Below are 71,069 nucleotides of genomic sequence, written 5' to 3'. Positions count from 1 at the left end.
CTTCCCCACCTCAGAGCCAAGCAAACACATTCTGTCCTTTCGGGATTATATCCTAGAGATCTGAATGTCACAGCAGGCTGCACGATTTAACACAGGAAACATTTCTGCCTGCTATTTAAGAGGAATAAGTTGCTCATGTTTCCCTGGGAACGAGCCGTCAATCAAGCTTGCTTGACTCCCCTGTTATTAAAATAAAATGTGAAACAGTAAATGGATATGTTGCAAGTTGTGGAAAGGTAAAATGCTACGAAATATGTATCCATATGTAAAGAAGGAGCTAAATTTGAGTGCTTTTTCAGATAATTTAGATGGATCATTATTCTTTTGGATTACTTTTTCTAGCAGTGCTGTATCTTCCTGCACAGAACTTGGAGGCTGTCCGTTAAAAAAACCCCTGTGGCTCAGCAGTTTTATGTCGTATTATGTCTGTGTGCAGGTTATACATAATACTTGTTCCGCCGGGCCTCTTGACATTAGTTTCCTCTGCTGCTTGTGGGTGTACCGAGGCTGAATTCTCTATTATACTTCTCAGCCTATTTCTTCAGAGCTCTTCTCTTTACTCCAGGAGTGCCTTTGCTTCTCATTCTGTGCAGGTTGTATGAGGGCTTCTCTTCAAGACCTGCGACTTTTAAAGACTGCAGGTTATCTGTGGGGCAAGCTATTTTTAGGAAATGCAGTACCAGGATGGCTCATAGCACTTGGCAGCGTACACGTGCAGAACACAAAAGCAGCCTCTGTACTGGACGGCTTGTGAACTCGGCATCGTCAGGAGCTGGGAGACCGGCACGGACAGACAGCGGGGCACAATGAAACAACAGGGCTGTTTTGGTTGGCGAGAAGGGCTGCAGTCTGCGAGCCGGCATCTGCGGGCATCGCAGTGCCCAGGGTGAAGGCAGAGGAGGCAAGGCAGGGGCTGCTGAGACCGGGATGGAAACTGGGAGGGGGGCAGGAGGACTCTCAGGATCATTCATGGACCTCTGCGGGTATCAGCCCTTGGCCTTTAAGAGGGAACATCCAAAATAGAGAGCTATTGCGTAGAAGGGATATATTAGCTGGAAGTACTGCTGTCACCTGGTCAATCAAAAACGAGACTCGTAGGATTAGTTTGGATTTTTCCCCTGCTCTCACTGCAGTTGCCATTTCTTGAACTTTCCTCTGTTACCTGCTGAGATAAGGCAGGAGCTGCGCTGCTGTCATCAGCAAAGTCTCCTCCCAGATTTCCACATTCAGCCCTGTTCCTTTGTACCTGACAATTTTTCATTTCCTGGATTCTTTGTGTTCAGAATACCTTAAGTGATTGCAGTTTCATGCAATTTATGCTGAATTGGCGACAAAGTGGAGTAAAGATCCGTAACTGCTTTCCTAAGAAGGCACACTGGGTGAGCTAGGACGTTCCTGGGGATAACTTAAGAAGGATGTGCTAGAGGTGTACAAAATAGTGAGAGACTTGCAGAGAAGTCAGCTGTTCCCTCCCCCTTCCAATATAAGAACATGGAGGCATCAAGTGAAGATAGCAAGCTCCAAGCAAATCAAAGGTGGTGTCACTGATATGGTGGTTCCTTGGTGGAACTCCTTGCTGCAGGGTGTTGGGATGGTCAGTATTTACGTGGGGAGAGCAGACACGCTCATGAAAACAAAATCCAAAGAAGGTTACTAAATACATAGAAACCATGTTTATCTCCTTGGAAAATAACTGGGAGCTGAGAGGGGTTCCACTTGTGGAGGCAGCATACTGGCCTAGATAGATCTTTGTTCTCACCCGGGATAGTTGTTCTGCTGTTCTGTGCCAGACCCACTTTTCTGCCTCTTTTTTTCTTTTTGTCTTTTTTCAAAGGCATGTGCTTTGTGGTGTGGCTGGGGTACCAGTATCCTTCCCATTGCCTCCCAAAGATGACTTTCTCCGGGATTTTGCGAGATGTAGCAGGGTGCAAAGGAAAAAAAATGTGTAATGAAAGCATGAAATGCCGAAGCTGGGATCTATTCACGAATAGCCTTGCTCACCTGGTGATGGTGGGGACTAAAAGTCCGGGAAGGATTTGTCTCCTGTGCACTTTCTCTCTCCAGTACAGACAGACAGCGGCTTTGGTTGCACCACATACCTCAGAGAGTCTTGCAGCACTTACAGCCCACGTAAGGCAGAACCGTTGTCCAAGCTCCTTCCCGAATGAGCCAGATGATGTGTACGAGGCAGTGGGAAATATCCCAGCTGTAGGATGGCACAGCCCCCGGCAAGCAGGACGATGCGTGTGTGCGTGGAGGTGTGTGTGCATGAGATGGTGCCGCGTTTTAGCCAGCTTTCTGCCCGTGCTCCAATTTTCCTAATCCAAATGAAACCAAAGGACTACCTTAGCTGCAAGAACTTGCAGACATGGAAACATGAAGGATTTTTAAATTTGGCAGAATGGAGATACGGTAAGAACAAGTATTTGGGATGTGAAGCTTGACAGATACCAGCTAGAAATAGTGACACATTTCAAGCATTCAGGGTGCACGCTCGCTGCGACAATTTATTGAGGATTGCAATGCATCTTCCACATGTAGATTTTTTTTCTCCTTTGTTGAGATTGGATACTTTTCTCAGCAGCTACATCCCTCCAGGAATCCATGTAGGAAAGTGTTAAAGTAGCACGCATCATATTAAAATAAATTATTGTTTGAGCCGTATCATTCTGGAAATCACCTTCCTAGAAGGGAATAAAGAAAAAACCTGCAAGGGGAATTTCAGGAGTTCTCCTCCTCACCTGGGCTTGTTTTGTTTCTAACCATGAAAGTGAGTTGGATGGTTGTTCTGTGTCTAGACTGTTTATCATCACAGGGAATTATTTGATGGATCTCCCTATCACTTAGCTTGTCAAACGATGACTGAATAGCAAACGTCATTATTGCTAATTGCTATGAATTACTGCAGCTATGCTGGAATGACTGGAAGGTCACAAGGGTTTTAGCAAAGGGCAGACTCTCTGAAGTGACTTTTGAAACCACCTGTAGCCTGAATATACTTTCAAAGGGAGGCTGCTGAGCTTTCAGATTCCCTTTGTAGTCTTGGTAAAACCTTTTATTGACTTGTTGTCAGGGGATTGTGAGGAAAAGGGGAAAAACATTCACAAGAAGCGATACCATTTGATCTTTGCCCTTCCCCGTTGTGTTTATGATCAGTAGTCTTGCTTCAGATAAAACTTCTAGCAGGACTTTGTATTTATGTTAGAATGTTTCTTTCTCCTGCACCGGACGTGGTTTTGCTTTTTCTCCTGGGATTGTATGTTTTTGTTTGACTATTCAAATGTTCCCCAAGTGGGTGAATGAATCATGGAAATTCTGTATTACATATGGATGGAAAGATAATAAAGCATTGTATCTGAGCCCTCACAGTAAGTTTGCTTTGTTTACTTTGCAGGTAAAATGGATTAGTCTCTCTCTAGTAAACAAACACTGTAGAGGATGGAAAAGTCATCTGGGCTGTTTGGAATTGTTGTAATTTTTTAACACATGCATTTACAAATTGTACTTAATGTACTGCTTGGGGGAACACAAGCGGCTCCGCCATCGCACATCGCCCAGCACAGGGCAGGAGCCAAAATCAGCGCCCAGGTGCACTTAGGATAACGATTCCTGGGTTAGGAAACTGGAAAACCCCTGTTCTAAGCTACATATTTTGTGTTTGCTTTTGAGTTGTGTTTGAACTTGACAGGGTCCTGTTAGATGTCGGTGTGTGAGTGGATCGCCCAAAGATTTGAGCACGTGCCAAACTTCTGACATGCAATGAGGCCTTTCGACTGCAGGCTTGCTCTTAATGCCAACTCCAAATCTTAGCAAGAGTGGGCAATCTCTAAAGCATAGCACAGCCTGTGGCTTGCATCAGATGGCTTTGCATTGAAAAATTGCTGACTCCCAGTGGATAATGGCACTTTTACCAATATTTTTAAATCTGAGGATGAAAAACACTGTGTGAGAACAGTACGAGGCAAAGCTTTTTATGCTGAATGTCAGGAATGCAGTGTTCTGGAGCACAGAAGGGTACTGAATGCTGCCTAGTTTTCATCTCCACTCCTGCTCTCTTTTCCAAGCAGCTGGATCTTTATTTTCCTAAAAAAAGCTTCATGCCAGGCTTGATCCTCATCTCGCCTGACAGTTCTAGGAATGGGGCATTATGTTGGTCAATAGGAATCTGAAGGACAATCGCTTAATGGCTTTAAATCAACCTTTTGCTTGGCAGAAAAAAAAAAATCAATCCATCCAATAGATCCCCTTGACAAGACTTCCAACACCTCCAAATGCAGAAGTACAGCTGAACATCGTGTCCAGGTACCGCTCTACCCTCCTCATGCCCACCATGAGCTCTCCTGAGTAGTTTGCTAGACTCCCCCATTTGAATGCATCTGTGTTGAAGGATATGAGACCCAACCTATTTCTGTCCATCCCTGGGAGATCTTGCTGTAGTGCAAAAAACCCCAACAATCCTCCCAGAAAGAGACCCCCCCCCCAGACAATAATACCCTTTTCTTTCTTCATGCCTATTATGCCTCTGGCTTGCAGCTCTTGGCAGTCTTCTCAGGTGTGTTGCACAAGGAGGTCTTTCTTCCCAGCTTGTGGGTTACACTCTCTGGACTTTTATCATTCACTCTGCATTTCATTCATAAACCTGTGGTTCATGGGTTCTTCCCAGGAAAGATGTTCTATTTACCTTGAAGGCCAGCTGTCTACAGACCACAAGCTAAGAAGACAAATGTCAGAGGCACAAAAAGTGCTTATTTTAGGATTTCATCAAATTTCTTTGGAACTACTGTCCGAGTATGGCACCAACATCAGCCATATCTGTCAATTCCTCTTTCTTAATGCATTGAACACTGTATTAAACATGTGCTTGCAATGCATTTTAGCTTTATTTTCCCACAGGTAATTGCATTTCTATGTACCCTCAAAACGTCTTGCAAGCATGCCTAGGGCGTTTGAGCTGGCTGGGCTCTGTTGCCAAATTTAAACTGGAGAAAGAGGGTAGAGCCCAGGGGACCCCAGCTACTCAGAGCTTTCTAGATTTAGTTCAAATCCTTCAAATTGCAGTCAAGTAAGCTGAGAGCTAGTGCAGTCCCGGAGCATGGTTGTTTATTTGCTATGGAGGATATAGAAGTGCCATTCAGTAGGAATTGGCTCACCAGCTTTCCCAGCTGCTGGATGACTAGCATCTCTCATGGGTCAGCTTCTCTGTGGGAACAGGGAGCACCAGTCTGTTCTTCACCGTGGCTCCTCTTTGGCTATGGACAGACGTGGCTTTGATGAGAGGCAGCCCCGGGGGCAGGTATTGCTCTGTGAGATGCTGAGGACTACGGGCAGGAAATCCCAGCTTCCCCTCTGTCCCCTCCAGATAGGCAGCTCCAAGCTGGACCATCAATCTGACCCTATTTCCTCATCATCTCAGACTCTGTCCGGTCCGCTGGGAAAGGCTGCTCTTTCCAGCCAACATAACCAACCTCGTTGCCAATTCCTCTTTCCAGATATAGCTGGTTAAAACAGGGATACGGCTCGTTTCCCTGAAGTCCTTTAATTTGCAAAGCTCTGCTTCCATCTGTAGCCTCGGCTGAGGCTGCAGGGCATGTGTGTGAGGGCAGAGCAGCTGCTTCTTCTCCGTTAGCATCCCACCGTGCCCAGCCTGACCCAGCAGTGCTGGTGGGCTCCTGCGGTGTGCTGATGGGGACAGCCATCCTGATGGCTTGCAGGCTCAGAAACCACATTTCAAATGCAGCGTGTGGCCATGAGATGCCCGTTGTCCTGTACTGGTTGTCAAATACTACCGCGGCTTCGAGGTGCTTTGAAGGTATTGATTGCAGTGGTGACAGCAGCAGTAAAGGGCAGCCAGAAGAGCGCAAGGTCTGGAAGAAAATGGCCTGCAAACACTGTACATATGAAATGGAAAAGTTTGCGCAGTTATTATTTAATATCTGGTTGAACCTGGGAAACCCGAGCCCCACATTATTCCTGCTGTTTTCTCCAGATGTTCCAGCTGGCTAAGCAGCCTCACCCCAGTCGTGCAGGTGCGAACCTCTGGCAGGCAGCTGAACATGTTTTATAAAACCTTAAAACGCTTGAAGGCAATTTGCAAACACGACTACGTTCACCCAAGACGGAGTCTTTTCTCCAGACACCCAAAAGCAATTTCAGCCAGCATTTAATGGGAAGGCTGGGGGACGTCTATGAGTGTTTCAACTCCACTGATGGATCCTCATCCTGTGCCTTACACGTTGCTCGTTCCTGGTTGGAAACTTTTTTTGGAAAGAGACTATGATTTAATAAAATGTGCTGGTTACAGGGCTGCTGCTTGACCCTTCAGCTGCATGAAAGGCATCAAATTCAGAAGCCGGGTGAGCCCTGTCCCCTCTGCTTTAGGGCTCTGAATGCCGCCTCCTGCCTTGTTACACCGTAATGGGATTTTTATGCTTTTCCCTACTTTCGGGAGAGGCCTGCATGGCGGAGGCTCTGGGCCCAGAGGCATCTACCCCGTATCAGCCCGGGTGGTGTGTCTGAGGGGCACCGCGGGCTGACGCTGGGCTCCCCCGTGCCGTCCCGTTACCAGCCCTGTGCTAAAAGGAGGAGTCGAGGATTTATTAGCGCCGGGGCTCAGCCGTGCCGGTGGGTAGGCTTTGAGCTTCTCCTTGTCCCGGGCTGGCTGCCGGCTGCCCGCGGGGGAAGGCAGCAAGCCGCTCCGCAGGCCCCGCAGGCCGCTGCTTGCGGCGAGAAGCGGGCGGAGAGGAGGAGGAGGAGGAAGAGGAGGAGGAGGCGGGGGGATCCTTGAGGCGGAGCCGGGGCGGGCCGAAGAGGAGGCGGCTGGAAAACAGGCCGGCGCTGGTTCTCGCCTCGCAGTGCCAGCAGCCGCCGCCGCAGCCGCGCCGGGAGCCGCCAGACGCGGGGAGGGCAGCGAGGCGCTGAGGCGAGCCGGGCGGGCGGCGAGACCCCGTCCCCCTCCGGCCACCGCAGAGAGAGGTACGGGGCAGGGCGGGGGGCGGCGGCGGCCCCCTCCTCCCCGCCTGCCGGGGTCCCCCCTCGGAGGGCACGGCGGGCCAGGGCCCCCCCGGCCCCCGCGGCCTCCCCTCGCCGGCACCTGCCGCGCCCCGGCCTCTCCCTCGGCCACCTGCGGCTGTCACCGCTGCCGGCGTCGAGGGGCCGGCGGGAAGGGCCAGCGCCCACCTCGACGGCGGCCAGCTCGGCGCTCTGCGCCTCGTAACATGGCCAAGGACGGTTTCCAGCCTGCGGTGGGGCGAGGCTGGCTGCCATGGGGCAGAGCGGGGGCTGTTTGCCTGAGGAACCTGCCCCGGCGCCCCGTCCTGTGCATCCAGCTTTCCAAAATCGCCTCATAAACGCGTTCACCCTCGTTCCCCAGCCCCAAGAAAGCCCTGGCCGGCGCCACACCGAGCCCGGGTGGAGAGCGGGAGGCTGCGGGTGGCTGTTTTATCCCTACCCGTGTTTTTGGGGAGGCGTGTGGGGAATGGACCGCTGGCTTGGCTGAGGCTAGAGAACCCGCTGATGTGTGCCCTTGCATTGGGGATTTTTGGGGGTTTTTTTGGTGGTTTTTCCCCCCACCGTGTGTTTATGTTAGCGCATCGCCTGCGCACGATGTGCGTCCGCGCGCGCCTCCACTTTCTCTGGCTCAGCGTTTCAGGCGATGACATGAAGAATAAAGGTTAAGTAGGAAAGTCACCATGATGTGATGTGTGAGGCGGGATGTAAATTACGAGCTGTGAAGACTTGCAGTTCATTTGCGTTTTGGTGTTTCTTGTTTATACAAAGCTGTTACAATAACTGGGGGCTTGGCACTTCTACCAATCTCGTGTTTTCAGTCAAATCCATTGACTTCTGCGGAATTGCTCCGTCTTTTTAAATCGCTGCGGTGGATGAGGGATTAGTCCTAGATGCGCAGTAGCAAAATGCACAAAGCCAATTGCCAGTTCCCGAACCCGACCTCAAAACAAAGCTTTTCAGCAGTTTACATCCTCAGCCCCAGAAATACAGCTGCTCCACTTGGTCCTTGCTCTTTGATCACCCCTAAAAATCTTTTGCGTGGTGTATAGGCACGCAGCCTCAAATCCAATGCTGAGGCCAGCTGTAATTGCCCTGATATATTAGATGTAAACATGAGCTTTATGTAAAAGTGAAACCATATGCATGGGCTAACGTGCGTCCACTCCGTGATCCTGCACAAATAGTCGAGTCCATAGCTCTGTCCTTAGCTCACCCTGTTGATCCACTTTTCCCTTAGCCTGTACGATGCAGTCCTGTTCCCGGAGTCACCAGACAGGTTTAGTGGAGGACGAGAAATCCGCCTAGGAGCGTTTCTGCGCGTTGTGCAAGAATGCTGTATGTTTTCAGTCTTTTACAAATGTTGTTTTATTGACTTACTGATAACATTTTGCTCTCCTAGGTCCTTTTCCCTTTCCAGATTGTTAGCCCAGCACTTACTAATGTTTTATGGCACTGCTGTGGAACAGATGTAGGGTGTTTTTCAGTGAGTAGCAAGGTCCGTAGTTTCAGCTGGCTTTGCCTCTAAAAAAGGCAATACTATCTTTCGCTTGTGTTCCCATTCTGCCCGTTGTGGAGTGGGGAGCTGGACTGGGGAACAGGTTCTGATGGCTACTGAGCTGGCAAAAACCTGATGGTCTTAGGTCTGACTCAGTGCCTGGAACCAAATCGTTGCATAGCTGCTCAAATGTTTACTAGGGCATCTTTGGTTTTAGAGGAGCAACTAGCTGGTATTTTGGCCAAACTATATGTGGACATAGGTGTGGAGGTCTGGGTCTTTAACTCCTTAAAGTGCTGTCTGATGTTGGGCACCGTGGTTGTTTATCTTTCTCAATCCTTTGGCTTGACAGAGCAGCTGCTCTTGAGCTGTACCGTTTTGTGCCACACTTACTTGAAATGGAAGAGTGTGTGGCTGGAACACCACGAACACCCTACATGTGTCTTTGGAGCCCCTATCCTCATTTCTGCTGTTGCTGAAAGCACTCCTGGATAGCCCTCTCTAGTTTTCACATGAAGGGCTTTCTCTCTTGTGTCTTTTCCACCAAAATGTGTCTGAGTGCTGTCACAAGTTAGAATCATAAAATCATAGAATGGTTTGGGCTGGAAGGCACCTTTATGAAGGTCATGTAGTCCAGCCCCCTGCAGTGAGCAGGGACATCTTCAACTAGGTCAGGTTGCTCAGAGCCCCGTCCAACCTGGGATGTTTCCAGGGATGGGGCATCTACCACCTCTTGGGGCAATCTGGGCCAGGGTTTCACCACCCTCATTGGGAAAAATTTCTTCCTCATACCTAGCCTAAATCTGCCCCCTTTTAGTTTAAAACCATCACCCCTTGTCCTATCGCAACAGGTCCTGCTAAAAAGTCTGTCCCCGTCTTTCTTCTAAGCCCTCTTCAAGTACTGGCCAGCTGCAGTAAGGTCTCCCCGGAGCCTTCTCTGCTCCAGGCTGAGCCCCCCCAGCTCTCCCAGCCTGTCCTCCCAGCAGAGCTGTTCCATTCTGTTCGTCTAAAAGGTGTGATGGTGCTTTTTTTCTGGTGTCCACCTTATGCAAGTAGTATGATTGGGGTTTTTTTCACAATCCTCCATCCTCAAAAGGCAGTGGACTCCTGCCCACCTCTGTCTCAGAAGCTTGGAGGGGTATTCCTGCCTGTGTGTATTCCTGCTGCCTACTGCAAAAGTGTAGTTGTCTGTCCTCTCAACCCCAGTTATATCGCTTCATGTTTTCCGTGACTGTCATCCCATAGAAAAGTAGTCCCTTCTAATGAAATCTAAGATTCTCCAACTAATTTCCAGCTGGCCTAAGGAGAATGGCAATGCTGACTTCTGAAGTACGTGACTTACTTTGTATGATTGGGTTATATAAAAAAAAAATAGAAATTATTTTCTCTGTGCCTTTGACAAATATTAAAATACAGCCTGTTGTATTTCACAAATCTAACTGCTGTCTCCTTCTCTCGGTAACCATAATTAACAGACCAGAAAAAGGAAAAATGTAGAAATATCCTTTCCCAGTGGCCACAAATATCTCTAGAAGTTAATGAAGTCAAGTCTATGGAAATTAAATAACTGTTTTGGTTTTTTATTTTAAGCTCTGTTCGTGAGCTAAAACGTTGTGTCAGAGTGGTAAATTGTAAATTAAAGAGATATAAAGATTATCTCTTGGAAATGAAGTGGGTGGAGAATATATTTGAACTCTTCCTTCTCAAGAGAGCGTCTAAATCCTCTGGCTTAAGGATCTGTCCTGCTCTGCGTGGGTGCAAAAATTAATCTATAGAACAGCAGCAATGTGGGAGACGGACAGCAACCCGCCACGGCTGGTGAGTAAGGTGCTCTCTCCTGGCTGGTGGGAGCTGGGGTTCAAATCCTCTTGCACACCAAGTGTGCTAGCGTGTCTGTGACGAGGGGATAGAAGCATAACAGTAAGAAACCAAATGCAACTGATTCCTTGTATTACGGGAATTAGTAATTACAGACTCCTAAGAAGTGAATAGTTTAACAAATGGCATCACAAAACACTGTGCTGTTTCCAGACCATGTTATCATCCTTGTTGTGTTCCTGTTGAGGGAACATGAAAATTTTCAAGCCACCTTGATGATGTCTCCCATTTCCATCAGCTCTTGTTGATGTGTTGGCTTTGATGTGTCCAGGTATTCCGTGCTGCATGTAGAGGACATGTGGTGGGTGTGTGCGCAGTAAATAGCACATGAGTTTATAGTAGTCACCATGGAAATTGGTTACAAATCTCTGCCCTTTTTTTTTTTTTTTTTTAAATCTCATGTTTCTGCGGTTTCTTTTTATTTTAAGAAAAGATTCCAGAAATACTGTGAGTGGGAATATGAACTACTTGGAAAATCAAACTTGGTGCTGACTCCAGTTAGCACCATGTGTGTTGTGGCACCTGAAGAGCATGTTGATGTGATGCAGCTGTTTCATGTGATGTGTGGCTCTGCTCTGGAGAGTGGCTTTGTAAGAACCTGGATTTGAGGTCCCGTGTTTGTCTCTCTGTACAGTTGTGAACACATTTTGGGGAGCTTGTGGGGTTCAGCTCCTCCCTGTATCTTCTGAGAGTCCACTGCAGCCTGTAATAAAGCCTCTTGAGGTTAAACTTGACATGTGCAACTGTCTTTTCTCAAGTAGGTTATTGTCAGTTGGTGTTGTAGCGGTATTACCTGTTGGCTCTGCAGTGCGTATGCTCTTTGTGGAGTTCATGGCACTCTCCTTTACCTTCACCTGACCAGAGTGTGTCCATCACATCACCAAAATATACAGCATGTTCTTTATTCCTTGTATGGGGAGGAAAGGCTTTGAGTGCCAGAGCTAGCACCCTTGAGGGACCCTGGGGTAGGGTTTGGACTGCAGCCCAGAGGAACGGTGTGGGCGGTGGGGATTCAACCGGCAGCCCTGCGCTGCCCACCCTGGCTGGAGGTAACACAGTACGCGGGGTTTGGTAACAACCTGTTTGCAGGCTGAACCTGACAGCAGAATGACAGAGACCTTCGCTTTGGGAGATGCACTGTATATATTGGTGACCTTTTCCTCTGGAGATCTTTAAATGCAGTGGATTTTTAAAAAGTGGTGTTGCTTTGGTGAATTTTAATCACGTCCTTGGTTTTAAGTGCAGTTTTGGTGGTTTTTGGGGTTTTTTTTGTGGCCACTGGTGTTTTTGTTTTGTGACATCTTGGGGCCAGGGACATGAGGCTGTAAGGATGGATGCAGCAAGGAGTGTTTTGGCTCTGAGGAAAGCCTGGGTTGCTCTGAAAATAGTCAGATAAGCTCATCAGCGGAAATGTAATGCAAGAGGGGTCAAAAATCCCCTCCCTGCTCTTCGCACTGGAGTTTGATCCCTGAGATATTTCATGGTAGGTCTCTGCTACCAGGCCATCCTTTAAGTCTCAGTAGAACAAGGCAGCTATTGTTAGTGCTCTCGGATAACTCAAAACGACGGTGGCTGGGAGCTTGCTGGATCTGAGGGAAACAGATTTTGCAGCCCTTGAGTAGTGATTTACACAGGGCTTCGCTTGTCGCATATTCCTTCTTCGGAGCCGTTTTCTACATCATCCTCTGAGACCACATTTATCTCCCTTCTGAGAGTAGGAGGACAGAGGGAGAGAGCTGGAGGCCACGAAGCAGATCAGTGACAGAATGGACGTCACCGTAAGCGAGGCAGATTCTCAGCTGTGGGGAGCATAGGGAGCTGAACTGATGTAAATAAAAACGATTTCAGCTTCTGGGCAATCTTTGGTTTTGGTCACTTGTATTTTTTTTTTTTATCCAAAAGGTCTTTAAAGGACTGCAGAGTCTTTTTAGTGGCTTGAAAATGTCATTAAAATCCATTTTTTCTTTTTTTTTATTTTGTACCTACTGAGTTCAAAGGCAGGAACTACCTTTTAAGAAATAAGAAAGTATTTGTTTTCCTGGCTGACGAAATTTAGAACTAAATGGAGGTAGACAATTTGTGAAGAATGGATAGTTATCTATTCATTTATTCATAATTCATTATTCTGCATAATGCCAGATTTTTCTTAAGTGTGTCCTCTAGATTTAGCTGAGTGGCATTTAACAGCGTAGGTTGCGGGCATGCTTGGAATGACTGAAATACTGGACAGGATATGATGATGTTTGTACACTTTGAGGAAAGAAAAAAAAAAAAAAGCACTTTGGCTTGCATCATTTCTGTTGTGAAGCACCTACTCAAGCTGCCTTGTAGCTAATGTATCCAGAAAATAGCTTGTGCTAAGCTAAGCAGGTAGTCCTGACCTATCCCTAAGCTGGGAATTGCATAGGAAGGGAGCAGTTTCATTTCCTTTATGAGCGCTCTTTTCAGCTTAATTCATTTTGCAGGGCAGATGGGGAATGTTTTTTCTCCCGAAGTCGGGAGAAAATGTTACAGGTGTAACATTCAAGTGTGCTAACCTAATGTTTCTGTTGCACTGACAGACATTTAGTCTGAAACGGAATTAAAAATTCTTCTGTCCCATGGGCATGCATGTTCCAGGATGTAGGTGTAACCTCCTGCTTTGATCTCCAATCTTCTTCTAACAGGATTTTCTTTTTTGGAATCAGTTATGGTTGTGATCCCAGAGGACTCTGCCAGGAAGACGTGCATCATTAGTGTGTCTGGTAATCCTTTGGTTGAATTCCTAAAAATCATAGACCCTTTCGGAAAGTCTGGATAGCTGTAAGGAGTATCATTTTGCAAGACACTGGCTCCAGCAGTGAAATTGCATTAAGATATTTTCAGTGTGCTGTCCTATCTCTGACTGCTTGTTTCCTCTCTTGCATAACTCTTCTCCACCCCCATCAGAGCATAGTCTTATGGGTGACTTAAACAAATTTAAGGCACTACTTCTAGTGAAAGGGCTGGTCCTTTTCTTGTGTATGTTCTGGTGTGACTGTGGGTGAGAGATCTTGATCAGGGAGCCCACACACCTGGCAGCAGATTATTACTTGTTTTTATAGGGTTATTTTTCAGTTGGATCCAATCCCCAGCCTGTCCCATGACTGCTGCTGTCAGCAATACACAGGCAGTCAGGACTGTCCTTCTTAAGGACAGTGCAAACTTAGAGCTAAGTTTCTTGAGATTGCAAAACTGTGCCCTCAGATGTGCTGGGGTGTACTCACAAACACGCACACACGAGTGGGTATTTCTGCCTCAGACCATTTCTGTCATTGATCTCACTGCAAGCTTCCATGGACAGACATGATTGAGAGCTTTGAAATTGGCTTTGCATTTACGAGAATGAGCTGGGAGGAGTTGTGGGGGGCACGCAAGGAAGTAAAAACTCCTAAACCCCCCTGCTGAAGTTGATAGCTCAAGCTGTAACCCTGAGATAAAGGTTAGTACTTTGGGGCTTGCAGTTTACACTCTGCTGCTTGGATGGTTTGATCTCACAGAACACTATGTGCCATTAATTAATGCTTGCAGAAGCACAGTGCTTCAAGTAATGTAGTAGACTAAATTAAATGTCCCTTTTATAGTCATGGGGAGCTCACACCATTGCTCCAGTTATACAATTGCATCTGGTGCCTCTATTTGGGCTTTGAAGAGCACTTGACAAAGGTCTGAGTGTGACAACAGGCTTTATAGTTATGCTCTGGGATATTACCCTTTTTGTCCCGATTTCCTTGGGGTGGGGTCCAGGACTGTGTGGTGGGCCCCTTGCATGGCACAGCGGAGCGTTAGGAGGGGATACAAGGTTTTGATGGAAATGCTACATAAAGTCAGCTTCGCTCCCAAGAGCTGGTGGCCACGGGCAAGCTGGTGGGAAGCACTGAAGGTAGCAGATCTTGGGGATGACTGAAAGGTCCGTACTAACTAGGTGTTTCTGCATGAAGAGTTTATGCAGGTGGGATTTCTCATGCCAGGCTCCCAGCTGAGCAGAGGGACAGGCAGTGCTGGAGGGGAGATGAGAGTCTGTAATGCCAAGCAGATGATCTGCAAGTTTTTTTGTTGTTAGAAGCACAGACATTTTGCTCAGGGCTTCCCCAAAACATGAAAGGGCTCCAGTCTTGAAGATCTTACACACAAAAATATTCCAGGGAGGAACAGAAGAATGGCCTAAGGGAAAAAAAGATCTCCTCTGACTGCAGCTTGTGATGTGAAGGAAGCAAAATGGGATGAAAAAGTGCAGATGAGCTCCTGTTAACATCCATCCTCGTACTATGGGATGTGAGAGGGACTGTCTCATTGGGGAGGCTGTGCTGGGGACCTCCTGTTCACACACCTCTTCTGTGCGACCTGTTGTTTGTGTTATCTCTGTATTGCTCCTCCAGGAACGGAGGGAGGAGTTACCGTGTGGGAATGGGATCTCACAGCATTTCTCCGACATATTATGGAAATATTAGGGAACCTCGTGTGCTCTGGGGTGGCTGCTGCTATGTTCTGTTGTCATATTTCTGTTACAAGCAAAGAACAACGTCCCAGAAGGGACCTTAATAAGTTGTCTAATCTGACCTCCTGCCCCAAGACTGGGTCAGATCTATCTAAACTTTCCCAGCAGATGTTTGTCCAACACAGTTGTTAAAAGCCTCCAGTGATGGACTTTCCCCGTCCTCTCTGGGTGTTCCTTTAAAGTCTTTCATTGTTCTTACCATTACCAAGATTTTCCTAGTTTCTGACTTCGATTTCTTGTGCTACAGTTGAAAATTGCTGACCTCTTGCCCTTTTGTAACTGTACAGAGTGAGCTGTTCAGTCCTGTCTTTGCAGCAGACTTCGGGAATGTCTGGACCATGTCTTTCTTGAGCTGCAGGGCCCAGAACCTGCCTGCAGTGCTCCATCGGGTACCTACCTGTACTCAGCCGACAGACACAATTTTATGACTCTCATATGTAGACTTTGGGGTATGATGGATGCATTTCTTTTTCTCTCTGGCAGCCCTACAGATAAAGTGCTTTGTCGTGGAAGGTTTTGTTACAGCTTTATGTCTCTCTACCCACTATAAAAACAGGGCATGTGCTCTTCTACCTCACGTGCCATCTTTTCCACAGGAATGTACTGTTGCTCTTCACCAACTGGTCCAGAATAGTGCCCCTCCGTTGTAAGGTAAAGGTCCTTGCCAGCTGCTGTCACCAAGGCTTTCCCCATGACTAGCTCGATTGCAACTTGGGCACTTGAGTTTTCCTCATCTGACCTCCCAGCTGTAGTTCACAAGTGACCTTCTATTCTCCCTCCCTGTAGTGGTTGTGCTCGGTGCATCTGATTTTCTACGTACCGTCTTTTCGTTTCTGTGAAGGGTACAGTTATTCATGCATTTCTAAAGCTGGTAAAATGTGGCTGTGAAGATTATTCTGAGAGGAGAGGTAGCACTCAAACATAAAACATGACAGAAAATGCAGCAGGTAAGCACTAGAAACATTACTTAGCAAGGTAAACTGGGTGACATGCCAGCCAGCATTAAAGGAACAATTAACCATTCACTTGAAGGTGGTGGTTGTTTGATTGTTATAATTTTGGGAAAATTATTCCAAATGGCTGTCATGTGACAGAGACAGATATCTAAGGGGTGAAATGAATTTGGGTCTTGCTGCTTCCAGGTGGACAGATGTCCGCATTACACAAAACACTGGTGTTTGCATTCATTGACTGTCTTGTACACCATAGTTGTATATATTTTATCAGGCTTTAGGGGGGTGGTTTCACAGGATACTCAGAGGAAGGTGGCAGTTTCATTTGAACTGTATCTAAGTGCTTTGAGTGCTTCACTTCATTTTTGGCGAAAACACCCAAAACTTGGCTGGGTACATTGTTGCAGGCATTTTCTCTAGATCTATTAACACCTCTTCTACCTTTCAGTGGGAGACAGTAGGAAGTACATTTGAAAGGTATGCCTACATACAGAGAGTCTTTGTCCCGAGACAACTGAAGAAACTAACACCAAAATGAAGGCTGGTCTGGGCAGGTCTGAAACACCTCTTGGCGTCGACTCATATTTTTTGCGGTGGGAAGAGCAGGTAGGGAGGAGCAGTCTTGATTTTTTGTGTTTGAACTATCAGAATGTATATTCTTTGAATTCCTCACAGTTTTCTAGCAGAGCTTTTGTATGATAACTTGTATAATGTGAGTCTCCAGTTTCTCTTGTTCTGTTTCAAATAACAGTGAAAGCTCTAGTGTTTTTTTTTCTTATGCTTTTTCTCCCTTACTTACAGATACAGGGATCTTTAGTCATGTGGAAGGTATTTTATTGACAGCTTTTGAGTCTAAAGTACTTGTTACCACTGAACAGGTGTAGAGTGCTGAAGGCTGAAGGGCAAAATCCCTTGTTCAGTGTTTCCTCATAATGATATCTTAGAACTGAAGGGTAATTTAGGTTGCATAGGATATCTAGGGCTCTCTCGTCTGACCTGCTGCTCCAAGCAGGGCCAGAATGAAAGGTAAGTTTCTGGTGAACTTCTCTGATCAAGTTGTGGACCTTTTACAGTCAAGTGTGGCAGGCTGATGCCGAGTTTGTCAATATATTTTCTTTGGGGGGTCCAACTACATTAGACTGTGCTCCAGGCACAGCCTCCTTGGTGCCAAGAGAGGAAGAGGAGCCGTCTTCACCAAGCTCTTGGCTATTGTCCTTCCCAATACAGCCCAGTATGTGGCTGGTTTTTGTTGCTGGGGCACACTGCTGATTCCTATTCACCTTAATGCTCACCAGGACCCTCAGGTGCTTTTCCAAAGAGCTTTTCCCTAGCCAGTCAGTCCTCAGTTTGTGATTACAATGGGTATTTTTTGTCTCGGGTACAGGATTCTTACTTGTATTTCTCAACTTCATGAAGCTTCATTCTTCCAGCTTGCTGGGCAGTTGTTCCCTCCAGTGTATCAACCCCAGCACGGTGTTGTCTCTGAACTTGCTGAGGGAGCTCCCCACCCAGTCATCCAGGCCATTAATTAGGATGTTGGACAGTGTCAGTGTCAGTGCTGGCTGTTCGTTTAGGAACACCATTCAAATGGGGCTGTCAGTTAAGAGTTCAGTCTGTTGGCTGAATGATCCAACCCCCCACCTTGTGCTCCACCCATCCAATCTGTATCTTCCCCTTTGTAGTACCAGGTTAAGTGTCTGTAGGATGTCACTCTGTTCAAGACTTGTGAATGAGAGAGTTGCTTCAAAACAGTGAAAAAGTTGTGTTCAGACTGACCTACGTGGGGTTTTTTTATGGGGCAAGTGTGCTGGAAGAAGAGGTGTGTGAAGTAAAAGCACATGGGAATCTAAAAAGTCTATGTTGATAAGGCCATGGACTCTTGTTCTTTCCAACCACATTGGTGGCCATTACCCTGTTTTTAAACAGTGTTAAAGCCAGAGTGTTAAACTCGGAAGAGCTAAACTCTGAATTTTTCCTGCTGGATGTCGGAAGAAGGAGGTTTCCTTCAGGCTGTGGCCTGCCTGCTTACCTGGGCTAGTCTGTTCTTAGGAACATATCTGGCTTAAATGGATCCAGCTTAATCTCATACCTGGTGTTTTTTAATTCTGTTGCTCTTCACAAGAGTCTCTGCAGTCCGCTTCCATAAAAAGTGTATTAGCTGCACAGCAGTGAGCAGTGAAGAGCAAGACTTTGCAAGGTATAGCTAATTGCTTTCCATGGATCATCACTGCAGCCTGAGGTTTGCCTCTGTGCAGCTGTGGGACGTTGTTGAACCTTGCAATTGTACCATGACCCTCTAAAATGTCAGAGCCTTTTCTGGAGTCTTCCTGTATAGGAAGTTGCTCCCCATTTTTATATTTGTACCTGTAGCTTCTCTTTCTTCAGTCTTTCCTCTTGTTGATGTTGGACCAGTGCGTCAAGATCATTTAGAAATCTAAACGTGTACACAGTACTTGCAAATCCTCCCAGCTGAATCATTGGTTAGTTTTATGGCCATACATTCCAGTCTATCATCCAAATTGGTAATGAAAATATTGCACAGCTCCTATGCCTGGCTGGACCCGCTTTCCAGTGCCCTCCCAATTAGATAGCAAACTCTTGATAATTGTGTTCCGAGAACTATGTTGTCAAGCAGCCATTTTGTTATGATTGCATCTAGTTCCTGTTTTCTTAGCTGGATCTTATGGGAATGTCATGGGGAACAGTGTCAGAGCTAATAAAGATTACATTTCTGAATATCCTTATCACTTTTGCACAGATGTACATTTTTTTCCTGCTGATGCATAGATCCTTTGTTGTTCCATAGATTTTTTTGAAGCTAGAAGGGACCTTAGAGGTGATGAGATCTGCCCCTGTCCACACGGAAAGTTTAAATGTGCAAGCCACGCCAGACTTATCAGGACTTTTGTAACGGGACAGTTGCCATATGACAGCTCCAGGAGATCAAGAGGAAACAAACGTGACATGTTTATGGGTCCCAAACAAAATTAAACAATTACCTGAATCCAGTCTTCAGAGCAGCCTTTGAACGAATCCCAACCCTTTTTCTGCAAGGGCTGGAAAAATAAAGAACGTGTCTAATCTGTACCAGATATCAGCCAACAGTTATCTTTGCCTACGTGCTGTTACTCAGATCTCGTTAGCTGTCTAATTGGATAATAGGCAGTACACTTCACAACTATATAAGTATATTAAGCTTAATCTGCTTTGGAGCAGGGAGGGGGAAGATGCACTTGGTGACAAATGGACACAAGAAGCTGCACAGTGGAGCAGCGGTGTAAATACGGTCCTGTATCCTCATCACTTCATTTCCAGCAACTTTCTGCAGTGGAGGCTCTGTATGTCTGCAGCATTTACATTAATATTTGAGTCCCAGAGCAGAGAGTTGCAACACTTTCAGACTTCGCCCATGTTAGCCAGGCAATTTCACTTTTAAGAGCACAGTGGTTAAACCCCTTTCAAAGGTGTCTTTTAATAAAATATGCGGGATAACATCATCCCTGTTTTTAAATCCAATGTGATAGAACAGAGAGAGGCATCCTCTGTGTGTGTGTGACACCTGGATTTTGCCGCAGGTTCCTGGTCCTAAAGCTTGTTTCCAATACGTGAAGTTGCACAGTGGACCGGATCAGAAAGCTTGCACAGGGGTTGGCGTGCCCCGTTCTATACATGGAAGAGAGAAGCTATTTGATTATTGAAATATTCTTCCCTTTCTTTGCTGAGAAGATGCAGTTACTGCATTTACCCATTTTAAAACTTTTGGAGTGGATTGACTCTTTTCAAAGGCATAACGCAAACAGTCAGACTCTTGTAGATGTGTGTTTATATTTTCCCAGCAGCTAGCCTATTTATTGAAAGACGTGGATATGAGCACATTTCATAAGTTGTCACCACGTGTTATATTCTCAGGAGAAGGGACGTTTCTGTGTACAGAAGATGCATCTGCCAAGGGGGTCTTTAGCTCAAGGTAATGGGAGGGTGACTACGTGAAATGTCCTGTCCAAATGTTTTGTGGGTTCCCTTGGGATCGATCAAGGGTTTTAACACCAAGCTCAAGTTGAGCACAACTTTTGGCCTTACATCTTGGGTGAGGTGCCTAGGGCTTTTCATTTATAGCCTGCTTACCTCATCTAAAAAGTATCTTCAGCTTGTCATGCTGTCCAACATCTGTCTACAGGAGGCAGAAAAGACAGTAGTAGACCTCTTAATCCTTAATGTCTTAAGCAAATGTAAACTCCATTAAGTGTGTTTATCACCAAGCAGCGCATTTACCAGCTGTGCCAAGTACCTTGTGGTTCACTTATATGGGAAGTTTGGAGGATTCTCTGATGCTTACTGTCTTGACATCTGTGTTTTTGTGGCCAGCAAGGGTTAAGAGTTAGGCACTTGTCCATGTAAGGAAACTATTCCACTGTGAAGTGGGGTGTGAATTTAAAGCATGCTAACTTTCCTGTGGAAAATCTTATTTAATAACAAAACCCCTAAATCACTTCTATTTTGGATGAAGGGAAAAGATTGCAGGGTAACTGTTTTGGTTCATTTTAGTGTAGACAAACTCCCAAACCACCGATTTATTTTGGATGAACTAGAGAATAGCTGTTGAATAGAGAAGAGGTTTTGTAGTTATTCACATCTGATTTAGTGCCTGGACTAAAAGCATGGTCAGCAGGGAAAATTGTGTTTTTTCCAATGGGTGTTTCACATCTCAGCATCTAAATTACTGGGACAGGCTCTGGAGAGAGTCTGCACCCTTGTTTTCACTACGTAGAAAGCCTACGCTCCTAGCTGAGGCACTGACTGTGGGCAGCTACAGGTAACTGTTCTGTTCTATTGCTGCGTGCCTGGGTCAGCTTCCATTTGAGGCACCCAGAAGAAACGAATGTGAGTGGTCTGTTATAGATGGTCTCTACAAAGTGTTAGATGGGGTGAAGGTTACATGCTTTCTGTAACGATATATACTAATAATACCTTTATCTCCCATCCCAATCTGCTGTGTAATGAAATAAACTCCCATACTCAATCAGTCATCAACTCTGAGTTGGGCTAGACTTCAACCTATATTTATTAAAGGGCGAAGAATTCTCTATCATATGCAGTTGATAAGGAACTTCAGAAATAAAAGTGGATATTAAATTGTCAGTGGCCTTTTTTTCCCTTTAGCTTTAGCTGGGAAAAAAATAATGGCATAGGTTGTTTTCCTCCTCTTGCTGGGCATGTCTAGATATTGCCCGCACACTTTCAGGGTTGTTTTTCAAAACCAAGGTAACCATTATGGTGGTCCTGTCTGGCTGCTGCCTGCTGTAGATCAAACCCACACCCAGTAACTTAGGAATCAAAAGCAGAACACCTGCTTGGTTGGTCTTCAATGTCTTCTTTACAAAGTGTTTAAAACCCAAACCAGACATGCAATGCTCTATGTTTTCAAGAAGACAAAGCAATGAGATTTGTGATGCTTCTTAACTCTTAGGGAGGATTCATCTTGTGGTTGTGGCTGAGCATGGATGAGCTGTCCTTGTAGAGGGATCCACCATGCTCACAGAGTGAACGTGTCACTCCAGGTCTTCATTAGGGTCTTTAAGCACTATTTTAAGTTTCCTGAGCCTAAGTCATAGAACACCTTATGTCTTGAGTCAAGGCCTTGACTATGACAGGCAGTCCTTTGGAAAGCTGTGCAAATATCCTCGTGTCTCTCAAAAACAGTAGCCTGTATTTCAGAAAGGGACATTGTGAGTGAGGAGAACAAGTTTCAAATCACATGTCCTCCAGCAAGTACTGTCCTTTCGATAGGAAGACTTGTTGGAGAATGTTAATTGAGTCCCTTTTTAAATGAAGGAGGCTTTGCTTCCTTCCCAAGTTTTCAAAACAAATTTTCCAAATACAGAGCCTATGTTTCATTCAAGTGTAAATCCTTTCTCTTTAACCTGGAAGTTATCCCAGAAAAAAAGCCCATCCATTCACTGCAGGACAGACCCTTGTGGTTGTGGTGGAAAAAAAGAAGTGGATCAAATTGTCCAAACAGGAAGGAAATTAAGAAAAGACTTTGCTCCATGAGCGGAGCTCTCATTCAAGTTTAAATGGTCGTCCTACAAACACCACTTTATAGCTCTGTTGCTTTTGAAGGATCACACAATAATTGAAGTATCTGCTAAATTTAGAAATGACAAATTTTTCCTGCCAACATGTAGGCTGTATGGATTTCAGCATGTAGTTATGGGATGGATGCAAACAGTGATTTGAAATTTAGTGACTTGTTATCTCTTTTGATTTCCACATAGCTCAGGCCTGGTGGGTATCTAATACTTTACACTGATTCCTTTTCATTTGAGGGCATTAATCAAAATGTTTTTTTGGCACAGCTAGGTGCTAATGCTGTTTTACATATGGTGAAGCTGAAGTATTGAAAGGATAAAGCATGACGTGCTGAACAAAATGAGCTCCGATCTAAACACATTGAAATTATGCTGTATTTTTAGCAAGTTATGGATAGGATTGTCATTCTTTTACCCCCAGTCACATGGGAAGGCTGTGGAAGAACAGATAAATCACAAGTGTCCCAGTTCCTGGTTTCTGCTGTTTACCACATGACAAGTCTTCCTGCTCTGTGAAAAATCTCTTAGATCTAAAAATCTCTTTTTTCCCCTCAGCCTGTGCTATTTAATTTTCCTCTTTCTGAGCAACGTTTTATCTTAATTCTGTGAAGCTGTTTGAGAGACAGTTTCCTGAAGAGGAGCAATGCAAAGTGAACTTCCCTTTGTTTCAGTAAAATGTCTTGATTGTGATGGAGAAGAAATGTTTTTGAGTTCAGGCATATCAGGAGGAATGAAAGGCACCTTGCAGAAGAGATAATCCATCATTAGTGTGCATCCATGGCACTTTAGGCTGCGGTTGCCTGCAGGGCACTTAGTACCCTTCAAAGCACAAGATGTCGACTGGAGGTTTTCTGTTAGAATTTCTGGACAAAACTTCATCCTCAGGCTTTGTTTTGAAGTTTGCAACAAGGTGAAAACAAAGCTGAAGGTGTCACTCTTGTGTTTTCCTTGTCTTTCATGAGCTGTTTCTACTCTCTGCTCTGCCTAGTGCTCAGGAGGAAAATCGCTCAGCTGGGTGAACTGCTTCTGTTACTTTACAGCAGGGATACATCCCTGTATGAGATGTTTTTTGTAGCAGTCGCCAATTTCCTCTGGATATCTCTTGATGACCTGAATGCAGACAGTGTTTAGCTAGGAGAAGGTCTGTGCTTTTGTGTTGAAACTTGTCATATGCAAAACCCCACACCTCAACACCGTGGGAAAAACACCTATCTTCAAGGGAAGCTTCTGATGGGTAAAAATCTCAGAAGGCCAGTCTGCCAGCCATGACCTAGACTTCATCGAGATCTAAGGATGTGCTTCCCAATCTGAATTCCCCTGCCCTGGGCTCTTCTCAGATACGTGTGTTTGTGTAGACCGCAGGATGGAGAAAGCTATGTGTATCGCAGCGTGCTAAAGCCAGCCCTGGTTACGTGTCTGCTGTCCTAAAGCTGGAGCACGTGGTTTGCATTTAATGTTCCAGCAAAACATGAGCTCAGGAGTCCCCTCAAAACGGCTCCACCTGGAGAGACATTCTTTTTCTGAAGTTTCTGGAGTTTCTGCATCTAGTCTGTTCCAGGCTGAAGTCAATCCAGTTACTGTGGGAGTAAATCCATGCGGTGTTCAGCTTTTCTAATTTTGGTTCTCATCCCCTAGTGTTTCTGTTGCATTTAATGATTTTCCCTGTGGCTTGAATGGTAAAGATGTGGTAACTGCTCACGGATGGCTTAAAATCAAAGATTCAGTGTGGGTGTTGCTTTCAAATAAAGAAATGATGCTATTTAGAGAGTTGTGCTGCTATTTCAGGGCAGTTTGTTAGGTCTGGGTTCTGAGAAGTGGTGAGAAAAAATAATTGCTTTTGGGCTAGCGTGTCTCATATGGTGTGTCCTGAAATGATCCTCATGTACACATTGAGTTGGAACCAGTACTGAGCCTCTCTGCATGCAGATTCATTCCCTGTCTCACCCTCCTATTACGCAGGATGGGAGGAGAAGAAAAGATTCCTGTTGAAACTTCGCTCCCAAGCTTGCTGCAATGAATTTAAAACCCCAAACCGCAGAGAATTCCCAAATGTAATATGGACACCAGTGTTTATTTGACTGAGACCCCATTGTGTTCTGAGTTGTGCAAACACGGGCAAGTTTCCTATTTAATTAAGGCTGGTTTTATCAATTAAGTTTCTCAAACAATTGGAGTGAGAAGGAGCGTAGTGAAGATAAGATTGCACGGTTATGCAGATGTGATAGGGTACAGCTCTTTTTGGCAGTCAGAATACAAATTCTACGAGAAACTTGTTTGCAGTATTGTTCTGATCCATTACGCCAGTGCTTTTAGTTTGTAACCTCTTTTTTTCCTGTAGTTCACTGTCTGTCTCTCCTTCCTTTTACAGTCCTGAAACACCAAGCTTTGCTTTCATGAGAAGCTTAGCAGTGGCAGATACCTCACAATACTGAATGTGATCAAGGAGCTGGAAATAAGGGGAAGATTCCCACCATGCGGTCAACCAGGGCTTGGCAAGCTTGTAGAGATACGGTAAAAGGCAGGCCAGTTTGAGTCTGGTTGTTGCTTGTAGAATCATAGAATAGTTTGGGTTGGAAGGGACCTTTAAAGGCCATCTAGTCCAACCCCCCTGCAATGAGCAGGGACATCTTCAAGAAGATCAGGTTGCTCAGAGCCCTGTCCAACCTGACCTGGGATGTTCCCAGGGTCAACAGCTCAACAGCTTTGTTCCTGAGCTGTTAACCTCCTGTGTTTGAGGCTAACACAGCCACACTGCATCTTGCTGTACTGGTTTAGGTTCTGGCCAGGTCACAGTGTTGATAGGTCCCCAGTGGTCCATAGGATGTGGAAACATAGTGATTTCTACCACAGGTGTTAGAATTTGTGGCTAGACCACAATTTCTAACAGGGGTTAAGATCAGAATATCCATTCACTGCAACAGGTTGAATACAATGTTGGTGTCCCCATTTTCTCCAGAAGCTCCTGATGCAGTAGAAGAGTGTTCTGGCAGTGTAAGCTGTCTCCTGTGGTGGAGTAGATGTTGTGGGATGCCTTCTAGATAGGTGGGCCCTTGTACCTATGTCTGCAACCTCCCAAAATAAAGGGGATGCTGATACGCCAGCTACAGCATATACTTGTTCTGTCTTTGGGGGATATGTAGAGCAGAGGATTTACTGGATTTGCTCCTCTGTTGTGCAAGGAACATGCCAAAGCTGTGCTTTTTGTTGCTGCTGTGAAACGCCTTTTAACTGTGCCCTGTGTAATACTGTAGCCTCTGGCAAATAAACCACAGCATTACAGTGTTCTGATCTTACTAGCTGCGTGGGCAGGAGAAGTGCCTTAGCCCAGACCGCATGGCGCAGGGAAGTCATTGTCTCAGCTGCAGACGAGCTAACCAGCTTTGCATGACCAGAAAAGCTGCAATAAAAAGGGGAAGGAAGAAACTTATGCCTCCAAGACTGTCCCAAAACCTCAGCCAGTCTGACCATAGCTGACCCATCATACCATCACAGGGTGCCCTTGCTGTGTGTTCCTGAAAGGCCTTTGACTTCATTCTGAGCCCATTTCTCTGGGAGTCACTTGGGGCTGGTGGCCATCTCCTAGCCCTTCCATGGGAGCTTCTGGTGGTGGAGGAAATCATCTAGTCCTTGATTTTTATCCCCAAATCAAGATGCGAACTGAGGTGTATTTCAGCAGGCTGTCAGGGGGGTCTTTGGGGAGTAGTTCAAGATAGCCTGCTCCCTTCCCAGCATGTTGGGGCTGCCTGAGCCTACTGTACTCTCATAGTGCCCTTCAGCCAGGGGAACGCGCTTGAGAATCAACCATAGGCCAGACAATTATTTTGATTTATTTTCTTTTCCTTCAGATGAGAAGGGTTTGAAAAACACATAATGGTGCATTTTATCACTGAGTTTTAAATGGTGTGATTCATCCCCTATGTTCTTGGCATGGTGTTCTTTGGTTTATTTTTTGGATATCCTTGCAGTTCTGTTAGTGCCAAGCACTGTATGGAAGTGCCCTGTGGCAGACAACCTGTTCTGCCCATATGTTAGCTTTAAAAAAAAACAACTCATAATAGGAAGTCTTTATACTGCATGCCAAGATGCTTGGGGCTTGTTAAATATATTCTACTTGTCAACAACTACCCAATTTAAAAAGTAGCCGTGGTGTGAATCAGCTTTGAACAAGTTCATTTGACTCAAGGGATATTTGCAGGCATTAAAACAAGTTGGATCACAGTGGTAAAAATGTGCGGTGGTTTCCTGATCAAAAGCACCAGTGACCCATTTAAAAAAAAAAAAAAAAAATTGTTTTAATTTCCTCTAAACATTGAAAAGTACAGAGATTTTCCCAGTTAGCAATTTTTGGTGACTCTGGAGAGTGGAAGAAGCTTAATGGGGCAAGTGTTTCTGGGAGCCACTCGGTGTGTTACTGGAACACTGACTGCCGTCGATGCAAACTGACCATCGGTGTGCAGGGGAGAGGGTATAACAAGACAAAACATCCTGATGCTTCTTTGCTTGAAGTCAGTATTAGACTGCAGCAGTAGATTCCTCACTGGTGTATAAATCACGTGTGATACTTGTGTGCTCCTCAACAGGTTAATTTATAAAGTCAGAACAAAAGTGAGCTCTGCTCCCTGCCTGCTCCATCTTTGCTGGCTTCTTGTCTGAAATTATCTGCCCAGCCCGCTCCCCTGCCAGCTCTGAAAATCATCTCTCAGCGGGGAGGCCAGTCCGTGTGTGACGGGTATGGGAGCCGGCGGGTTGTTGCAATGCTTCCCGGCCCTCCTTGTCGTGAAGACTGAATTATCACAGATGCTGTTCTGTCCACGTTTCCCACTCTCCGTCACCTGCTGGTCTGATCACTTGGGCATTTGGACACTGGCTAGCTATGTCTTTTCTTGCAACGCAGCTTTGGATAAGCTGCTCAGAAAACCAGACGGCAAAGGAGGTGCCCAGTGCCTGTAAGGTACAAGGAGATGTTAACATGGAGCCTTTTCCACTATCTTTGCTGATTCAGACATAATTATAAAATGTCAGGTTTGAAGGTTTATTCTCTCTGTCTCCCCCGCATTTTTTCTGGATGATGGTGTTGTGGGAAGAGGCAAAGGGGACAGCTGTCTTGGATCATACTTATGAAAAATATTGTTTCTCAGAACATTTTGTTGTTGTTGTTGTTGAACTTGAACATTTCTGCTTCCTTTTCTAGGCCAGCGCTGTAGGACCACAGAGTGGTGCTGTGGTTGGAGCCTGTAGCCTGCATAAAGTCTGTTGGCCTCAACTCTTAAGATCTAGCAGCTTTGGGCTGCTGCTCATTCATAACTAGTGGAGTAGTTTTACAGAGGTGGCTCCAGGTGGTCATCCTTATAAGACACGGAGAGGTGAAAAGACTTGGCCTAGATCCCACAGACCGTCAGTGGTCACAGTAGAACAGGAGTCCATTTTTTGTTGTGTGTGTATCAGAAAAAGCACAGTGTTTCCCGGGTTGGGAAGAGGAGACAATTTAATATGGCCCCATCTCTGTCTCTTCTGAGCTGTGGGGAGGTGATATTTCTGGAAGTGAGAGGGAAATGAAGATAAGGCTTGCAGTGTTTTTTGTTTTGTTTTGTTTTTTTTACAAGAATAAAGGCTAGACAGCTCAGCTAAGGTCATCTTCTCAGACTGGAAGAGACCTGAGTTTGGACAGAAGATTAATGCTTTAATATCCCTCTGTCTCTTTTGGGATGTGTGCTGCCTTCAGAAGACTGATGCTGAGGAGGTTTTGGGTGCCAGGCTGCAGGTTTGGCATATGGGTAAAACGGGAAGCATTTTGTTCATGCTGCTGTCTAAGAGCACACGTGGAGTGTTATTAATGTGTTTCCTTCCTTGATGTCTGATCCAGCTCTACATTCACTGTGTGTCAGTCATTGGGGTGGGTCAGTAATTTGTAAATGGGGCTTGTAGATACTAATGTAAGATTAATGCTACTGAACTGCAGCCTTTTTAAGTGCCTCAAGCCACATTTGATGGTTTGGGCTTTTATAGAGGTAAATTTTAGTGGATGGTAGCATTTGCCCTCAGTTCCAACTTATTTTTCTCTCACAACCACCTATAAATTCAAGCAGCTCTCTGGAAATCGAACCACTTTATTTCCGCTTCTGCCAGTGGAAATATAAGGCAGGGCATGGGTGGCTCATCTGTCGCAAGAGTGCTGCCTTGTTTTTGTGAAAGGTTGTCTGGCTTACTTGTACCACCATGGTGAGAAAGGCGAGCATGATCATCTCTCCATCTCCAGGGCTGGTAGGCAAAGGTGAGGAACACAGGATAAATGGGTTGTATTGATGGTGTGGGATGCAAGTAGAGAGGGTGTTGCAGAGCTGATGGAGATGCTTCTCAAAACCTGCTTGGGTCCAGTGAGAATAGCTCACTCAGGCTCACACATTCCCATGCTGCATCTGCAAGGCTCCTGGCTCTGGTCAGACATGAAGAGGTGTTGAGGAGCAAGGGGCCGAAGTCGCACTGATGGGAAAAGCAGGGGATTTTGGATCTGTAGTTACCAATGCTTGTTTCAAGCACTGGAAAACACTGCATTCAAGGAGACCATGCTGGTGATGGTCCTACCTGGTCCTACCTGGAGCAGGAGATGGGAGCAGAGCCTTTCAGGGGCTGCCTCTGACCAACACTTCCAGGCTCTGTGAGCTGTCCGAACAGGTCTCCTCTGCCAAGACCTGCTGCCTGCCCACGCCTGGTATCTGCCTGCAAAAGAGAGCAGCAGGACTGGTCTGGGGCTGAGTGACTTGTTCCAGCTGCCCATATCCAGCTGGCAAACCTGTTTAGACTAAAATACTGAGTTGGATAAAGCCTGAGCGTGAGGATGACGATGAAATGCCACTCTCCAGGTGGTTTCAGCCCAGCTGGAGGTGGCTTTCCAGGGTGTGCAGGCGTAACACAAGTTAACCTTGATCTCACCGCGCGTGTGCTGTCAGTGACACAGGTTTATGAGCTTGGGAAGGGCGCTGGTATGTACGTAGATGGCTGTGGACCATTATCCTGCTCTGCAGCTCTCCAGGTAGCTGAGTAAAAGAGGTGTGTCTGCTTCCGGTGCAAAAAACCTCCCGTTGCGCTGCGGACGCAACCTTGCTGGGTTGGTGTTTGCACAACTGCTGCACAAAGGCAGTTTTTAACAGCAGGCTTGTTCCACTCACGTATCTGTCTGACGTGGAGTACTGAAGTTCAACTGACAGTGCTCCTGCCTTCTGTTGAAGGGATGTCCCTACTTAACCCATGCTGATGTAAGTGGCAGTTCTGAAAAGTATGGTGAGGGAGTTTGGCATGCAACCTGCTGGATTAAAAAGGAGGGGGGTTATGTGGAGAAGGAGAAAACAGACATATCTTCCAGTTTGATGTGTTTACAGCCCAGGGAGCTTGGAAAGAGCATCTTGAAACAACAGGCAGTAAGGATTAATGTGCTTGCTTCTGAGAAGGCTGATGAAAGGAGAAAAGAGGGAGAAGTTACAAAATGCTTGTTTGTTGTGCCAGGAGCTGCGGAGAACCACAGCTAACAGCGACGGGAGGCACTGGCGACAGGCAGCGCCGGGGCCAGCGCAGAAATCTCCTTCCACTTCATTTTTGTGTGTATTCAGAGATACGATCTGTTCTATCCTGACCTATGCTCAGTGGACAGCCTGAGTCTGAAGCCTGGAAAGGTGTTAAAGGAGATAAAATTGCTCCAGGTAGAACAATCCTTCTAAGCGCTTCTCCCTCAGCTTAGAAAGAAAGGTGCATTAGAGATACTAATTGAAAATTTTGTTTTATTGCAGTTACTTAGGTAAAGGTTACTCATTACAGCCATACAGTTGCTCAGTATGAGTAGTGCTAGACTGTGTAATGAGTTAACAGCCTAAATGCTTGAGTGTCGTTACATCTGCTAAATAAGTTGCCTTTCTGTTTCTATTGTGGAGCTTTTGCTATGAGCTCTGCTAGTTGGCTTTCAGACAACCCCCCTTCTGTATGCAGTTGATGACATAATAGAGATTATTACATCTATTGAAAAAAGGCTTCTGAAACTGCATCAAAAAGTTTGCTGTTTTTCTTTTTGTTGTTGTTGTTTTTTTGTTGTTTGTTTTCTGAGGCCCAGCAGATGCCCTGCACTGGGTGCTCTGTGCGAACTTCCATTCCTCAGGCATCAGTTGGAAACACCTGCGTGTGCGTCCCATCTCTACAGCACTGTGCTAATAGTGCATGTGCTCACAGACGTACAGTTCTGCATCACGGTAGATTCCTGAGGTGCAAAGGGCAGAAAGTTTTGTCTTGCAAATCTGCCCTGGCCGTCTCCATCAAATAGGCAGGAGCATTCGCAGCACCACAACCCCTGTCTTCTGGTGGGACTGGATTGTAAATGTCTGACAGATTGGATCCTGATTTAAAACCTTCAAGCAATATCCTCTCTGTCTTTAGTGAAAAGTATTTCAACAGCTGATTAGTGTTACTGTTAAAAATAGACATCTTATTTCTGTTCTGAATTTTTGTAGCTTCTGCTCTTGGTTGCTCAATCTTGCTTTGTCTCTGCTTAGATTGAATTAATCCTTTGGTGTTAAGTATTCTCTGTTTGTAAACACTTTCTGACTGTGATGACAAACCTGCATTATAAACACATGTGTATGTAGTACCCCTGCATGTGTTGATAGCATCTTGGATAGTGGCACTCAAAATAATAATAAAGTAGTAGTGTGTTTATTTCTTGTGCTTCCATTTAGTCTTTCAACTGAAATGAAGTCTTGTTTTTATCTGAGTTCCTTTCAAACACGCACAATATTTTTGTTTAGCTTTCTGATTAAGGATGATGCTTAATTCCCATCAACTAAAAACCTAGAGGGAATAAAGTGATTCTGGTAAATTTTGGCCGGTTTATGCCGGAGCTGCTTGGTCTGTGCGGTCATTAGGGTGTTTGTTTGTGTTGGTGATGCATTTCTCACCCTCCAGACTGGCTCTTACACTTGTTAATGTGAAGACTGTCAATTCAACACTTTGCAGAAAGGACTAAGAATTTCAGGCAAATAGTGTGGTTAGGAAAGAAGATGGGGTCCTCATGCAAGTATCTCAGAATAGCATATGGAAATGTAGCCACCACTTCTGGAGGTGCAGTTCCTCTCAACCTCATTTTAGCTGTTGAAAGCCATTTCTAGACCAGTAAGTATGTCATGGTAATATGAGACAATACGCTGAGTGAAAGAGTCAGTGCTGAGGTCCCCACGTCTGCGAGTGTGTGTCCCTGGAGGCTTCAGGTTGGACTTGCTGCACTCTGGCCCCATAATGAATGCCCCGTAGTGGCTGGGTTTCATTTTGGCTCTCCTGGAGGCCAGGCCATCTTCTAGTTTAGTTCAATCTGCAAGGAATGAAGCCGTTTGGCTGCTTTGATACCACTGCACAGCATGAATGAAAGCATGGGAAGTGGAGGTGTTGAGGTCACTCCAAGCAAACTCCTGATCCTAGCTAATGTAAGAGGACTCAGAAAGATTAGGTCATTGTTTTAAACTGGTCTGCAAGCTTCCTTTCAGCTTGTCCATCCTAAATAGGTATGCCAAAGATCAGCAGGATGGATTACTCGTCCTCTCTGTCACTGAGAGGCTGCAGAAAGCAGATGCAAGTTGGACATCCAGATGATGAAATGGGGTGAGATGAGTCCCACCTGGGATGACCATGATTGTGGTCTGTGGTATGCTGGCAGCTCACAGCTATGGCTCGTGTGTATAAGACAACCTGCTGTGTGATACGAAGTCTGAAGGGAGAGGAAGGTCACTTTTTTAAGACTTACCAATCCTGGTGGAAAAAAAACAAACCAAAAAAGCCCCAACCAACCACCAGACAAGCCTTTAAGCACGCAAGCCTTGTTTTCAGTACGTTGCCTTGCCTAAGTCTTTGTGTCATCACAGCTAGGGCAGTACTACCACAAGACTATTTGGGTGAGCTGAGAATAGCAGATTTCCTTGAGAAATGTTTTTGTTTATTTTGGTTTTGTATTTTTAAATTGTTGGAGCCTTGATGACCTTTTTGTTAAGGGTCCTAGAAGAATAGCCTGGTCAGAGACTATTGTTGTAATAAGGAGGGCAGTTGTGAACTGCCTTAATTTTCTGGCTGCTTCCTTGTGACCTGCAAAGTTTTACTGGCAAAATGAGAAAAAAATTGCAAAGTGGACATACCTCTGAACTTTATTGCTGTCGCTGCTGGATTAAGGTAGAGAAGGCTAGCGTGACATTTGCATTCATGCTATTTCTAGGTTGCCATTGTCTGTGGGGCCATTGTAACTTAAATAAGTAGAAGGCACTCTGTGTTAAAAGGAATATATCCAGAATATATCTTCATTAAAGGAAGGAAACACAAGAATCTGTTCAAAATTATTTCTAAGCTATTAGGATAGCTTTGGTGTGAAGTCCTGCTGAAAGCTAACAAGGCTCCTCTGTGCAGATGAAAAGAGTCATTTCCCTGGCAGCAGTCAGTGAGCTGGTGCATAACTATGATCAGCAGAGATGAAGGGCTGGGGAGCTCAGGATTGAAGGGTACAAAAGCCAGGAATGGAAACCTGTGATTCTGTGTTGGTAGAATGATGCCCATCTTAGAAAATACATTTTTGCAAAGATTGGTCTGCTGAGAAACAGAAGCTGTGCTCAGGATTTTTTTTTTGGGGGGGGTGTTTTTAGGGATTTTTTTTTTACTTTTTTTTTTTTTGAATGAAGTGAACAACAGTAGTGAGAAGGGATGAATGGAGGGTAGTGGCACCCAGGGAGGCAAAGGCGGAATGGCGATATAGACTGAGAAAAGGGAGCAGGTCTGGAAGAAGAAGTGATTAAAATATCCTGAGTGAGACACTTAGATGCACAAGAGGTAAGAGAATCAAAGCTATATTTTTAAGACAGAAGGAAGATGTGTATTTGGATTTCTTTTTATTGTGGCTAGCCAGTGCCTGTTAGCTGTCTCACAGAAAAGCTATAAGCAAGACAAAGCAGGGGGAATTTTACTTATAGTGAAGCTATGGTTTAGTACTAGCCTTGCTCTTAGACAGACGCAAAGTAAAATTGCAGCCGCAGAGAGATCACAGTACATCTAAGACACTTCTTACCCTGTGATTTTAAAAAAAAAAAAAAAAAAAAAAAAAAGAACAAACCCTTTTTGGCAATCAAGAAAAAGTAAAAGGCCAAACTATCTTTGTGTCAGAGGACCTAGTAATATTCACTGGCTCAGGCCCTGGCTGGTGGCTTGGCAAGTACTGAAGGTGGGGCATTGCACATAATAGACCATGTTTCATGTGCTTGTCTTACTTATAAGCCTAACAGAGTGTATAATTGATACAGAAATAAAGTGTAGTGGGGATTCCTATATTTGTATCATCTATTCATTTCACAATGGAGCATGTAGCCTGGTTGGAAAGCCCAAGCTCTTGCTAAATTTTAATTGCCTTCCCCTGCCGATCATACAGTAAAGGTTGTTGGCTAATTAAGGGTGGTTTCTAAATCGGGATTCTGTACACACGAAATACCTTGTTATTTTCTCATCTGTCTAGACAGGTCACCTAATCCAGTATTAAAATGCTGTAACAGGAGGGGAAACATTTTCTTGAAGCTTTCATGTGAAGAATTTACATGAGTTCAACGAAGGCAGGATTAGGAAAGCTGTACTTAAAGAACTGAGCTACAACGGTTCAATTTCTATAGGATGTAGATGGCAGAAAAGATGTTTCTTTACTGTGGCAATTAAAATACATGCATCAAAGTGTTATCTGGAGAGTGGATGAGAAGTGGAGAGTGTTGTAGAATGTCACTGGTAAATAAAGTGATGCTTCCTTTTTTTGGTTGGGTTTTTAACTAGAATGTTGTCCCTCATCTCTGTTTGTGGTGTGTGTTTGTGTGAGTCTGTTGAGGAGTGGTCTTGTCTTTGATATCAGCCTCTGACTGGTGAGAATTTAACCTACACATCATGGAGCAGTTCTTGACGAACTCCTGAAGGAGACCCTCCATACCTGGAGTGCCATGTTCCCGTTTATCTTAACCCGTTCTGAAAATCCACTTTCAGAGTGGATTAAGATAAAAAAGAAAAAACACTCCTGTTCCAGATAAGGAAAGTCCACAAGAGGAATGAGTCAGCATCAAAGCCAAGTAGAGACAAGTCCTAAGGTGTCTGCAGCTGAAAGCTTGACTCATTTCACCAACTGCTGTGTGGAAGGAGCTTTGCATCCTCCACCCCGCTGCCTGCTCCAGATCTTTACTATTTCTTGTGGAACAGGCAAGAAATTGTTCACTGCTACTTCTTCAAACTGTTGTACTGCTTTTGAATCCAGCTTGCTCAGAAGTGGGTCCAGTGCCTGGTTTTGGCTGCTCACAGCTTTTCCATTTGTTAAATGGCCATGATGTGTGACTCTGTTGCCATGGTCTAGAAGGCATTGGATGCTTGACATATTTGACTTCAGCTTGGAAATAACTCTCCAAACACCAATGTCTGGCTCCCTATGACAGAAATCTGCTAGCTGAGATCTATTAGTCAGGAGATGAAAACAGTGAGATGATTGATGTAATCACAGGTAGAAGTTCTTAGCATGGCTGCAGCCAGAGCTGGCTCAATGTCACCTGTTCTGTTGTTCAGTGGTGGTTGGAACAAGCTGTACTGGCAGAAGCAGAGTTTGTTACAGACACTGTGCTAATCTGTCTTGTACATGAGCCCAAATGGGGTGGATTGAGCCGAAGTTGTTCCAGCTGAAACAAAACATTTTCAAAATAGTTGTCAAGAGCTCTAGTAGGACCACTTTACTTTTTATTCTACTGCTTGAATCACCACAGACTGCAGTCTGGTGTCATCTCTATTACAAAGAGCAAGAGATGCTTGCTCAACATACATAAATGTTTTAAGATCCTGGAGAAAAAGGGACTCTCCAAATGAAACCTCTATTGCTTTGTACTTCATTAGTACACGTGATCATATACTGCAGTAGTCCAGCAGCATCTTAAGTGCAAAAGGTTTGACTCTTCTCGTGGTGATGCAAGAGAGAAAACAGGAATCTTTTGACACTGGGCAAGTGTTGGGCGAATTGAGGAGGAACTCAGAAGCTGCTTGACAACAGGTAGAAGCAACATACTAGCTCCTTGGATTTCTATGCATTTAGTAAGCGTTGGGTAGGGAGGACGGTAAGGCTAGGAATTTGTGGGCGCTTTATCCAAATTGTTGGGCATGAGCTGATTCAAGGGATGATGAATCCTGGGCTGTGTCTTTATCTTTTACAAGTCAGGACTGATGTCGTCTTGGGCCTGGTGAATTATGGGTCTCTCTGCCCTGTTCCTTCATGCTCTTGAGGGCAGGTATGAACCTACCCAGAACCAGATGACTAGACACTGATACTCGTGTATAAAGCCATCCTACATTGCTGATGCCCGATTAAGGTTTACCCTTAACCATGGACTCAGGCTGTGTACTAAGATAAGGTGATCGGACCCAAGAACTAAGGCTATACAGAGTTAAAAAGATAGCTTCTAGGAGTTCACAAAGAAAAATAGGATATTGCTTGGAGGAGCAGTTGGATGCATTGAGTAGGTGGAGGTAGATTTGGACTAGTCAGGACTGGTATGGGTTTGAACCTCTCTTCATCAAAGACTGAGGCTAATCCTGATGTGGCTCCAGGGGCTGCACCATGTGGCTGTCAATTTTTGAACTGGCCCTTGTTGGCTTTCATCAGTTGAACTATTTTTCTGTCTCTACCATTTCTGTAATGATTGGTCTGATATCTCATCTCCATGCTTTGAGCTAAATCCTCTCTACCTAGTCCCGTAGTTATATGATCTGAAGCTTATGCTTTGTGGTTGCCACAGAGGCAAAGTGGAGCTTCATCGCTGTGTTGTGGAGCTTGTCAGCACTGGGCATGTGGTATTCTTTTTCATTTTTTTTTAAAGTCTTTACCACAAAATTGCGACTTTTGGAGGTTATATAAAGAGATAGGAGTTTGAAAATCCTTTGACTTCTCTGGGAATAGTCTACATGGTACAAGAGGGTGGAGATTTCTGGAGTTTCCAGCACCGGTGCTTCAGGCCAAAAAGTTGTTGTATCCCAATTTGACCTCAGTTATCCTTACTATGCATCCCATTTTGAAGGCTGGGTCTACTTCACAAGTTTTTTTTCTTTTGTGCTGGACTCTTTTTTTTTTTTTTTTTTTTTATAGACTTCCTTTGGATATTTAACTGCAGAGGATAAGTTTGAGCCGAGTTCCCTGAACACGCTTGTTTGCTTTTTCCATAGGTTCCTTAGAAAGAGAGCTTGGACGGCATGCAAAGTTGTGAAATATCTGCAGACAGCACGGATGATCCTCTTAGTAGTGGCCTACGGAGAAAACGACAGCCTCGAATAGTAATTATCGGTGCTGGGCTTGCAGGCCTGTCAGCAGCGAAAGCGCTCTTGGAAAGCGGTTTCACGGATGTAACTATCCTTGAGGCGACTGACCGAATTGGAGGCCGTGTGCAAAGTGTGAAACTTGGTAAGAGCAGCGTTTTGGGGCTAATGTGTTGGGCTTTCTTTGTTCGGCTAGCAAGGCTTTGTGCCGTCATTAGGTTAATTTGACTTTGGAAATGCGCTTTTTCAGTCAACACGCACATGCAAAAGTTTATTTGAGGTGTGGTGGCGTCAGGAACATAAATCCTTGGGCTCCTTTCAGGGTGGGTGGATGAATCTGAGCTATCTTGTGCATCTCTTCTGAGGGAGGGCTGCTGCAAAACCATGTTTCTAGAAAATAAAGATCTCAGTGATTGTTTTCACTCGAACAGGAAGAGCTCTGTGTAACAGGTCTGTGAGAAACGTTCTGTGATTAAATAACTGTATTGAGACAGTTTCCACCAATGTTTTCAAGCTTGCCTCTTGACTAGGAGCAGTCAGTAAATCTCCTGGCTAGTGATCGGCCGTTTCTCAGTGGCTTACATCACTTGCAAAGGGGCAAGCTCCAAGCTACTCTGTTTCACAAATAGTCACATTCATTTCCCTAGAACTAATTTACTGTGTAGGGCACTACCCACTGTGAATCAGGCTGCTGGAAAAACCTCTTCAATGTATCCTTTCATCCTGATTTGCAGCTTTCCTACCTCTGTGGCTTCCTTTCTCAGTGTGTAATGGAGGTGCAGACACTGGATATTTTAATCCCGTGTCAGTTGGAAGGGCTTGTAAATTCTCTAAATGCAAAATTACTGGAAGAAGTTTTACCCTTTGCGGCACAGTCTGTCTCTTCTCCACAGGAGGCAAAAAGCTCTTCACTTTTACTGAATTGCCTTGCTGATTTCAATTAACTAGTTCTGTTTTTGATCCCACTCTGTTTATTACCTTTGGCCTCTTGCTGCCCTCCTTTCTTTATATTTGTCAGGTGCTTACATCACTTACTATGTTTTACTTGATAAACTCACCGCAGTAAATAAACAGCAGTGTCCTATGAACTTTTAGAAGGGAAATGAATGAAAAGTCAGTTGGACAAATCTCATCTCCAGGATTTGAATAGGACACTTTACATTCTGCTGAGACTTGGCATACAAGTTAGAATGGGAAGTGTGTCCTTTACTCACAGTACACTGTATTAAAAATATCCTGGATCATGTCTATGAGAGGAGGGAAGTGTTAACAACTCGAAATCCTCAGGGAACGATATATCATTTTGTCAGTGCACCTGTGAAATAGTTTTGCTGTACTAGTATTGAGACCAATTCCCTCACCTTTGGACACCTTCACTGGTTACTCATATCTTTGCCTTTGCTGGGAATCTACCTCCTGTTCCTTAATGCTTCTTAACTAACATGAGACAAGAGCTGGCTTTTCAGTCTGGTGGAGATCTTGCAGTTTGTAGATGTAACTGTTTGTAGATGTAACTGTTTGCAGAGCAGAGGACTGGAATCTAAAGTCTTGATCTTTTAATACCTTTCTTAATACTACAAACTGTCAGTCTTGTCTTATCTTCTGCAAACTATCAAAGTTACGCTGTGTGGATATGGACTGTGGTTCTCTCCCAAGGCAGGTCCACGTTCTGGCCCCTTGTTTGCTTTGCAGATTCACATGCCCTTTACCCAAACAATTCTGGAGCTCTGTTGGGTGGTGAAATCTTCAGAAGAGGCATGTACTCAGAACCTCCCCATTCCCTGGTACGAGGGCAAAAGGGCAGCATGGTCCTGGGCTCTGTTTTCTTCTTGTGTACTGCCTGGAGCAGCAAGATTGCACCTGGGGCATGCAAGACCTGCTCATTTCTCAGAACTGGCTAAAGCTTACAAAAAACTGTTACAGAAGTGGTTCTTCCAGGTCTTCAACATACAACTGCTTTGATCGGCTTGTCTAAATGGCATTTAAATGTTCAGCTTCTCTGGCCACTCCCATGTCTGCTCACTTGACTAAATATCTGATTTACATCTTCAACAGAGCTATGGTGGCACCTTCTCAGGGTTACATCCTAATACTTCCACTCTCACTGAGGCACGCTGTGTCTTGCAGGGGTCAGTATTTTCCCTCAGTGGCATAGAGCATGTTGCTACTCAGCACAGGGGAATAATTTGGATTTTCAGAGGTTTGGTTCATCATTTCTAGCACAGGTGAGGCAGAGGGCTTGTGTGTTTGTGGACCATAAATGTGTTTCTTTACATGATCTATAACATCTGTATCTACTGCAGATATTTAATGACAGGATGCCCAAGAAATAGCCAGGGCTGCAAAGGGAAACATGGAAGTTCCCATGCGTATTCAAAAGGCTCGATACGCAATCTGTGCGTTCCTTTGGAAAGTTGCTGGTATGGTATATTATTGTGTATAGGCCTGTTTTGACTGCTGCCTGTGTCTCAGTAATTATATTCACAGACTAGGAAGCAGATTTTTTCCTATTTTTTGTTTTTGTGTTGGATGATTCATTTGAAGTAGATTAATATTGAAACTAAAATCTTTTAAGGCCCTGAAAGTAAATTAGCTATCTCTGTTTAAAAATGTCATTTAATTTTACATTTTTAAATAATTTATCATGTAACTTATGCTTGGTAACAACTGACTTATCTACTTGGTAGTGATGATAGCGAGTTGCTACGTATTACAGGCAAGAATAACTATTTTTAATTAGTTGGTATTTGATTATATTCCACACAGCTACTGAAAACAGGAGAGCTTGGAACACATCATAATTGTTACTGAGCACCAATACAGCGGGATCTGCTGGCATATTTTTTTCTTTCAAAAGATCAGGTGCTCCATAAATAAAAGGGCATATAAAATAAGTACAGGAAGATTGTTAGCGTAGCAGAGAGCAAGCTCCTGACATAAAGCAGCAGGCAGTATTCCTGCTGCTGACCTGGCATGTGATGACTCGCAGGAGGATTGCATTAACAAGGTGACTGCCACATGCAATATGTATGAGCTTTGTACCTTCGGCTGCCAACGTACAGCAGTCATTTCCGCGAGGATGGGTGCTCAGGGAGCGTGTTGGAGTTTGTGGCGCCTTAAATATTCACACGTTTGTGACTTGGTGCTGCACGTTTTGAAGCACGTGCTTTGTTTTAGGTACACGTAGAAATCTTGCTCGAGCCCTGTAATGCATATTTTGAAGGGCAATCAGCACGTACCTTAATGACGAGGTGGTTGTCTGCTTGAAAAGGAAGATGGACCTTCCCTTGGAGGCAGTGTCTCAGCTGGAGAGCAGCATTTCTTGGAGTTTTCACCTGTTAAACTTGACTGCGTTATGGCATAGTGCTGCAGTGTCTTTCTGTCTGAGCATATATTTACATGTTAAACAGTGTACGGTGACTGGCAACTGCATGATTCTTTCTTCATTAAGCAGGATCCTATTAACTAACCCACTTAATCAGGCATTCACACACCTCTGCAGAGCGAGCCGCACAGCGTGGTGTTGGCTGGGATGCTGGGAGAACACAGCTTTGTCAGACTTGAAAACAGCTAGCTTTGGACTTCTGAGAATCTGTAAAAATGTGGGTGGAGGACATGACCCAAGCCTATTTTTAGCACCTCTGTTCAGCTGCTGTACATCTCCCTCTGCTATCAGCCCAGTCCTGGCTTAGGGGGAGTCAGAGTCCTGCTGCAAACCCTGTTAGTTATAAGGGACAGAGTGAGGCTGACCAAGCACTTTGTGTTTTGCAGGCAGAGAGTGCAGGTGATGAAGACTAAAAGTGTTTGGTGTTTAACCTGATGGTGCATCTTTTTAAAGAACCTGATTTTCAAAGGCATAAATAATAAAATACAACCTATTTACTCATTTGGGGAATGGAAATGCGTTTTTGTATGGCAGTTAGTCTGAGGTGTATTTGTAAATAACATGCATTTTTAATCACAGGACACAAGGTACAGTCTGCAGGACAATGTTGCTCTCCCAGGGCAATCTAAATTTCCCTATATCTCCCTGCTGTAGATGCTTTTCTTCCTGCGTCTGGGTATCCATCCCCTCCTCTTGAATACAGTGGACATTTAGGTACTCTATTCTTTCCCTACAACTACAACATTTATGTAAGTATCCTTATATGTCCTTTTTGCAATAGTGCAGCGTGGCTTCTTACAGCTCTTTTCTTTCCCACACCACCTTCACTAGTACACGGCTTGTGCTGCAGCACGAGCAGTACATCCTCTGCTGTCTGGTCATGTTCTTAAGTGCAGGTTTAGAGAAGATGATTTAGAAAGGCTAAGTAGCAAGGATAGAGCAGCTGGCAACAACCATGATAAGAATTGGGAATCTAGAAGATTAAGTATCAGAGGTGTGTCACTGTGATGTATCTTTACTGGAAACATCCCATCCTTGTAGCAGTATCTAAACTTGTATCCCGAAGGACTGGTTTGAAGAAAACTGGCACTGCCCTTGTGTAACAGAGAAGAGATGTTCAAACATGTGTTGTCCTTTGGCAGTTGTTCTGCTTTTGCACATGTACATTTTATTTAGGGCTGGGTGTGACAAGCTTTCAGGAAAATGGGCTTCAATAACTAGTTTGCTTGGTTTGCAGGGCACGCCACTTTTGAACTGGGAGCTACGTGGATTCATGGTTCACATGGAAACCCGGTCTATCATCTAGCAGAAGACAATGGTTTACTTGAAGAGACTACTGATGGTGAGAGAAGTGTTGGACGGATCAGTCTTTACTCCAAGAATGGAGTGGCTTATCACCTTACCAACAATGGGCAAAGGATCCCGAAAGATGTGGTTGAAGAATTCAGTGATTTATACAACGAGGTTGGTATTCAGCTGCTTTGTCAAGTTGTCCATTTGCCTGAAACACTGGGACCCCTTGACAGTTACAACGTGTCAGGTAGTGGACAAAGGTAGAAAACCAGTAATGTCTTTGATTTCTTTGCAAAAAATCAACACTTAGTTTGCTCTTATAGTCTGCTTAACTATACCCCATTTGTCCCTGATGTGAGATTAACTCACTGTTGTTAAGAAGAAAGTTTTTCCACATTTGTCATCAATTTAATCACTTCCAGCATCTATTGCTGGGGAGATCCAGTCATTTGCTCTTAATTAAAATAGTGAGGGAGGGATCAAATTACTAAACAAAGTAGAACGCAAAACCTTAGCAACAACCAGCTAAATATTGTAGCTCTGTGACATTTTATTGATGTTATAAATACCATAGTGTGCTGTGTAGTATGCCAAAGTTGGTGCTGTATTGTAGGAATTGCAAGTTTTCTTGCATCAGAAGGAAAGGAACATCTTTTCTGGTAGATTCAGACCAGCATAGACTTCAGTTTAAGATTATTTTACAATGTTCAGTGACATCCTCTTCAGTTAGTGTAGATGAGCGCCTCAATATGTGACAGAAGAGCCAAACAGAAAAAAACCCAAACAACTACAGAATCAGAACCTAAAAGTACTAAACAGAAGCCTGGAAGATGGAAATGAAAATGCATGTTTAGTGGAAAGGTTAACCTCTGCTAAAGAAACAATAAGCCAATTTTAGACTCTTAGACAAAAAGGGCCAAATTTACTTTCATGAAACTTGGCACTACTGCTGTTTCTTCCAGAGGGAAAATGGTGTTTCTTACTGATTTGTGTGTTGAACGTGTATGAAAGATTGGTATTAGTTCTGTCTGCTTTCAGTGGGAAGATTTGGCCTTAGGTAGAGTGAAGTCAAAGAAGAATGCTTGCCAAAGGTAATTATAATTATTCCCCATATTTTTTGAATGCCACTTATGAAGTACATTTATGAGGGTCAAGGCAGAATGACTAGTATTCCAGGTAATGTGACCTCTCAGTGGTTGTATAAAACAGCGCCAAACATTATTTTCATTGGGCTTTAGCCATGCCTAAAACCTTCGGATTTTCATCTGACAGTGAACTTCAGTATTTGACGCTTGGCTAAACACACACTAGGTTCAGGTTATGCTTGCATACTTTATGTTTAAAAATATGTCCATGATCATTTAGAAAGCCAGCAGGAGAAAAATCACTGTAGCCTGTAAAGAATTACCAGGAATTGAATGTGGAGCAGGAATGTGAATTTTTTTGCTTGGACTGTTAACATTGTCCTGGGGCTTTGAACTCTAATCTGTAATGAGATGGCACAAAATAATTTCAGTTTTAGAGAGGGGTAGTAGGATTTTCAAAGAAACCTCGTTATGGAAGGAATTTACCAATCCATGGCAGGGAGGGAATTTCTGGACAAATGCAAGTGGAGATAATTCATCTGAACAACTTTTTCATTTTACTGGGATTGAAAACAGAACCAGAGCCAGCCAGGAAAAAAGACAGGTGAGACATGTGTGGAGCAAGATTATCAGCAGCTAAGACTAGAAAAGAGCGAGGGAGTAAATGAAAATACTGCAGTGAGCAGCATTATTTGTGTAAATGGAACACGGCCAAACTGCATGCAGTGCTTGGTGATCACCCTGTCTCAAAAATGATAGGAAAATCTCCGGCGAAGGGAGAGTGTCAGAGGCAGGCAGACTCTGAGAAGATGAGAGCTACTTAGCTTTGAGATACAGCCGATAACATAAAGGCTGTAACAAGGTGCCTGTGTTTTAGGAATGATTAATTTGGTAAATTTACCCTTCTTTTTAAAGCATGAGAAAGGGGGCAGCCAGTGACATGAGAGAACAACACATTAAAAGTTAATCTTCTTTATGCAACATGTAATTAGCTTATCGTTGCCACAGGATATCTTTATCACTAGGCGACAGAAAAGGCTTTCACATTTATGGATTGTAAAAATGTCTACAGCTACTCTCTGTGATAAAAAATATGTAAGGGACAGCTTTAGCCAAGAAGAGGACATCAGCCAACCTCTAATTGCTGTTGCTGGGGACGTGCTTTCTCTGTTTTCCTTCAAAGTGTGCTGGAATTTCTTGCAGGGACGGCTCACAGTTTTGTTGAGCTTCTTGTCCCAGCCTCTTTGGGGTGTCAGACTGGACAATCTTTAGTGATTTAAGACTATGAGATCTTCTCTGTGCTGCTTAGGAAAAGTGGGAATTAAGGTAAGCTACGTGATCTCAAAATCTCCAGTGAAAAAAGACTGTATGAAATACTAGCGTCCCAGTGGGTGGGCAGTTAGGAGCACGTGCAGCAGGCGTGTGGATTTGGCGACCTTTTCCTCTGGCATAAGGTGCAGAGAATGTTTCTCTTTGTGTGTGCTGAGTCAGCCTGATGCATTTCTGGGTTTTTTTGGTTTTTTTTTTAATTCCTCCCTCACCAGCATTTTTGTTGCATTTTTCACTAGAGTCCACTCCATCACTTGTTTTTTTTTGTCCTGGCTGACCAATACTCTCTTGCTTTAACTGGTGATGAAATGGGTGCTGGAGAGGAGCAGTAGGAATTTGGTCTTCCGTTCTGCGTCTGTGTTTTTCTGAGGAGGCAGGTTTCTTGAGAGGTTTTGTTGTAATGTCTTAAAGTTGTTCAGGATAAAAAGCCATCTTACAGATCACCAAATCCTGAGGTCAGGCTCCTCCTCTGCCTTTTAGGAGATCCAAGATCCTTCTCAGAGCCTTGGGGCAGCCTGCTGTTAGCAGTCCCACCATCATGTCATCTATCAGGCTGCATCTCCCCCCTGTAGAAGAGGCTGAGATAGCAAAGTGTGACACACGCTGTCCTGACTTGAACAGAAAAAACCCAAAACAACCAGCAACCACATGATGGATGCAAAGCCTAATCAGGGACGGAGCACTGGCATTAACAGTGGAAAATATAGTCCTGAATGAACGGGGCTAAATTTGTCACAGTTTCAAACGCCTGCCCTCCCCTGCACAGCCGGCTCACTTCCCATGCACTCGCACAGAGCCCTTCTTTCACTGCAGGAGCTGCCATGTGCTTGGGCTTGAGCATATGCCTTCAGCTCTGCTTCTCCATCTGTATCCCTCTAGGCCCCGTTATCTTGTCATCTGGGCACCAAATTCTAGTGAATGCAAAGTGCAGAGGGTCTCCCTTGAGTGTTTCATTTGGGTATATGGAGTCACTGAAGCTGGAGCCAGCAAGGCGAAGTCTCTCCTCTGCGTGCTGAATTTTCCTGGTGTGAAAGGCAAGGCACCTCAGTACCTCAAGTACCTCCAGAGCTTTGCTTCGCTTGTTCATTTGGAAAGCCCTTACGCTTTTTCCGGGCACTTAGCCAATCTTTTTTTGGCTGGCTGCTTCTACTTCAATACAAGTTTTGCTTCTTTTTGTTTGCAGTAGCCTGAATTTTTAATAGCTGTAGGGATGCCTCACAGAAGCCTTTATTTGGTTACGAGAAAGCCAGCAGTAAGACTGCCCAGCTCTTCATTTCTGTAGCAGAAAGGTCCCTACGACAGGCTGTCTTCAATGCAGTGCAAGAGCCTCTCAGTTAAGTCAGTCAAGATCTATCACAAGCCTGTGACCGAGGTGACCTGTATCATCCTCGTGGAGAGCACTAGAAAACTGAGCAGTACTTGCAAGGAAGGTCTCCAGTCCTGCAGAGCAGCTACCTGGGTTTCCAACCACGTGTTGCCAAGCGATGCACCATGAGAAAGGAGATCGAGCCTGCTGTTGGCAGAACAGCTCTCGGGCTACTGTTGTTCTAAGATTATCCTTCTTAGACCATGTACTGTGCGGGGCTGGCACTGCTCAGCATCATCGTCAGTCAGTTTGGTCAGCCTCTCAAAGGGAGGAGGCACCAGCATTGGAAGGTTCCCCACGGTGTGATGTCTGTGCCACGTATTCATAATCCTACCACCCTCCTCTCTACTCCAGCTAGGATAATTGGGGGAATCCTGGGGCTGGGGGAGGATTTTGGCTTCTGCCTGCCTATACCACATCTGCACAACCCTCAAGGAAAAGCAACAGGAGTGTGACCTTTGAGGGTAATGTCTGCAGCTTCAGTGTCTGTGTGTGCATATAACTGCTGGGAAAATGTGAATAGGGACAACCCATCTCAGGGTTGCTCTTCTGTCCCTGCTAAGTCCTCATTTCCCTCTCCAAAGAGGTATTTAGGGCCAACTCCCAGGTAGTAGTGAAGGGTGGGAGGGAGGTGGTGAGCTTGACAAGTTAAATGCAGGTGAAAAATCACGGTACTTTGCCTGCCCAAGGATTTCACAGTCCTCTGGCCAGCCTGATTTAGAAAAAGTGCCTATTTTTACTTAGGTGTTTCACTAAGGATGTGGTCCCTAAAGACCTGCTTCACAGGAACCCTCCCTTTAACAATCAGCTAATTAATGGCCTTGTTATCTGTCAGCTTTCTCCTGTGCGCTGCACAGCTGCTGGGGGAGGGATGCAGCCAAAGAATGACAAATTTTTCCACCCTTCTCACCCCCACACTGTGCTGGGCTTTGTGCCATCCGCAATTACGCTCCAGTGCCTTGCCTTGCGTTATCTTAGAGAGCAGGACCAAAGGGCCACCGAGAGTCACCGTTCCCTCCCTGCCCCTCTATTGCACTGACAGATGTCTGGCCTGGTAACAGCATGGACATATCTCCATCGGGGTTTTTTTACTGACCGGGGATTAAGTCACTGCAGTTTTTAAGCCAAGTAAGAAAAAGACAATGCTACGGATTGTCACCGGTGCCGACAGGAAGGAGCGTGGATTGGGATGTGCTTTCCTGACCTCCTTCAGTGCTGAGAAGCTTCTTTATTTAGATTTGTTCTTCTTAAGAGACTGCCTCTTCCTGTGCTGGAGGAGCACATACGTAGTAAACACGTGTAGGTGGAAGCTTGTAGGTAACAGAGGGGACAGCCTTGGTAGAACCCACGTTCCCTGCAGAGACTCTGGTTGTGGGATGCCCCTAAGCTGGTCAGAAAGAAGACAGAAGATGTAAGCCAAAGTGAAGCCATTTTAGGATTGTGGCCATTAAATTAACTCCTTTTAATTTTTCTGACCTTCAGACCCATTTCCCTGCAGGATTGCATGTAAACCCTCAGAATAAGGGATGGAAATCTGCTTAGAACAGTCACTTGAGATGTTCTGTGTCTTTTGCTTCTGCTGATGGTTCTTGCAGACGTGCTTCTAGGGCCAGTTGTTCTGCCCAAACCCAGAGAAGCTTTAGAATGAGAAATGATTAGGTCATTGTGCTGGGTTGTCACTTTGCCAGCTGTAGGACCTGGGAGTTGATGCTGCCTGTTCTTGTCTTTTTTTTTTTTCTTTTGTCCCTTCCTGCTTTTATCAGGTCTGTGATAATAGAAAAGGGAGATCAGTATATGTGTGCGTGTATATATATATGTATTTATATATATAAAGGGACTGTATGTGGTGTAGTTGCCTTGCTGATGGGCACAGTGCTCTCAGTTTGGGTGCATGGATATTTTGTAGGGTTAACTAGAAAATCAGCAGAACCTTTCAGGTGGTTCTTGATGCTACCTTTCACCAGGCACTTTGAAATAAAGCCCATTTGAACTCTGTCAGGAACCCTTCAGTCATCACATCGTGATGAAATGATTGAAGGACAATGTGTTTTTAAATCTCACAAATTCCTATTCCCAGTGACTTTAGAGGTGGTCCCATAGGCATGATGATGCTTTCTGTTCTTATAAGCGGTTTCCCACCTGAGGAAGTGAGGCCAAAGTAACTCCAACTCCCGAAAGTACAATTCTGCTCCTACTTCATTAGAAGCGTACCTTAAATGGGACTTCTAGTGAACCTTTTCCATAGTTTCTTTTACAGAATTTGTTCGCTGCGTGTATACATTAAAAAATACATTTGGAGTGACTTCTTGATTCTTGTATTATGACAATGTATCTCTTAATGTAGGGCTTGCTGTTGTTTCTCCTCTTGCTTCTTGCCTACAACAGCTCTGCCTTCTGTTCTTCATCAAATGGTTCAGCACCCCCAAGAAGAGAAAAGCAAGGAAATAACAGAGATTCTGAGAAAAAATAATAAAACATGGTGGTGGTTATACTTACCTGCTGTCTGATTGATGGGATGACATATATAGGAAAGACCACTTGATGTTTACAGCATCTGCATTTCTGCTCTTTTTCTCTGTTGGGCAATGAAGAATACAATGGTTAATAAAAACATACCCATGGCTCACTTATCCTTTTGGCCAAATGGTAGCTGGATTTTAACACAGCTTTGCTTGTCTTGTGAATGCATTATCTGCTTATAGTGTGCAATCCGCTTATGAAAGCCGAGATGAATTATGCTGATGCAAGGTCTATGCAGCTTGTACTTGCTGAAGTGCTTTGGGCCTCAGAAATCGGTGGACCCAAGAACTGTGGGATGTTGACATTGCCAAAGAGCTTTTCGCACTGGGGGCCAGAGAAGACACCATTTACTTTCATAGAGTAAGATCAAAATCATCTAATCATAAAATCAGGTTTTGTTTGGAAGGGACCTTCAAAGGCCATCTAGTCCAACCCCCCTGCAGTGAGCAGGAACATCTTCAACTAGATCAGGTTGCTCAGAGCCCTGTCCAACCTGACCTGGAATGTTTCCAGGGATGGGGCATCTACCACGTCTCTGGGCAACCTGTGCCAGGGTTTCACCACCCTCATTGGGAAACATTTCTTCCTCATACCTAGCCTAAATCTGCCCTCTTTTAGTTTAAAACCATCACCCTTTGTCCTATTGCAACACATCCTGCTAAAAAGTCTGTCCCCATCTTCTTCTAAGCCCCCTTTAACAGTAAAGTCTCCCCGGAGCCTTCTCTTCTCCAGGCTGAACAACCTCTCAGCTCGTCCTCCCAGCAGAGCTGTTCCAGCCCTCTGAGCATTTTTGTGGCCTCCTCTGGCCCCGCTCCAGCAGGTCCATGTCTCTCCTGGGCCGAGGGCTCCAGAGCTGGACGCAGCACTGCAGGGGGGTCTCCCCAGAGCGGAGCAGAGGGGCAGAGTCCCCTCCCTTGCCCTGCTGGCCACGCGGCTTTGGATGCAGCCCAGGACACGGTTGGCCTTCGGGGCTGCGAGTGCACCTTGCTGCCTCATGTCAAGCTTTTCATCCACCAGTACCCCCAAGTCCTTCTCAGCAGGGCTGTTCTGCATCCCTTCATCCCCCAGCCTGTGCTGATACTGGGGATTGCCCTGACCCAGGTGCAGGACCCTGCACTTGGCCTTGTTGAACCTCATGAGATTCACATGGGCCCACTTCTCAAGCTTGTCCAGGTCCCTCTGGATGGCATCCTGTCCCTCAGGCATGTCAACCCCCCCACTCAGCTTGGTGTCTGCAAACTTGCTGAGGGTGCACTCAATCCCACTGTCTGTGTCATTGATGAAATTATTAAAGACTACTGATCCCAATACGGACCCCTGAGGGACACACTTATCACATATCACATATCTCCATCTGGACATTGAGTTATTGACCACTTTCCTTTGTTTCATACAGGGCATTGGTCTCCACCTCTCTTGTCTGGAAGTCTTGGAAAGACTGTCACACAGTCAGTGTCTAGAGTTGTTTTCTGTGTTCAGCAGTTCCACTCATTTTTCTTGTGAATTTTTCTGTTTTTGTAGTTTATTTTCCCCTTTTTTCACTCTTTCACTTATTTTTTGTCTTCAGTTTCTTTCTTATCCCTTACTTGTCTTTATCTACTTGCTTTTGTCCATTTACTGACAGACCTGCTTTCTCCTGCTCCTACCATTGCCATGTATTTTCCATCACTATCTCCCTTTCCTCGTCATCCTTCTGTTTTGCCTCCTCAAACTCACTTTATTCCTAAAACCCAAGAGAAAATTAAGCTTTTGGGGAGTGTCAGGATGCGCAGAAACTAAAACATGGTGAATTAGCCATATCAGCAGAGAATGAGAAGCTGTCGGAGCCTGTGGCTGGCTGCCACAGTTCTGCCAGCTTCCTACCAGTCATTTACTTTTGAGTTAAACTCCTCAGTATGTCTGAATAATCTGCCTCCAAAGAAGAATCATAAGTTGTAATCAAGCCATCTTTGACAGGAAAAACTCACCAAGCAGCGATCTTGCCTCTTTACATGTAAGGGTACTGTGCACCCATGTGGCATGATATAAATGAGAAGGGGACTCACTCCAGACAAACAAGTCATTAATGGGATGAGTTGCACTTCTGGGAGGCATCTTTAAAAACTTTCCTGTGTTAAAAGATTCCTTGGAGGTTTTCCATGGATTCAGCTGTGGGCTCTTCTGGCAATCCTGCAGACAGAAGTACTGATTACTACAGACAGCCACAAGCAGATGGCCAAGGTGGATGGTTGTTTTCTTGCTTTTAAGGAGCTTGTATGGTGGAAAACTGGGGTTAAGAGAAACATCAGGAAGGTGTCCTTCAAAGAATGATTTGTTAGAAGGGCATTTTTCTTGTGTGTCCTTCTCAGACTGGCTCCTGGTGCAGGGCTACTGAGGATGTCTTTGTTTTCCATGTGTCTGTACCTGTCTTGTGCTCAACAAGTAAAATGTGTGTGCATACAAAATTTCTTTGCTAAGCCTGTGTTGGTTGCTTCCTGTTTTTCAGGGGACAACAGAAAACTAGATATGAAACTGAATCCACCCCCGTTGCATTCTTGGGCCTTATTGATAAATAAGTACAATAATGGACAGCGTGGGAGGGCTGGTTCCAGGTTAGAGCAGTCAAAGATCTGAGCCCTGCAACCTGAGAAAGGTTTTAGATGCAGAGTCTGCACCTGGGATTGCACCTGAGACATCACCGTGGGAGAAGAGCTGGTGCCTTAGTGTCAGATGCGAGGATGTGCATGGGTCCTGCTGCTTGAGTTCACTCCCTGTAGATTTTGGATGGGGACTGGGGCCAAGTTAGGCTGCGATGCTGCTCAGCAGAACGAAGAAATTACAGATAGCAGACCCAAGCCTGCTCTGTAGAGGTGCTCTGCAGTGTGTGCTTGCCTGGCTTACTGATCCAGCTGCAGTATCTACACAGCTGGTTGAACAACAGACTTTAGCTACCGAAAATGGCAGGACTGCCTCACTTGGTCTTCTGCAAATGATAGAATGGACGTGCTCAAATTAAAAAATAACTTAATAGCAAGTCAGTAGTAACTTAATGACTTAATAGTAACTGGACTGTTGCAGGTGAGTAAGGGTGGTTATCTTTGCCTGGAGGGAAGTGTTGCTTCCTGCCTTCTAACCAGCATAGCTGTGGGTGCAACTTGACATGGCACTGGAGCAGAGTGCAACTGCCAAAGCCGATCTCTAAAGTTGGTGAGAGAAGGTGATCTGAATGTGCTGGGTTTGGTTGGAGGGAAGAGCATCCTGCTTGGGGCTTTGATTCTGCTGTGAATCACACTGTTCATCTTTCTGTCCCATCTCTGGCAGGTCTATAACCTGACTCAGGAGTTCTTCCAACGAGGTAAACCAGTCAATGCTGAGAGCCAGAATAGTGTGGGCGTCTTTACACGGGACGTAGTGCGCAAACGTGTCAAGGCTGATCCGGATGACACAGAGGCCGTCAAGAGGCTGAAACTAGCCATGATCCAGCAGTACCTTAAGGTGTGTGTGGACATCATTGTTTTTTTTTTTTTTTCTTTTTACTAAGATGAGACAAATCTTGAACCTCAGACACAGGACTAAGCCTTGCCCATCCCTGGGGAATTGCTTTCTGTGGTCTCTTGCACCTGGGGCTGTTTGTGTTTATATTGACAACTTTTCCTTTTGAGGCATATGCAGAGACAGTGGGCTGCAAGAAATAATGCCTTTACTGTTTTTTTTTCTTCTTACCTTAAACTTCCCGGTTTCTAATTAGAAGGGGCTTTCCTAGGCCCTATTAAATTTTGTGGTGTGATTTAATGTTTTATTACCTCCTGAAGCTACTCTATTGTCAGGTTCTTCTCATAATGTTTTGTCTTGTGCCTTGGACCTGAGACCCCATGATCCTGCCTGAGTGTCTTTTACCCCCTTCTTCCTCTGTCCATATCTCAGAGACCAGAAGAAATGTAACTTTGATACTAGTAATTTGCTAAAGAAATCCCTAGAAAACATTTTGAAGGTAAAGCAGCAAAATCAAAGGTAGATTGTATAAACCCATGTCCTAATCATCTTTCCTCACGGCTTCTCTAGTTCTTTTTATCTCCTTGATGCCTTGGCCTAAATGAGATCTCTGTGGGATGGAGACTTAATGCTGCATCAGGCATTCCACAAGTAAAGTGTAACAGTAATTCCATTTTCAATTATAATGACTTAAAGGTTTATGAAATGAGGCAGGGGAGGCAAGCAGCGCTCTGTGATTTGTGTAAGTGTATGGTATTCACTATTTACAGGTGGGAAGCTGAAACAAAGAGAAATAAAGACCTAAAGAGTCTCACAGGAGTTCTGTGATATAGCTGAGATTTGAACCCAGGTGTCCTGAACGCTGTTCTCATATCTCAGGGTCCTAACCCAACAGCTTGTATCACAGGGCATCTCCACAGCTGCCATGCAAAGATGTTATTTATTGTGTTATCCATGTAACATCACCCATGCAGACAATATTAGTCATTTGATATAGCTCTAGTTTTCCTGCTGGTTACTTCTGTGGTTGCTACAGCTAGAGACTTTTCTGCAAGTCTTGCAAATCCCTTCTCATGTGTAAATACCTGAGAAAAACAAAGCTTCTGATACTTAAGACTATCAGATCAGAGTGGTTGCTGAGAGAGTGGGGATTAGCTGGTGTCTCAGGCAAAGTATAGTCCTAGTAGTTGCCTGTTTTTTCACCCTGGTATTTTTCCTTCATGGTTGAAAGAATCAAATAATCATCACTGATTATTATGTCCATAACGTGGAGTGTCCTGTTGGAGCATCCAGGCAGGATGAGCATGATGACCCAGGGTGCAGGGTTTGCATGGTGGGCCAGCAGAACTGACCCAGGGTGACTGTTGGAGAGTGCTTGCTCAACCATCAGTTAAGGTGGAACCACAGCAGACTCAGAGGACAGGTCTTCAAGACGTAGCTGCTGGTGACCTGGCCCAGCAGTTGTGCCTGCTTGGTCTTCACCGGAGTCATTGGGCAATGACCAGGAAGGGGCAACCACCCGTTTGTCAGTACAGTTACAGGAGCAGCCTGTGAACTACTTAGTACAACTTTGACTTGTTTGCTTGACATCTTAGCCCAGCACCAGATTCCTGCCCTGCACCAGGGTGCTCCACAGGGAGAGGGTCTAGGTTTGCCAGGCTTCCAAACATGGTCATTACAGTGTAGAAAGGCCTGGAAAATTGGCCAAAGGGTGAGGCAAGGAATTGTAATGTTCCTTTTGCCTAAAATGCTTGAAGAATTACAGTGTGCAAATCATTGTCACTCCGGTGATCTGAAGATTTTAAGATCACTGTGTCCCATGCATCAGTATTATCATTAGAAACTTATCACAAGATAGGCCAAACATCCTGCCTTTGCTCCAGGGATTGTTGGAAGCTACGGCTATGCCTAGTACTCCTTGCAAACATTAACCAACAGGTCCTGAATCTAAAGCTTTGATGATCACATCAAGTGAATCAAACGCAAGTGTCTCACGTCTTGGCATTTCCCTTTTCTGTCTCCTTCAGTTCCTTCTGTGTTGGGTCCTCTCAGCTCCAGCAGATTGTTAGCTTGCTGATTGCTGACTGTTTGACAGCATGTTGAAAGCTGCAGACAGCAGAAATAGCTGCCAAAAGTTTTTCATGGCTCCTCATGGGAACATTTATTAACGTTGGAAAGAGCACATGATTAACATAGCTCCAGCTTCTGTTGTAGGAGCACTGAGCAGTCAGTCCCTGGCCAGTGAATTGGGTTTTAAATGATATAAGAGAGTCAGAACTGTAATCCAGAATCATGCAGAAGCAAAGACATCATCTCTTGAACTCTGGATGATGCAACTCTGGATGATGCAACCAAAGCTGATGCAGCTTGTTACCATGACAAAATGGTTTCTCTGGTTGGAAGGAAGGCTAAGGACTGATTTTGTCAGATCCTATGGCCAAACACTTCTTTGCTAGCAAAATAAGGTGGTTTAAGAGTGGGATTCGGGACTCTCGGTTTGTGCAGCTCCTCTGTGCCCTTGCAATGTTGTGCTGTGGCAAAATGAGTTGCTCTGTGGCAATGTTGCTTTTGTGTTGCTTTTCCTTAGGTAGAGAGTTGTGAGAGCAGCTCCCACAGCATGGATGAAGTCTCGCTCAGTGAATTTGGGGAATGGACCGAAATCCCCGGGGCTCATCACATCATTCCTTGTGGTTTCATTAAAATTGTGGAGATTTTGGCCCGCTCCATTCCAGAGTCTGTCATTCAGCTCCGCAAGCCGGTCAAGTGCATCCACTGGAACCAGTCGGTCAGCAAGGAGATTGAGAGGGTGGCTGACCACAACAGTGACCTCCCCGAGGAAGGCAAGGGCTCTGATGTCTTCATAGAGTGCGAGGACTGTGAATTCATCCCAGCTGACCATGTCATTGTGACTGTGTCCCTGGGAGTCTTGAAGAAACGCCACGAGACCCTGTTTCATCCCCGCTTGCCCGAGGAGAAGGTGATGGCCATTGAGAAACTAGGAATCAATACGACTGACAAGATTTTCCTGGAGTTTGAAGAGCCTTTCTGGAGCTCTGAATGCAACAGCATCCAGTTTGTCTGGGAAGATGAGGCGGAGAGTGAGAGCTTGACTTATCCCGAGGAGCTGTGGTACAAGAAGATCTGCAGCTTTGATGTGCTCTACCCACCAGAGAGGTATGGCCATGTCCTGAGTGGCTGGATCTGTGGAGAAGAGGCTTTGATTATGGAGAAGTGCGATGATGAAACTGTGGCAGAAACTTGCACCGAAATGCTACGTAAATTTACAGGTCAGCCATGCTCTGTCTGGTTCCTTTGTTGAGCGAAGAGAGGGAGAGTGGGGCTGGGGTGTTGAATAACCGCTAGGAAGGAAATACACTAAAGTAATTTTTAGTTCTTTGGCATTTTGTGTCCCTTTGAATGGGCTGTGCGTGTGCTTCCAGCATACCTCCTGCTTGGGTGTGCCTGAAAACTATTTATACAGAGGGGCTGATAACCAGCTCAGGAAGTGGTGGGCAGAAGTACTTGAGGATTCCACATCCTCTGCTTTATTTAATCACAAATAACTCTTCAGCAGCTGGAACTGTCGGACCCAGTACTCCTGAGGAGTGATCTCAGCTGTGGAAAGCAGCACAGCTCTTTTAGAGCCAGTGGAGCTGGACCTGTTTAGATCTGCTGAGACGTGGTGGTTGAATCACATCCCTGACTTCCATTCAGCATAAGTCTATGTGGAAATCTCATTGGCCTAAACTTCCAAGTATCCATTGATCTTGAGAGTTTCCATTTCTGGGTGTTTCACCTAAACTTTCCTGGACTTCACAGGTTTCACATGTACTAAGCACACATCACATTAAAGGCAGCGGTTGGAGCGAGACAGATCTTATATGTATTATGCTGAGAAAATCCAAGATTAAATCAGTAAATGTAGTAATATTTGAACAACCGGGCTTTAGTTTGTCTTCAGTCACTTCTCTAGAGCTTGCACGCCTTCCCAAGGAAAGAGCTTTTTGTGTCTGTGGAGTTATTTGAGATCCTCTGACAGGAGATGCTGTATAAGTTCAATTGTAAGGTAGAAGCACTGAAAGAAATAGTGATTGACTTATTGGCAGTCTTGAAACATGGATTTTGAATTTATACATAATTATAAGCAATTATAAGAGCAGCGTCCTCCAAGATTAAATGTATTTTATGCTATTCTAGAGATGGGTCCTGTGATTAAGCTATTTATATCTGCCTGCTAGCTCATGTTAGCCAAATCTCAACACCTAGTGGGTTTCCAGTCTTAGCTCTTGTCCATGGACCTCCAATTAACTGGAGAAATTTGCTTTCACAAGTGTAGCTTTCCTCTGTGCTTACAGACCATTTGCTACCGACAACACAGAGATTTAGAGAAAGGGTCCTGAAAGCTGAGGATTACCTGCATAACTGGCTACTGCCAAAAGAGGTTTTTTGTTTTACTACTCTCTTCAGAAATCAGGGTAGACTTTGGATTCAGAAACCCTAATTCAGAGACAGAAGCTGAATCCTTGTTTCAGCTCGTTCGGTGTTGCATTTATGTTGGATGATGAACCTGTGGCTCCCCTGGCAGCCTGCAGAGAAGTAAGATGAATCGGTGAATGCTGGGCTCTGGGCAGCTTCTGCCTCCTGAGCTGTTTGTTTTGGGTGGTGTTGGGTATCCCGATGTTATGTTGCAGTGTCAGTACATGCACGCCTCCTTTCCTCCTGACCTCAGCAGGCCAACTGCTGCCCAATGCAGGCATAGAAGGAGGCTGTTCTTCTCTTTAACACCAAGTTGTTCCAGTGCTAATGTCTCCCAGAGGTTATAAACAACCTTGTTTGTTGCAGCTCTTTTTGCTTAAGACCTCTTTTTTCTAAAACACCTCGATTCATCAGTGGGAATTTGGCTCTTCGGGTCTTTCTTAGTTTGGCAGATGGGAGTACACTCTCCCTCTTCCTTCTTGGGCTCCTTTGCTGTTGTTATCGTTTGCATGTGTTGGATGTTCCTCCAGGATGGAAATATGTTGGCACTGGGTCGTCGGTATGTGCTGCAGTTGCTGTTCCAGCTGATACTGCAGCTGGTCCCTGTCCATCAGACTCTTCAGCAGGGTGAGCTCTAGCTCAGCCTTGTGCTAATGCTGGGTTATCTAACCCTGGAGAATTTCAGACTGAATTTACTAGGGCCTTGCCCTGCAGTGAACATTTTGTGCATAAGCTGAGAGGTGGCCTCTCAGCTGCTTGAAACTGTAGGAAGAAAATCTGTTCTTGGAGTACCTATTATACAGCATGACCTGTTCCACTTTCTGCCCCAAAAAATTGTTAGTTTGCAGAAAACCTTTTCACAGATCTTCCAGGATGGCCTTGCTAAGGTAGCTGGTCCCATTTTCCCTAGCAGGTTCACAGAAGAGGCAATACTTTAAGGCTAATCTGGGCCAGGTGCCAGGCAGGCTGAAATAACAGAAGCGTGCTCAGTTCTCCGGGCACCTATCGTCTTCTCCACAAACGTGTTTCATTGGGAGTGTGAGAGTGGGTTAGACAGGCTAGGGAGTGGTTGAGGCGGGACAAAGCAGTCTTCTGTCTGTGATCTAACTGTAGTCATTTCTGTAAATGATTGGACTCCTCTGGTCCAATTAACACCACCAAACCCGGCTTTTAAAGCATTTTCCACCACCCAACTTCATGTAAATCAGCTAGTTGAGTTGGGAAACTAGTCATCCTAGGATCCTAAGCTCAGTGGAAAGAAAAACTCTTTGATAAGGCAGTTCAGATCTTCCACACCTCACTTGGTGCTCTGTGACATCTTCTGAAGAAGCTTTTCTCTACTGAGTATAGAGAGAGCGTTATGTTCAGTAATGAATGTAGGTAGTATGAGCCTTTTAATGTTCACTTTGCCTTTTGTAGCTTTCATGTTCTGGGTATAAAATCCCCCACATTTTTATTTGTTATTCTTCTATTAAAAAATTAATGCATTACCAGGTGTGTTCCCATCCTCAGCTGTGTTTTCCCAGTCCTCGGTTGCTCATGGAGGCCTTTGCTTTGGCTTCAGAGGGTGTTAGACCAGTCCTGTGTTAAATTCATTCTTTTAGACTCACACTGAGACTTTCTCTCTGAGAAGTGACCTTAAATTCACACATAGGTTAGTGTTGCAGATTATCTGGCTTTGCTGTGAAAAGCTCTGAGGATTGTTCTAACCTAAGAACCACTGACAATTACTGCTTTTCACAACTGGATGACTGAAAAGCAGTGTCCTCTAAATCTGATTAAATGGGATGCCATTGAACAATTAGAAGTCTTGCTCTTTCTTTGTTGGCTAAGCTCTGAGCGTTAGAAGCCAGAAGGCAGTTATAACAGGCCTGCTCCCTTCTGAAGGACTGCAAGCTGCACCTAGAGATGCCCCAAGTTGTCATCCCTGTCCTCCAGCTATTTCTCTAGATGGGAACAGATGTCTTTTAGGTTCTCTGTCATATCTGCCAACCCCATGTGAATGCTTTGGATGCCCTAACGTCTCTCTGGTGGCTGTAGACACTAATGTGTGGGTAGTACCACAGATCTCTGTTGGCCTTGATGGGATCTTAGATACCCTGCTGTCAGGTAGGCAACTAAATTTGAGTGTCTTAATTTAGATCTGAGAGTTGATTTTATGATAATCCTGTGTCTCATAATCAGCCCCATAACCAATAAATCTATGTAGCCACAACTCCCAGTAGCTGAATAAAGACAGTATTGTTTGAGGCACATGGAGTTATCTTCCATAGCTTCACAAATGGAAATCTGTGGCACAAAGATGTGTGCACTTCCTATTTTAGTGAAGGCTAAGATCCTTTTTTAGCCATTTTGTCTCTCTTTGGACCCTGGAAACTTCTAAGTTTCCACATCTGTATTGTAACTTTTATCTGCAGGCAAAGGCACATGTTTGCCCATCTATTTAAGAGTAGAATGAGAAAGTCCAATTAAATATGTTCCTTGAATGAGTGTGGCCTTCCCAGTCTCTGTAGTTTCTGTCTTGCAGACAACAGTTCAGGATCAGAGCTTGTGTTGTGTTCCATCTGACCTTCACCCAAGTTCCTCCTCTCGGTGTACAGCAGACATGAAGGTCTCCTGATTTTTCTCTTAGAAACAGCTCCTCACATTAAACGGTGCATAAATACAGAAGCGCCGGGGCACAGTAGTTGCACAATGGACACTTGGATGATGCTCACGTGGTCTGTTGTGCTGGAGAACCTTAAAGGAGTTCATGAGAGCTGGTACACCTGCACCACACAGCATGGTGCTGGGGAAGGAGACTGGCTTTGGTTCTGGGTGCTGTACAGCAGCGTTCTAATGTAGCCAGGCTCCTCAGCCCTGCTGCACGCTGGCAGCTGGCTCAGGCATCTCTGCATGAAGCTCTGCCATGAAGCTCTGCCCAAGGCCACATGCTTCATGTTGCTGTGCTGCAGTTTCCCTTGTGATGAAGTTGCTCCGTGAAGAGCAATTCCCTGGTGGGAAGGCTGCTGTTTACCTGCTTGTATACACAGTACAAAGTCATCCTGGGAAACACTAGAGAGGGACAAAGCTGTTGCTTTTAAAAATCTGAATGATTGCTTTATTAAATATTGCCGGATTTACACAATTGTTGATTGGGCTTATGACTCCACAAACCTTTTTGCTAACAAATTTCAGTCTTTTAGCAGATCCGTGGCCTTATCTACTGGCTGACAAGCCTTCATCTCATTGTTTTAACACTGTATGTTCTTCATGTTAATCATCTTTTTATCAACATCTTACTTGTTGACTCCTGTATTGAAAATCTTCTGGGTACCTTGACAGTGGAACATGGGAACGTGCACCAGCTACAGCAGAGGCACCACCAGGCCACTGCAGAGACTCTTTTATTTGAAAATACATTGTGTGATTGTTTTTGTGTAGTGCAATGTGGTGGATGACTGCTTTGGCCCTGTTTGGTGTTGTGTTGTCTTAACAGCTTCCATGGTGTGTTCTCCTGGGCTTTCCCACAGCCCTTAAAAATAAAACGTGATAACTTATTTCCTTGACACATCTGAGAGCTCCCTGTTCTCGGACTCCCTTGGGCTTTTCACTTCCATCCCAGGCATTCCTGCTTTGAAGATTCTTGAAGGAGCATATTGTAGAGGCTTTGTTATGCTAAGTTGTTACTCCTGAAACAACATTCAGTTGTAGGATGTATTTTGTTTGTAAGGTATATTTATTTGCTAGTCTATGCCCTATTTTGATCTGGGGGTTAGTGGTTAGAAAGCGTTCACAGTGTACTCTGGCAAGCCATCCAGGTGCCTTTGCTCTGTTTCAGCCTTGTATTTCATAGTTCTGGTTGACACACGATACTCCTAAAAGCGGTAGCTGAACCAGAGAAGTAACCTGCTCCTGATTTTAAGGAATTGAAGAAATGACTAAATAATTGTTTAGTAGAACTATATAATGTAGTGCCTAACTAGTCTTTACAATTGGATGTCTCCCTCTCTAAGCCGTGGTGAAGAAAGTGGGGGAATTTGGATCGTCTTCGTGGCAGGCTAAGCATGATGAAGTGTTACAGAGTCAGCATCTGAAGCGGGCACAGGAACTGTGCAAGATGCAAACATGTCTTAACACTCTTACTTCTTTGTGCTGACAGTCTCATAGAATCATAGAATCTATGGGTTGGAAAAGACCTTTAAGATCTTGATTGATCACCAGCCAGGCTCCCCATGGCAAATGAGACCAGGAGATGCTCTATTTTCAACCAGACTGTGTCCAGAGTGCCCTGAAGCTCCCCAGTCTTTCAGGAACATAAACATTTTAATGATCTTTACCAAAATGGAAGACTGCAGATGAGATTAAAAGGGATGCTATTTCTGTTATATAGATACTTAGAACCCAGTAACAGAAAAGAGATCTGGTTTAGGGCCTCTTCCCTGCAGCCTGCAGGCTCTGCTAGGATTATTTTCAATAAATCAGACTGAATACATGCCACCCCACACCTTGCACAGGCATTGCCATGTTTTCTGTCAGACACTATCTTATTTTTTGTCTTCTCCTGCTTTCTGTCCAGGGAATCCAAACATTCCGAAACCTCGCCGGATCCTGCGGTCCTCCTGGGGCAGCAATCCCAACTTCCGTGGATCCTACTCTTACACCCAAGTTGGGTCTAGTGGGGCTGATGTAGAGAAACTTGCTAAACCACTGCCTTATGCTGAAAGCTCCAAAACTACTGTAAGTACAGCCCAAATCGGTTCTGTGGCAATAACACTAACAAGACACTGGGTAGTGGATTTTCTGGGAGGGAGGTTGAAAGAGACAATCTCTGGCTGGGCCTCCAGTAGTGTGTTTTTCAGTTTTTTTATACATACCCCTTCTGGACAAATGATGTATGTAGGATTTTATCTCTTTAATGTTTGGAATGCCAACATCTCGGGGATTCCCACATCTCTCTCTGAAATTATCAAGAGCTGCTCATCTATGTGGCTTTTGGAATTGTGATCTCTGCATTTAATGACCATTAGCCTTATTGGCCAGTTCAAATTTCCTTAGGAAAGCACATGTTAGTCTGTTTTAAAGCACTGTCTGAATATGTAGCATTAAATACGTGACCCTGCTATGTCTAGGTCTGAATGTGTCAGAGGTGCATGTTAGGAAATCTTTCAGTGTTGGCAGTAGAGGGTGAGGGAGGCCCAGTCCTTGGCTGGGGGACTCACGCATTGGCAAGGGACAATAAATTTTCTCCTCAGACACTGCTTTTGCTTTCTGAATATAGCAAGGAGAGCAGGAGCACACATGGAGATAGTTACCACAGCTCAGCTTGTGAGCAATAACATATTAAGCCAAACTCATGCCATCGTTCAGGGTTATGTGTCCAAATCCAAAGACAATGGCAGATGAATATGCCACCTCCAAGCAGCTGCCCAGTCCATTTCATCCACCCAGAGCCTGACCCCACCATGTAATTTTATTCAGCACAGAAATCTATTAAAAAAGATAGCAGGAGCTGTAGGAACCTTTCTCTGTAGTTCCTGGGGAAGAGAGGTACCTGAAATTCCTGCCTCAGAATGGAGTTGGTAGCAATTTTAGCAAGCAGCTAAGTATTGATGTAAGAAATAAGACACTGTGTCTCACCCTGTGGGTTTTGAGACATGACTCTTTTTCCTTCTGAAATTGGAATCCAGAAAAATAAATCCTTAATGCCTAAAAGACTAAAGTATAATTTGGAGGAGAAAAAAGTCGACAAAGAAGTAAGGTGGTCAGTGAGTCGTGCAGATTTGCTTGAGGTTATTGGAGCTAGTATCTGGTTCTATGATGGTGCCTCAGCCCTATAAACAGCTTTGTGCAGGCGCAGCAACGAGGACGAGCTTGACCTTGGCAGACATGTGCTGCGCCTGTCCCCGTGGTCCACCACATTGGGATTTTGAGAAGCAGCACTCTAAAAATACTGGTGTCAGCTCATGGGGATGTGGGAGGGCACAGAAAGTTTTGTCTCCTTTTAGCTTCGTGTCTGCTTTCCAGTAAGCACTGCTGAGCTTTTCTGCTTTTCTTACCCTCTCCAGCCGATGCAGGTGATGTTTTCAGGGGAGGCCACTCACAGGAAATACTATTCCACTACCCACGGTGCTGTGCTTTCTGGGCAGAGAGAGGCTGCTCACCTCATTGAGATGTACCAGGACCTCCTGCAGTGCCGGAGCTGAAGGGCCCCGTGTTTGCAAACACCACCCAACTCCCAAATCCTTTTGCAGGTGTGTGGAGGGGTTGTTTTTTAATTTCAGTTCACAGCAGAACAGCCTTTATCTTTTTCTATTAAAAAAAAAGCCCTAACTGTTTGAAATGTTAGTCATCAATAGCTTCATTTCCATGTGTATTGTTAACAGGGAAGGGTGCTCTTTTTGTCTGGTAAACTGTTTCTTTGTCATTTTAACTCTAACTTCACTTTTGGTGCCTATCATTTTTTTTTTTTTCTTTCTGTATTGTAAGTGCCTTCTATACTAAAATAAATGTTGTAATAAAAAGACTGGGTGCATTGGTACTTCCTGGACACTTCACTCAGTAACTTGCAACTCTTTTATTCAACGTTCAAAAAATAGGGTTTTTCTCCCTTCCTACAAAATTTGGAGTAGCAGGATCTTGAGATAGATCTGGATACTCAATGTACCAGTTGATCTTAGCTGTTTGTTCGAAGAATTGCACCTCAGAGGCACAGTCATTTGCCTTGTCCAAATTAGCACATAAATCACACTGTATCACTGCATATTTAACTCTGTGTGTCACCCGTCTGTCAGTTTGTGCGGGCCTTTGTGCTTCAGGAAATCTGCCTGTAATTTTGTGGGGGACTCTGTCTTCCCTCTGGGTTCACTCAGCCAGTCTGTAGGAAGTTACCAAAGGAATCGCAGCACTGCAAAGCAGAGACACAAACAGCCTTGATGAAAGCAGCGTTGGAGACTGTGTCCACATTTGGTCTGGAATAGTATCTTGGTTTTGAAGGGAGTGCCCCAGTCATTCCCACTTTTCAAAAATTGCTTTGGTTCACAAAATGGTTTTGATGAGTGCAAATTAGGCTTCTCTCTAAGGAAACTAAACTAGGAGCACTTCTCTGGGAACTGCCCAGGTATGGTGCAGCCTGTAAAGGGAACATCAGAGTCTAACTTATCACTTGTCCTTCAGAAATTCTTGAACCACATTGTGGAAAGAGCATTCATGCCTGTGCAGCAGACTAAAGTGCAATGTAAAGACCCCCAAACTACCTTGGTAATGCAGATAGAGCTGGAGTGTGCTTTAGAGCTGTAGTTGGGTCCACTAGTCCAAGTGGAAGAAACATGCAGACTTATGTGGGAGTGTGGGCAAGAAGGAGAATGATGAGAAGCAGCATTCTTGAACTACCTCTGTGATGAAACTCCATCTTTTGTTGGACAGCAATACCCAAAATAGGTGAGGTTGTCACTCTCTACCCCGAGAAAAGAAGGTCCAAAAGTCTGAATGACATCACTGATGTTGAAGAGTTTTCTCAGGGAGGTCAAGGCCATTCCCACTAGTAAGGAATTTTGAAGGGACATGAAAGCTTGGCTCAGTCATATTACATCTGGATTAATAATATATTTTCCGTGGAGCCTACACGTAGTACCTGACATGGACTTCAATTAAAACTTCTTAAGTGCAATTATCCCAGATTTATGCTTAGTCCAAATACAAGCTGGGCAGCCCTGTGTTATAATCTAACTGTATCCTAATTCTTCCTGTGGGAATGCTGCATCTCACACTAAAATGAATTTCACTTTATCTGAGAGGTGGTGGCACCCCAGAACCTCTGGTATGCAGTGAGTATCCCCACGTCTTTTCCTTTATGTTCAAATTGGGCCCAGTTGTGCCTAAATGTGCTTGGTTTATCAACAAGATTCATTCTTATGTTAAACTATTTCTGCAAATAAAGCAAAAGGCTGGGGGACACTGTTATAGTGGACTGCCAGACCAGCCAGCATTTGAAGACTGATTGAATAGATGTCCTTCCCTCCTTTGCTCGAGTGGAAGCAGTTTTTCCTCCACGTTTTGGGCAGAGAGGCCAATGCTGCTGAACCATGAGAAGACTAAACACCAGTGCCAAGGATAAGGAATTCCTGGCAAGGTTTGTTTAGGAGCATGCCAGCTCCTCCTTGTGTCATCTGGAGAGCACATCTTCATCTGCAGAGCACCTCTGGCAGTGACACCTCTTGCAATGACCGAGTAGAACTGCTTGAAAATTCATTCAAACGTGCTTGAAAAACTGGCTGCAAATAAAACTGGTGAAATAGGGGAAGTTAACAAGGAAAATCTTTGAAAATTAACTTGGGCTGAATGAATAAAGATAATGCAACAAGTCTGTCCTAATGTGTGCCATTTAAACCCTTGGGAAGGCATCCAAGATCAAGATAAAACTTTCCTTCTGGGTGGAGAGACAAACTGGTTCTCAATGGAGGCTTAAGGTAATCACCTATAGCGGTCTGTATGGAAATAAACAATTCTGATTACTCAGTGTCAGAAATAAGTCACATAAATGGTGTTTGTATGGAAGAATCTCTCAGAACTGGGGTTCTCCTATTCCAGCAATGTAGTCTGGACCAAAGAGGTCCAGTTAGTGGGAAGCTAACAGGACTGTGGTAAATGGGAAACCATCTGTGTGCTGTATTCAGGCTGCTCCTTGGCTTACTGAGAGAATTCTTCATTGACCCAAATAGGTTTCCTGAAAAGAAACTTGTTTATTTTTAAGATGGGTTCTAGTTTTAGTCATTGAAGCATATGTGTGTGTGCGTTTTGTGCATGGTGTGTTGCCCTCAAACAGTTCTCTGGTTGTGTAGGCAAGTATTTGCTAGGACATATGTTTCTTTGATAAACCATAAGCCCAATGGCAGCTGTGCCAACTTCCAGTATGTCCTGTAGAGGAGTTGGGTGCAGTCAGGAAACTTGCAGGCCTCACAGATCATCAGGGTTTGGAACCCCCTGAACTGTGTGGGTTTAGAGGGAAGGCTTTGGATAACTTGCTCTGGCTTTGAGCCTCTACCCAGCATAGCAGTGCTCGCTGCCACCGCAGCAAATGCAGAACTTGCAGGTGTGTCTTCTGCACCATCGGGCAGCGACGTTATGAGCCGAGGTGCATTGAGGCCAACAGCTCGTGTCAGAGAGCGGCATTTCGTGCTTCGGTGTCACCAGGGCTGACACTTGAGTCCTCAGAGGACACTTTCTTACTAGGAGGTTTTGTAGCATGAGGGTTTGAAGCTCAGCTTTTTGCTTTTAGACCTTCCCTTCAGGCAAATGGCTGTCCTCATGGCAGGGGAGGTGTTTAACCCGAGTAACACAGTTGGCTCTGCTCTTCCCCTGGGTTGACGGCTTCCATGAGGACTTGTGTACAATGTGCCCCTTTGTTAATGAGTCCATGTGTTGCCTGATGCTTTAATTGCATGTCCTCCAGCTTAACAGGAGCACTCTCCCCCAGTCTAAGCAGCCCCTGAACTGTCAGTAGGCACAGATGTTAGTAACTAGCAAGGTTTGGTCTTGACCTTGTGAAAGGTGCCGTCTGGAATGAGAAAAAAACATTATTTTCCTTAGAGATACAAATCCCATTTTAAAATCAAATGAACGAAATACAGACATCAGCATAGTTTTAAAATGTCTAAACAGTTTCCAAAAATAAAAAAAAAATTTCAGGATGAAGAAGAGTGTGTTTAGCTGTTGCCTTATCTCTCTGCATTTCATTTATCCATCTGTCTGGCTGCTGGCCAAGGGTTCATGCAAGGACTGAAGAATGTGTCTATTTTGGCATCTGCTACCTCATGTGAAGTGTGCGTACTCTTTTTGTGCTTTTCAACGAAGCATCTGGGGTGGGAGTCACGTTGCTTAACTGCAGCTAGTTAGAAGTGGGTGGGATGTCCAGTTGATAAATTAGTTACAGAGTGTCCTTCTAGAGACAACAAAGAAAAGGAAAGGGGCAGAGAGAGGGGAAAAAACCTCTCCAGAGGGTGAGTCAGTGCATCCCAAGATGGATGTCTGCAGAGGAGGCACCATCTCTGCCTGACTCTCCAACCTCTGTTACGTTGTGCTGAATCTCTGCTGTTGTGTGGAGGTGGGATGCGCTCCTGGCTGCTGGAAGGTTGGAAAGGGTTGCATTACATTGGAAAGGATTGCATTACGTAGACTTTATGATGGTTTTCCCCCGTTTTATCTCAGAAGCAAACTCCTTTTCATGATGTTACTGAGTTGTGAGAGACTTCTGCTGGGGGAAGAGAGCACAGCACGCTTGAGTGGAAGAGAACAAAAGGTGAAAAATCTGTCCAGCTTCGGTCGCTTGGCTTTTATCAGAGCTTAACCTCAAGGAGCTGGAGTTGATTTCCCAGCAGACAGATCTATTGCAAAGTGGAAGCAGAGAAAACCAAATTCTTTGGACATACGAGGATATGACCCAGGAAAAGCCAAAGGGTTGCTTTCTCCTGTGGCTTCTCTATGATAGGATATCCAAGAAAAGCTGCTGTGCTGGTAATTGGGGTCTCAAAGCTCCCTTTTCTCCTATGTGTAGACAATATGATGATGGTGTCTGGTTTTGCCAAATAGGGATCTATTTGGAATTGAATGTCCCAAGACCCTGGCTTTTAATAAAGGGTCTTCTCTCCACGACTTGTTTCTCTGTGTGCCATTCAGCCTTGGGGCCTGGTGTGCTCCCCATGAGCAAGGGGTGTTGTCCTGCTCTTATCACCCAGTTCCATGGACCTGCCTTTGCTCCACGAGGTTCAGCATTTCTCAGCAAAACCCAAAGTGTTCCTCCTGCGGTGCTGCCGTGTTGCTATACCATGTGCAACCCAGCAGAACTTGGCAGTGGACGCAAACAGCTGGACATGCAAACGGGCAGCTCCCAGCAAAGAGGGATGTGCAGGCAGCGGTTTGGGAGCCCTCAAGGGATGAGGAGGGCTGGTCCTGCTGCAAGTTGGGGCACGATTCCCCTCTCTGCTGGGGTTTTGCTCTGCCTGTGAACTGGAAACCTGTGCGTGGGCAGGTTGGTGAAGGAGGAGAGGCGAGGAGCAGCGCTGAAGGCTGGACTGAAGCTTCACGTCTCCTGGGCTGGTGGTGGTTTTCATGCTCCTTTCATATGGGGGCTTCAAGTTAATGTCTCCCTTCCCCACCAGAAAAACCTTGCAGGGCCATCCCACTTCACCCCTTCGTCACTCTGCTTTTGTCACCAGCAATCCAGCCTTTAAACAAGGCTCATGTTGCTCTCAGAGGTGCTAAAATTAGCAATTGTTTACTAAGAGGTACTTAAAATTAGCAGCCTCCGCAGCAGCAAAGGCCACCCTGGGTATGTGACAAGGAGAGGTGGCCCTGGCATCACCATGGGGCTCTGACCGCTTTGAGTGACTCCCCACCCTGCTCTCCCTTCTCCAGAACCTCCAGCATCCTCTCTCTTGCTGATCCACCATGCGCTCATTGGTACGACGAAGGTCACGGGTGCTGTGATGGTAAGAGGCACCCAATTACCCAGAAATAATTAGAGAGCGCTCCTCCTGGCTGGCTGGGTTGGGAAAGCAGTGGGTGGGGAAGGCAGGGTGCTGGGAGAGGTGAGTCTCCGAAGCCCAGCCCGAGTGATGGTACCACGGAGGAACATGCACATCTGCCCTCGGCTGCCCGTTTCCTGGCTGATCCTTGAACTCGGTAGCAAGAAATGCTTTAAAAAGGGGTTTGTTTGAAAAGTTGAGTGCTCAAAGCTTCTTTTGCCCCAGGAGGGTGGTGGTACGATGGGCCAGGTCCCACCTTTTGGCTTAACATCCTTCCTTGCACAAATTGCTACCGATGTGTGGCGAGGAGAGAACCCCTTTAGTGTCACTGTGTGGTTAAGCCAGAGTCGGTGGCACTAAATGGCCTGTAGTTGTCCATGCTGCCATGCATAGCGGGGATCAGCCGGACCGCATCCGCGCCGGCATGTTTAAGACTCCCAGCATCATTTTCTAGCGCAGGGCTGTGGATGTTTGTAGCGTTTAGTTCTTTCCCTCTTGCCCTGTGGGAGCGGTCCGGGACCCACACTAGTATCCGAACTGCGCAAGTAGGCACAAGCCAGGCTGTACCAGGGGATGTTAATTATACAAGTACGCAAAGGGCGGAGCTTGGTGCCCAGGAAATTTCCCAAGCACAGCGGAAAAGTAGACTGTGACCACCTGGGAGATACCAAGGACAGAGGGAATTAGGAGAGGGGACAGGAAGGAACTGGCAGCAGCCTGGGATGTGATCTACGCAGGGGCACATGAACCTCTATGTCTGACCATACCACGTCAATACCTCGACTCGTGCGTATTCCTGTTTTTGCTGCTGTCCAGGGTTTGTTGCAGCCATCATCTCCTCTTTCACAGCCCAAACATCCCCTCTTACAGAGGCTTTTTCCTGCATGGACATGCAAAGCTGGGAAAAAAAGGAGGAAATAACCAAAACATGGTAAGAGTTGCAGCTTACTGCTGGGTGCCCTCAGAACTGACCCACCCAAAGCTCAGCACATTAATGCCCGCGGGCTTTGTTTGCCTCATCTGCAGTGAGTAACAGCCCTGAGCACATCAAACTGGCTTCTCCAGTGCCTCGGTGCTGTGGGGTGAAGCGAAGAGGCTCCGGGTGTCCAAACAGGCTTAGCAGTCACCTTGGAGCTAGTAATGATTGCCTGGAGGATGGACAAACTCAGCGAAACAAAAGGGCTGGCAATGAGTAGATGCTGAAATTGCAAATGGTTAAAAGTGATGAAAAAAGTGGGTGCTGGCTCTGCATTTGGTGGGTTTGGATATTTTCTCCTCCTGTGGCTGTCCCTGGGGTGAGACCACTGGCTTCTCCTTGGCATGGGGTCCTTCTGCAAAGGGAACACAAAGCAGGGAAAGGTAATTTTATGCTGCCATCTTGTGGCATCAAAATCTTCTCTAGAAATGTTAAAAATTACATGCTATAAAAAATAGATGCATACATGTGCACATGTATGTGAGTGAGGTAAAAGAGGTGGGAGCCCAGAGGGCTGAGCACAGACACGCTCCAAGGAGCAGGTCGTTTATCAGTGAGTTTCGTTTCCAGTCAATGGGGTTGAAGGACTTAATAACCTGAGATGTCTTCCGGTGTCTGCGACATGCCGGGGGCTGGCAGGAGCTGTGGGAGGTGGATGGAAGAAACTGGATGATCACACATCTATCAGAACCCGTGTGTGTGCATAGGTGTGTGAGATTTTGGCTGTGCTGCAGGATCTCTGGGGGAACTAGTCCAATTACTTGGTGTTTTGGGCAATGACAGTCCACCTGCTCCATATCTACTTGGCCCACACAAGCTTCAAGGACAGCATCACTGCATGGCTGTAGCAGCTAGCATGCAGCTGGCATGTGAGCCTCCACTCCCCCAGGGCCTTCAGGTGTCCCCTTGTAGACATAACAGTAATTAATCAGGTCCTGCATGAGGGTTCAACAGTGATGTGCTGAATATGCAGGAATTCCGTGGCTTGCAGGGACATGTGAGAGCTCAGCACCTTCCAGGATCTCCCTCTCTCCTCCTGCCCTCTTCCCCTACTATAGTCCCTTGCTGGCCTACAAGGAAAGTTGGTCGCACGTGGTCATAGGCTGGCGACCATGTGGACTGGCCTCCCTTCTCATGGACAGGTACTGGTCACATCTCATTAGCGGAACAGGCCACAAGGGATGAGCAACTGGCATGAAACTGGTCCAAGCAAACGACTCGGATCCCAGCAATGCCAACTTTGTCCAATGCAAAATAAAAATCCTTCTTGAAGCACTGGGAGCGATTTCCTAACCCTGGTTAGCCTGGTGGCTTCTCAGCGGGGTGGTTTGCTTTGGGTATCTGTAAGGTAACAGTGAGGTGAGTGTGAAAGCAGCAGTAAAAGGAACAATTATGTTCGGAGGAGAAGGAATAGCGTTGGTTTTCTCACGGGCAGTGCGGCCCCGGCCAGGGTGGCTGCCAGAGGGCAATTTGCAAGGCATTTGGCAAATGAGCGTTGCCTAATGGAAAGGCAACAGCACAGGCAGTGATTCAGGGGCTGGAGAAGTTGATTTATAATGGGAGAGTTAAAAAAAAAAATAAATTAGCGGAGCTAAATATGTTGCGTTTGGCTGGGCAGCGGGCGAGGGCTGAGCTGGTGGGGTGCCAGGAACGTGGGAGGGTTTGGCAGAGGCTCAGGGAAGGATTTGTGGCTGTCATGGGTGGCGTGGTTGGGTGCAGGGGATGACAGCGGAGCAAGGAGAGGGCACGCAACCATCCTGCCGATGGGAACGTGGATGTGCCTGTCTGCAGCAGTGCTGTGCTAAAACTCACCAGCTGAGGGCCTTGCATCTCCAGGAAACTTCATTACAAGGACATCAGTGCAAACCCTCTCCTTCCCTGCCCTGCCTCACTTCATTTAAAACACAACTGGAAGGCCTAAATTTACCTGCTTGCAGGTAAGCACGCTTCAAAGTCCAAACTGGTGCTTTCTCCCTGGCCTGGGGATGTTGAGACCATCTTGATTAACACCTGGACTTGCTCGTGCTCATAAATACGCCCAGAAATCATTGCTTATTCCTGGTCATGCTGCTGCTTCCCAGCTGAATGGGTTGAATTTTTACTCCCTTTTGTGATGACAACCGTTGTGCTCCTGCGTGGCAGAAATACGGGAGACTTATGTATGCCAGGAGCTGTGTTCCTGTCCTGTCCCACACCGCTGCCATCTTTGATGTGAACCTTACCTGCCTACTCCTTGCTAACCTGAGTGTATATGAACCTCCAGCAGTCATAGAAGGACATCTGCTAGTTGAGTCAGTGACCTTGTGCTACCTTGCTCATGTTTCTGGACACTGCAGTCCTCAAGGGGAAGACAGCAGTTGACCCTCACAGCTGTTAGGTAGGATCGTACAAGGGGTATTTTGGCCTCACGGCAGAGATTTAGCTGTAATGGATCTTGGTTCAATTTCCAGTCACAAAAAGCACCTTGAGGAAGGATCTTGTTTTGGGCTGTCCTCCTTCTTTATCACCCGTTCGCATCCATTTGCTCGGTGCCACCACTGAGCAGGAGCATCCATCCTGACATAGGATCTTTGCTCCTGGATCACTTCCTGCTCTCAGTGAAGTTTGTGCCGAGGGGCCATGGTCCAGGAGGGTGGTCCTTAGCTTGGCAGTGAATTTCTGTTGATGTGTCCCTGAGAAGGTCCATGAACCCTTGGATTGCTCTGCAAGCAGAGCCGCAGTCTGAACTGGATCTGTTGGTGCAAGAATAGACCCAGAACCCTGTTTTGAGGATGTCTGTTTTGGGATGGCCACCCCAGAGACTGAATTCAGCCTGTCAGAGCAATTATCTATCTGGTGCATACCTCATTCCCTGGCACCATCTCTCCTGAGGACCCTCTGGTGTAGAGAGGGAAGGAGTTGTAGCCTACATGAGTTGTAGTCAGGTCTTCTCTTTTAGAAATGTCCCATCACTTGTCTGCACATGACACGTGGCTGCCATTGTCACAAGATGGGCACATGATCATGCGTGTTGGTCCCTTGTGCATGGGGCTGGTTGCACCCCATCCTGCTCTTCCATCATACATCAGGTCTGTCAGACCCTGATACCTCCCTTCTTTGCCCAGGCTTAGGGACAACCTGCTGGAAAGGTTCAGCTCTGTTTCATTTTGAAAAGAAACCTACCACTGCACCCCTTTTTGTCTCATTTCATCTGAAAAATTCAACAGCTCCTCTGCTGGGGCTGTGTTTCTCCATCATCTTCATTACGGGAGGGCTGTGGGACTCATCTGTACACAAACGGGAATATTTGGTGCAACGTCTCTCCTCTCCCAAGCAGACCATCCCTGCTGGATCTTAAAATGCCTCCCAACAAAAAAACCTAAGGTTTGATCCTCTAATTTCTATTGCCCTTTCAATTAAAACA

The 71,069-nt window shown here is 45.3% G+C and overlaps 1 protein-coding gene across 3 annotated transcripts; it reads left to right on the top strand.

Moving 5' to 3' along the window:
- Nucleotides 1-35,663: 35,663 nt before the first annotated feature.
- Nucleotides 35,664-61,892, top strand: SMOX (spermine oxidase). Of its 3 annotated transcripts, none has more exons than XM_081998986.1 (6): nucleotides 35,664-36,409; nucleotides 40,887-41,113; nucleotides 50,543-50,716; nucleotides 53,301-54,000; nucleotides 59,748-59,908; nucleotides 61,237-61,892. In XM_081998986.1, exons 1-6 carry the CDS (start codon nucleotides 36,202-36,204, stop codon nucleotides 61,372-61,374), a joined length of 1,608 nt encoding a protein of 535 aa, XP_081855112.1. In that variant the 5' UTR covers nucleotides 35,664-36,201; the 3' UTR covers nucleotides 61,375-61,892. The 3 variants fall into 3 exon arrangements, with proteins under 3 accessions (XP_081855112.1, XP_081855111.1, XP_081855113.1); XM_081998985.1 differs by having other exon boundaries at nucleotides 59,748-59,912; nucleotides 61,196-61,892; XM_081998987.1 differs by lacking the exons at nucleotides 50,543-50,716; nucleotides 53,301-54,000; nucleotides 59,748-59,908.
- Nucleotides 61,893-71,069: the final 9,177 nt, after the last annotated feature.

The sequence above is a fragment of the Phaethon aethereus genome (assembly GCF_964289735.1).
Source record: "Phaethon aethereus genome assembly, chromosome: 4".
Taxonomy (NCBI): domain Eukaryota; kingdom Metazoa; phylum Chordata; class Aves; order Phaethontiformes; family Phaethontidae; genus Phaethon; species Phaethon aethereus.
This window is presented reverse-complemented; position numbering and strand designations above follow the sequence as displayed.

Excerpts from the sequence above, each read along its gene's own strand:
- SMOX (XM_081998985.1), top strand. The coding sequence starts at position 36,202 with ATGCAAAGTTGTGAAATATCTGCAGACAGCACGGATGATCCTCTTAGT. Across the intron at positions 41,114-50,542 it reads TCAGTGATTTATACAACGAG|GTCTATAACCTGACTCAGGA; the intron begins GTTGGTATTCAG and ends CATCTCTGGCAG. Across the intron at positions 59,913-61,195 it reads AAGCTCCAAAACTACTGTAA|TAAGCACTGCTGAGCTTTTC; the intron begins GTACAGCCCAAA and ends TCTGCTTTCCAG.